The sequence below is a fragment of the Nelumbo nucifera genome, chromosome 4 (assembly GCF_055504915.1).
Source record: "Nelumbo nucifera cultivar China Antique chromosome 4, China Antique-T2T, whole genome shotgun sequence".
NCBI classification, from domain to species: Eukaryota; Viridiplantae; Streptophyta; class Magnoliopsida; order Proteales; family Nelumbonaceae; genus Nelumbo; species Nelumbo nucifera.
Genome location: NC_142652.1, coordinates 4,310,254 through 4,382,342, shown reverse-complemented (window position 1 = coordinate 4,382,342; position 72,089 = coordinate 4,310,254). Strand labels below are relative to the sequence as shown.

The following is a 72,089-nucleotide window of genomic DNA, read 5'->3' as shown; positions in this document are numbered from 1 at the left end:
CTCTGATAAAAAGTTATATGGTTAAGTTCTCAAGGTTGGGTGGTCTAGACGTTTAGGGCCTTATCGAAGATCGAACCGACAAGGGGGGGGGGGGGAGAGAGAGAGAGAGAGCCTGGCTGTCTAGGCCTCTAACTCCACACTCTATTCTACAGTCCCATTCTATGTGCCCCTTAGATATTGTCATTTTATACTGCAACCCAATGCAGAATTTTGAATGACAGGCCTTAATAGTTTACTGGTAGCTCCCCTATGAATTCACGGTCAGAATTCTCTCATAGTCCACTAATAGTTTATTTTCCCTTTTATTAGTTTCTTTGATAGGGGTCATTTTGTAATGGAATCCACGAGCAAAAGGCTTTTTCTTTTCTGTGTTTCAGAATGAATGTGGTGTAAATTTCGAAAAATACCCCGAGGAAGAATGAGGAGAGTGAGTGATGAGTAAATGTGTGGTTTGTGTTGGAGAATGAGCACAAATTAAAGATGTGTTGACGAGGGAGGGCATGATGATGACATGACCCTCTGCTACGGCCTAGTAGTGAGTGGTGAGTGGTGAGTATTATGGTCACTTTGACGCTTGGGAGGATCGGGATGTGATATGCAGGATTGGAAGCTTTTCTCCGGTTTACTTTTTATGATGCCCGCCTTAATTTGACAAGGAAAAAGGCTCTGAGTGGAGTAGTCAGTAGTCAGTAGTGAGGAAAAGGAGAGAGAGAAGGGGTTTCAGTTTCACAAGGGACTAGGGAGAAACACAAACAGCCAAAAAAACGTCGCACTACTTGGCACTTGTTTTCTTGGAATTATGGAAATCGTCTTTTTAATAAACAATAGATTTTTCATAGGGAGGGGGGAGAGGGGAGGGCGGAATACATTTTCAGAAAAGATGACACCATCTACTTAACTGTGTCAACATCTTTTTCCCCTCCTCTGTTCTTCTTACTCCAGTTAGCTTCTTCTTATCTTATTAAATAGATAAAAGAAAAGAAAAAAAAAAAAAAAAAAAAAGATGACAAGCAAGAGAAGTGAGGTGAGAATCCATTTATTATGAGTTAAATCCGTCTTTTTCCCTCGTATAAATAATTCGCATTACGTGTATATAGGGAGAGCAAATCAGCCCTGCCCCCACGTCTCACAATACCTCCTATCGTATATTAGGAACATCGGTGATTAATACAGAACGTTGTGGGGGGCAATCTGGTGCGGGGGGGTCGAGGTATTTTGATCTACATGCAGCATTCGGGTGTTTTCTTAAACTTCTCTCGGTATTTTCTTTTTTTTTTTGTTCAGTCAATTGAAATTTGAAAACCTATCGACTAGTGTCAAGTGTCATAGGGCCTCTAAATCTCGATGTCCCATGTCTAGCTTGCTGTTTTTAATCTCAAAAGTAAAGTAAATATCCCTTGTGGGAATCTCGAAAACGGCCCTCATACCGCCTTGGCTTTTACAAATCTCTCCAAATAAAAATAAACGGTTCTATACTCGTATCTCATTTCCCAGATTCACCACCTAGGGGCTCGGTTAGAAAGCTTAGGTTAAAGTGAAACCGCATCAACTAAGTGCAAAACCCGTGGAACAGTGGAAATTTTTTAATTAATATCCTGTACTCTGAGTCTATTGTCATTTTGGTCAAATTCTTAAAATATGACAATCCGAGTATCTGCTGTTAAACCGTGTTAAGTGATATTTGGAAAAGACACAAATGTTCTTTAAGTATTATCTAATTTCTTTTATTAATAATTTAAATATTGATAAAAATTTTAATTATCTCAAATTCTTATCTTTCTATTCAAGAAAATGGGATCACTACAATGCCCATTCAAATGTGATCTCAACTTTCTTGAATGAAAAAAAAATTTTAAGATTATTAATTTTTTGTGAATATTTAAATGTTTGATAAAAAAATAAAATAGCATTTAAAAGGCATTTATATCTTTTTTAAATGTCATTTAATGATTGATTAACAATTAATGGATTATTACGTTTTAAAAATTTAATTTCGAAGACCAAAATAATATAGTGGAAAAAGTACAAGATACGAGAATTTTTATTTTATTTTATGAGAGAGAGGGTAAAGTGTTCGAATGGGCTCATTGTTCGAATCCGATTTCGAAATGAAGCAAATGCGGTGATATTCCCGATGCAAGGCTGTAAAAGCCGCCGATCTTGGCTAAAGTTACTGCCATTTCTCTTTTTTCACATCTTTTGAGTTTTGACAACCCGCGGGTAAAATCTTTTTCGTCTGACATCCGGGTTGGTTGTTCGATCCACTGCCACTGGGATGTCTCTTTTGAAAGTAAAAACGCCGCCGAACATAAGATCCCACAAAAGAAGCTAATGACATGAGTTTTCTGTTTTCCTTAGGTTAATGATATTAATAACGACAATATGGATTAGGCAATACACTAAGTAATTTTTATCGCTTAAGCATTTGTATCTTGTAAGTGTGTTTTAAAAAAAAATAAAAAATCCGATATATTAAACCAGTTACAATTATTTGAATTAGTAGTGCTTAAGTCACTTTTTACTACTTATCCATATCCTTTTTGATATACCCTTATTTCTTATAGCCTCTTTCACTTGTAATAAATTATTTCTTTTAATTGAATTTATTAGTGATTTTTCTTTTTATTATAATAAAATCATTTTAATTGATTCTCTCGTTTTATCGCCTATTTGAGATACCCTTGGCCTTTTATTCATGACTTCATTCTTAATCCTATATATTCAAAACATACAGTTGTATTCTATTATAATATATTATAATGTAATGTAATGCCCAATAATATATACATAATAATATTAACTATATGCATATATTCAAAACATATAATTATATTCTTTTTATAACATATACTTTTTACTTTAGTTTCAAAAAAGATTTGAGGCCAAAAGGGGGATTTCTTTGGCAAAAATAGTGAGACACTTTGTGAAGATGTAGATGTTGAAAAGTTACCAAAATAAGAAAAAAGAGATCAATATGATTGGACATCCGATCATAAGTTTGCATTTATGTGATAAAGAATTTCAAATAAAATCTGATTTTATAAAATTGGGAGCTATTTTACTAGCTAGGCTTGTTGGTTTTGATCATTTTTTTTTATCCACTCCGGTTTGGGGGTATAACCAAACTAGTGAGGGCCCGAGTCAAACTGTAAACAATCAAATTAGCCAGTCTAGTCCAATTTTCTAAATACTGATTTTAATATCTGCATGTGAGTTGCACTTATTTTCTCAACATGTTTCTTTTTTTTGGTAAAAACTAGGAAGACAAAATATATTAAACTAGTATCAGGAGACAAAACATCACAAGTTAAGGTCTATTTACGTCTGGGGTGGCCAAATGTTGGACCCACCCTGGCAGGTCCTGTACAAACACACCATACTCCTTTAGACCTTTTCTAGCCAATAGATGAGCAACAGTATTACACTTTCTATTTACATAATTAAACGAAATCGAAAAGCCTTCAGTCAGTAAGTTGATATCCATGCATAAAAAGTTTGCATCAAAAGCTAAATCAAAGTTTCCCGTCTCCAAAGCCTGTACCAGAATTTGCAATCGGATTCCACTAATATATCTTCTTCCTTATACATACTCCAAATCTCTAGACTGTTGAGGATTGCCATTGCTTCGGCTTGGATGGGAAATGAGGCCATTGATTTACCAAAAACTGCTGCTATTACCGTTCCTTTAGCATTCCTTAGAACTGTTCCTCCAAAACCTGAATTCCTTGGACACTAAAAGTTCCCATCCACATTCAATTTAAGGTTCCTTGCTACTCTTGCTCTCCAAAAGGACGGACACTGACCTCTGCTTGGGAAATCATCACACACTCTCTCTCTCCACATCTTGTATGATACAAATAGAGTGACTCTAGGTTGAGGATCTGTATTTTCAAAAACTTTACCATTCCTAGCCTTCCAAATATTCAATAACAATAGAAATGAAAAAGAAAGCCGTTCATCTTTCCTGTCTCAATCTTTTAAGCACAATTCCAACCAAACCGTGATCCATTGATTGAAAGAATTAACATGTTTCTTGGCTACTGCTTAATACTTTGCTCCAAAGTCTTTTAAAATTTCTCTTTTGTAACTGTAGTATATGCCCTAAAGTAGAATGTTGCCATTCATGGCCTAAGCTTTCCTCATTATCCCAACGGAGAACTCTCAGCCCCTCTCATTTTAGCCTTCCTTGCTCCCTCAGGAAACCACCTCATCACTTCCTTCTCCCTCTCTCATAATGACACCTCATCATGCCTGGCCCACCCCTCTTTCCTCTAGGTTTATCTCTTTGGATATCCCTTCCTAAAATCTCTCTCTACCAAAATCTAATCTAATCTAATCTAGACAAAGTGGCACCACTATCCCTCACTTTCTCGTAATTTATTTATAATTCCTATTTATCTCCTAAATTATCTTTAATTTAGTAGAGTTTCTCTCCAAAATTATCTCCAATTCCTATTTATCCGGTCCCCCACTTCATCTATATCAATCAAAAGAAAGTTTCAATTAAAATATTTAAGAATTATTTAAATATTATAACCAAATTATGTAATAACTTTAAAATATTTATTAAAAACACAAAAATATCATAGGTTTAATAATATTCATATTATTAATAATTTTACACTTTTATGAAATTCATAATGAAATTGTGTGTAAACAATATAAATTATAATTTTACAAATTATTTAAATATTAAAAATTCAAAATTAGCAAAATATTGTTTAAAAATTTTAGTAATTAAATTAAGAATATTATATAGCAAAATATTTAATATTATGTAATAAATTTAAAATAAATAAACTTGAAATAATGAAATTATGTAGCAAATTTTAAATAAGTAAGTTTTAAATACTTAAAATAACTAAATTATGTAACTAAATTTTAAATAATTATAATAACTAAATAACTAAATTTTAAAAAGTTAAAATAACGAAGGTATGTACTAAACTTAAAAACTTTATTAAAATTAGAAAGTCGTTATAATAGATTTCATAATAGTTGAATTAATAATAATTTTATATTTTACAAAATTAATAAAAAAATTATATAATAACAATATAACTTATAATCTTATTGATTATGAAATTCAATAAATAATTAATATTGAAATAAATAAATACTGATAAATTTTAAATAGATGAATAATATTTTAAATATTTATATATTAAAAATTTAATAACTAAATCATATTTTAAATATTATTTAAAAACAAATAAAATAGATTAAATAAAGAAATTATGGAATAGCCTTAAAAATTTTATCAAAAGAACAAAAATAATCATAATTTATTTAGTAATATTTGATAATAATAATATAAAATATAATTAATTTAAATTTTTCTAAATATTATTGAAATAATTAAAAATAGATTTAATAACTTAGAGGTATTGAAGCTTTCTAATGATAAAAATAGGTAATAACTTTCAAGAAAAGGTTTTAATAGATATTAAAATATATAATAATAATTGCAATTATTAATGTACTAATAATAAAAATATTATTTAAGTTATATCAATTAATAATTATGGAAAATAACCTTTAGAAAATTCATATTTATTAAAAATAATTTTACAATCTTAATCTAATGTTTATATATACTAAACTTTATATTTATTGTATTTTTAGTAATCATTCATTGTATTTTTTTTAAAGTAGAAACATGCCACGTCATGGCCTAATGTAAGACAGTATTGTCCAGTGGATAGGGATGTGTGAAAAGTTTGTGAAGAAGAGATTGAATTATTTGGCTCTTAGCTTACAAAAGCAGTATGTGATACATGGCAATTTACTTCATAGGCAAATTCATGAAAAAAAAAAAGAAAAACTCATCTTCAATCAAAAGAGTGAAAAGTGGGTCCAGGTCCAAAAACTAGTTAGGTTTGACACTTTTAAGAATAGTGGGTCCCTTTTTTCTCAATCATAGCACAAGTTTCTTCAAGCGAGACCGGATCTGCTCCTCACACATGGCGCCTCACACGCACATCCTACCATGCATTGGGAACATCTCCCGTACTTATAAGTTATTACTCACAAGAGATGTTCCCAATGCACGGTGGATGTGCCTGTGAGGCGCCCATTTGTGAGGAGCAGATCCCGCTTCTCTTTAAGCACCAATCGAATAAAACACTATACGATGTGGCCGTCAAGCTTAATTTGATCATTCAAAACCTCAAATTCAAACATTATAAAAAATTCTGATGAAAATATAAGAAAACAAATATAGCAAGACAGATCAATAAAAATAAACGGAAAAGTATGGACAGACCCAATGCACAATTCTGATTTCCACTGTAGATCTACAACATTCCAAAATGTCAATTATCCCCACCCTGTGCACCAATGCCCCCCCATGAATTGGCATCTACCCCAACTGTACTTTAGGCCTATGAATTCTGATGTTGGGCTGAACTATCATTCTCCCAAAAATAAAATTGCAAACTCTGTTGAACTCCACTACTTGATCCCAACAATCTTGAGAGGTTGAACAAAAAATGGAACAACCCCCAATACACCTAACCCCTAACCCTGGTGGCAATGGGATTTCATAAAACATGGCAAGAACATAAATCGAATCGCCATCTATTGCGGTTGTCAAAAAAAAAAAGAACAGAAAAATGATTCGAGAGTTTTTGTTTCGGTAGAAGAAGACTAAGGAGTTGAGTGATGTTTTTGGAACACAAGGGAGAGGGATGTCCGTCCACCAATTGTCCATAAATTTTACCATGATCAAAATTAGAATTCTACGAGGATTTTAAGCACATAGTACTTTGAGACGTCGATGGGGGTTCGTTAGAGGAGGCTAGGTATCGAGAGATACCATTTGCGCCTCACGCTACATCTAAACCGTGTATTGGGAATATCTCACAATAACAAGTACGAAAAATCTTATTACGACATCAAGGCATCAAGAACACGTGCTACATGTGTTACTCAACTTCCCCAGCTGGCATTCCAGCTGGTACCTTCTTGATCTTGGTTTCTTGCTACTTGCTCGGCAAGCTGATAGCCATCAAATTGTATTTATAAATACCATTGCGTACCACTAAGAAAATGAATGAAAAAGATTTTCCTTTATCTCTTGAGATTACCGTCTTTTTTTGTTGCCTTATCGCAAAATACTGTCGCTTCATTGCAAGTTGCTGTGAGCACTGCTCACTCACTGTCGCTTCATCGTATGTTACGCTGAGTTGCGTCTCCTTTCCTCATCACAAGTCTATGAATAGTCTCATCACAACTCTATTCTTCATAAAGATCACAAGTACATGGCGGTTAGAAGTGGCGGGTGTAGAGATGTGGACATCAGAGACACAGACTTCTCGGATCCTGCATCTCCATACTATCTTGGCACCTCATACAACCCTGACATGGTGCTAGTCACCACTCTTCTGACGGTGACAACTATCCGACTTGGAAAAGAGCAATGACTAGTGCTCTTTGGGCAAAGAACAAAATCGGTTTTGTTGACGGCACAATCTTGAAGCCAGATCAGACAAGACCAGTAGAGCTTTTTGCCTGGAAGAAATGTAATTCAATGGTCATTTCCTGGATTTACAATGCCCTGGCCAGAGAGTTACATGACAGCGTTGCTTACCGGGATGATTCCCGCGCAATTTGGTTGGATCTTGAAGAAAGATTCTCGTAGGGAAATGCACCCCGCGTATTTCACTTGAAATAGGAATTAGCTCTGCTCAGACAGGACAACCTCTCTATTTCAGTGTACTAAACAAAGATGAAGGCAATCTGGGATGAACTCTCAACTTATATCTCAGTGCCTGTATGCACTTGTTGTGCGTGTGGTGTGATGAAAGATCTAGTAGAACGCAAGAAAGATCGTGTCTGCCAGTTTCTCATGGGTCTAAATGATTGCTTCAGCACTGCTCACCCCAACATTCTTGGAATGGAGCCACTTCCATCTATGAGCAAGGCATATGCCTTAATTACACATGAGGAGAAACATCAGTCAGTTAATGGACCAAGAAGTCATACGATTGAAGCAGCAGCTTTCCATGTGATTGATCAAGCCAAGGGTAGTTCCAAGAACACCAAAGATAAGCCAGATCTTCGTTGTGATCTCTGCAAAAAGACGAGACAAAACAAAGATCGCTGCTATGAACTATTTGGTTATCTTCCTGGCTGAGATATGAAAGCAAAATCCGACATAAAGAAAACCCGTTATCAAGAAAAGGATAACACCTATACTTCGAGGCCAAGCTCACATGCTTCAAATGCTTTAGATTCCACACCAATAGCAAGCCTTGTAATGGAACAGTACCATCAACTGTTGAATCTCCTCAAGACTGATAACCTTGTAATTTCCTCAAATTTTGCTAATAAGGCCTCTAGCTTTCATTGGCAATTTGAGTAGGACCTTGGTTATTGGGCAATGGTGCATCAGACCACATGGCACCCTCAACCATGAGTCCAGATAATCATATCGTCTATGCACATGACAAGCCTATCCATTTGCCAAATGGATCTGTAATGTCAGTACAAACACAGGTTGATTTGGCACTATCCCCGGATCTATTCCTACGGGATTTTTTATTTGTGCCAGAGTTCAAATGCAAGTTAATATCCATCAGTAAACTAACCTCACAACTTAATAATTGTGCTGCCCTATTTTTTTCAAATTTATGTGTGATACAAGACCTGATCTCCAAGAAGGTGATTGGACTCGATCTGATGCATGATGGCATGTATTATCCCCTACCTAGCCCACCGTCAATGGCTCTTCACATTGTACATGATGCTGAATCAAGATTGTGGCATTCAAGACTTGGACATGCTCCCTATCAAAACATTGCATTGATTCCTAATTTACATATCTTTGTACCATGTATCACTTGTTGTGACACTTGCATGATGGCAAAATAGGCTCATCATTGTTTTCCCGTTAGTAAGACGCATTCTACAAAATGCTTTGATTTGATACATATAGATATCTGGAGTGGATACCACACTCCATCACTTATAGGGGCTAGATATTTCCTTACTATTGTGGATGATTATTCACTTGCTACATGGTTTTTTCTTTTATGCATGGCAAATTTGATGCTTATTGTTACTTGCTTATGTTCTTTGCCATGGTTCAAACTCAATTTAGCACGCGGGTAAAATGTGTTTAATCCGATAATGGGTTGGAATTCCTGTCGGGCCCCCTACAGACATACTTTAATGAGAATGGCATACTCCATCAACGTTCGTGTGTTGAAACTCCACAGCAAAACAGAGTGGTGGAACGGAAACACCGTCACATTCTCGAGGTAGCTAGAGCACTACGGTTCTAAGCAGGTCTACCAATCCAGTTTTGGGGAGAGTGTGTTCTTATCGCTGCATATCTGATCAATTATTTACCTACCTCGAACCTAGCTGGTAAAACTCTGTATGAAATGTTATTCCAGATGTCACCTACCTATGATCATCTCCGAACATTTGAATGCCTTTTCTATGCCACAACACTTAAACATGGTAGGGATAAATTCAGTCCACGATCATAGCAATGCATATTCATTGGGTACCCTTATGGCCAGAAAGGTTACCATGTTTTTAATCTTGAAACGAAGCAAGTATTAGTCTCTCGGGATGTGAAATTCTGCGAAGACCAATTTCCATACAAGACCATGGATCGCAGCCATGTCGGTACTTCCCCTACTATAGTGGTCCCTTTTCCAATCGCTGATGTTGCCACCTCTCCATTGGGAACAATCAATGGTGATGGGCTCAATCTGGATCCATCCCAAAGTTTACTTCATCAAGTTGGTCGTACAAGCCCGATCCCATCATAAGAACTGTATACAGACTCCACAAATCAGATTGAAGCTGTAGAGCCATTAGAGCCACCACAATCACAACCATGTGATGGACCTGTTGAATCTACTCACACCAATGAGAATGCCCAATCCAACTCTAGGCCCATCAGAATGTGTCAAGCACCTACCAAACTAAAGGACTTCATTTGCCCCACCATCAAACATGGACCAATATCATGTAGTAGACGACATCCAATCTTTAACTTTCCTACCAATCTTAATTCAAGCTCTACACCATTTGGCATACCCCGTGAACCCATCACCTATCACCAAGCCAACCAACATTGTTGTTGGCGCAATGCCATGGCAGCTGAATTTAAAGCTCTTGAAACCACCAAAACCAGGTCTCTAACAGATCTTCCTCCTGGAAAAAAGCCTATTGACTATAAATGGGTCTAATAAATAATACCAATCCTAATGGTGGTATAGAGCGCTACAAAGTGCATCTTGTAGCCAAGGCTACACCCAAACTGAGGGCGTGGACTACACAGAAACCTATGCACCAGTTGCTAAGCTCGTCATTGTCCGTTGTCTATTAGCCTTAGCAGTTGCACGGGATTGGCACTTACATCAGATGGATGTGAACAATGCTTTCCTTCACAGTATTCTACATGAAGAACTTTATATGCGGCCCCCTCTGAGCCTCCTTCCTCCAGGTGACAACCGTGTTTGCAAACTGAACAAGTCAATTTACGGACTGAAGCAAGCATCCAAAAATTGGTTTGAGACTCTAACCCAAGCACTCAAGCAAAGAGGGTTCTCTCAGTCTTCTGCAAATTATACTTTGTTTACACTTCACAAAACTGGAGGGATTTTGATTGTGCTAGCTTATGTGGATGATTTAATCATAGCCGGGGATGATCCTGCCATCATCGAGTCCCTTAAAAGGTACCTCAATCACTGCTTTCCCATCAAGGACTTGGGTCCACTTCGATACTTTCCGGGCATTGAGATCTCTCGGTCCCCTTTTGGCATCTTTCTGAACCAGAGTAAATACACGCTCAACATCCTCAAGGAAACATGAATGCTTGAGTGTCGTCCAAGTGCTTTTCCTATGGAGCAGCAACACCATCTTGGCCCAGATTCTGCCCCCCCATACCACACCCTGATCAATATAGATGATTGATTGGGCGCCTAATATTCCTTACCATCACTAGACCAGAAATCACCTATGCAGTACATAGTCTCAGTCAATTCATGGGTGACCCATGACAACAACACCTGGACGCTGCTATGCATGTTCTTTGAAATCTCAAGTCTTCACCTGAGCATGGGATATTTCTCTCTTCTAAATTTGATATCCTCTTACATGGATACTGTGATTCCGATTGGGCAAGTTGCCCATCTACAAGACGGTCAACAACTGGTTTCCTTACTACTTTGGGTTCCTCCCCTCTATCAAGGAAATCCAAGAAACAATTAATCGTCTCTTGCTCTTCTGCCAAAGTCGAATATAGATCAACGGCGGCAGCTACAAGTGAATTACTCTGGCTTAAACGCCTCTTTGTTGATCTTGGGCTGCAACATCCACAGCCCATGTAACTCTTCTGTGACAACAAAGCTGTTTTACACATTGTTACCAATCCAGTTTTTCATGAATGGACAAAACACATAGAAATTGATTGTCATTTTGCCTGTTCTCATCTTCAAACCCACACCATTGCGACAAGCCACATTCTCTAAGTCACAACCAGCTGATCTGTTTACCAATGCCTTGGGGTGTGACCAGTTTGTGCTTCTCTTATCCAAGTTGGGCATTCAACCTCCTACTCCAATTTGTGGGGGAGTATTACGACATCAAGACATCAAGAATATGTGCTACATGTGCTACTCAACTTCCCCATCTCGCACCTTCTTGATCTTGATTTCTTGGGTTTTGCCACTTGCTCGACAAACCGACAGCCCTCAAATTGTATTTATAAATAAATACCGTTGCGTATCACTAAGAAAATAAATGAAAAAGATTACCTTTGTCTCCTTGTCGCCTTATCGCAAAATGTAGCCTCATCGCAAGTTGCTGTGAGCACCTCACCCACTGTCGCTTCTCCTTTCCTCCTCACATCTCGGCGATTTGACAAATGTTTCCAGTAGGCGGCTGTTGGGGGCGCTGTGTGAGGCGGAGATGTGAATTCGCGTACTGGATCACAATTACACGTAATCGATCACAATTCTGGTCTCTCTGAAGTTGGAGGTGAACCAGGCAAAGGTGCTGCCGTCACTTTGTGGCACATGGACACCGCTTTGGAAATGGACGACAGTGGGAACACCACTGTTCTTGGGAAAGGCAATGGGGACGGTTTGATCGCATGGGAGTATGTGATTTTGAGGGAGATGATTTTGCCACATCACATAAGTTGGTACTCCCTACGAGTGTCTCAATTATGGCACCAGGAACAGTGGGGTCATTTTGGAGAGTCTCGATTGTGGGACTGGGAACAGTAGCGGTGATTTAGGAGGTCCCATACACGAAGACTGCCGTTTGAGGCAAGTCACGATGGAATTTCTGTAGTAAAGTGGAGAAAGAAAAAGTTTATCAAACATGATAAAAAGAAGCAAGAGGGAGTATTGTGAATCAAGAATTATTTAGTACCCATTTCTTTTGATACATGTCGATGGTGAGACTTGAAAGAATGGAAAAGCGATATAGCATGGAATAACTGTAGAGTTTTGTTATTTGTGGGAGTTTATCGACCAACATTTGCAGACAAGTGGATACTTGTTAAAGATTAGCATGGAACCAGTCAGGTGATCAGTTCCCGATTTTTCCGGTCTGATTGTTCGATCCGGTCCGGTTTTGAAAACCATGGTAACTCCAAAGGATCCAATGCAAAAAACGATCTGACATTAACAGGGGTAATTTCGTAGCTTTATAATTTTCTGTCGGATCGATAATGGAAGGGAGGTTTTTGTTGACTTTTTTAAAAGTTTAGGGGAGGTGTTTGTTAAAATAAAAGTAAAGGAGGTTTTTATTATTTTCAGAAACTTCAGGAAAGGTTTTTGTAGTTTACCTTTTTTAATTAACCAATAAAAATGGATAAAAGATTTAAATATATATTTCATAAATTGACTTAAATATATCTTAAATTTTTTAAAAGGACTTAAATACAATTAGTGGCTGTGAAATATTTTTTTACCTTTAATTATTCTTCACAATTTCAATGAAATCCACAAATGAAGATGAAATCAGAAAGATTTTACACAGAAATGGACCAATGATGTCACAGGAATCGATGCAAATACAACTTTATAAGGGACAATTATGGCAAATGCAATTCGCAATTCGATATTATAACGTCCCTAAAACGATCTGATACATAAACTCTTTTTTTTGGTAAACCCGAAACTAAAACCATTCTTCAAAAGTTCAAAGGAAGGCTCATTACATAAAACCTCAGAAGAATTAACATTACAAGGTCAACTCCTTGAACATAAGGTTCATTTTGGAAGGAGTAATGTACAGTGCAAATATATACAAAATAATATGAAATATTAGATTTTGCACTCTACATATGTGTATTTATACTCCTTCCAAATTGAGCCTAAGCAAAATGAAACCACATACCATCGTTGCAATCCTTACTATTACAAAAGCCAAGCAACAAATTCAGTATATCCTGTTCAATGTCTTGTGGAACAATCCATGGTGTAGGTATATTTGATCGGCCTATCAGACCTTGACACATGGCAACGGCTTAGGGTATTTTCGATAGAGGACAATCTCCCTCGTCCTTAGCGATTATGGAGCATTCAGTATGGGCTGACATCTTGGTCACATTTACACATGAGTCACTAATTAGGGGGTCGTGGTGGACTGGTGCCTCTTTAAGTCCCCCTACATGACCGCAATATATGGGACAGTTACATATCGTGCATTACTCCCCACCTAAGCGACTTCATCTATAAAAGGGACACTAGAGCTAAAGATATGCATGTATACTTGATGTGTCACTTACACTCTTATGGTGTGACCTTACCTTTTTCTGAGCCTCGACCAGTTAATTTTACTGTCAGAATCCTCACCCCTGAAAACACTTACGGGGCATATGACATCTTTTCACTCCTAACAAATGGGACCTTCAATCTTCAGACCTCAGAAATTACTCTACCGTGCTCGGCTCCAGATTTGGCAGCATCAAACGAGATTTCATCCCTTGATTGAATTTTCATGTTTATGCACACTAGAGATATTGACTATCCGACGTCAAAACAACTAACCTCCGACTCAAATTTGCAAGCAACTTTTAAACTCAGTAGAGCTGCATATGCTTATGCGAAAAGAGGGGAGTTGGGGATATCATATATAAATAGAGTAGACATAAAAATACCATTACCATGATAAAGAACACACTCATCATACCTACCACATTTCCCATTCAGCTATTCCATATAACAAGAATCAATGCAATAAAAAAGGGGTAATCAAGTTATGGTTGCAGAAACAGAAAGGAGGTATATTATTTTTAAATGATAAAGGGTAAAATAGGATTTTTTAAAATACTGAAAGAGGTTCATCAAATCAAATGAAAAATAATGTTTTATCAAAAGAGGGTATGTTTAAGTCCGATAGGATCAATCCATAAGGTATAGGATATATTTAAATCAATTAATGAAAAACTGAAGGTATATTTTTAAGTATTTTATCCTAAAAGAGAAAGGAATCCCACACAAGATATTTGAAATTACTCTTATGCCCTTTTGAGATAAGGGTAATATATACCAGTCTTCTCAACTTCTATGGTTTTGTTTGATTAAAGAAATACTATATACGTACATGTTGGTAAAGGGTTGGACTCGACCAGATCAAGATGAAACTTTTGCCTCTTTTTTCCCCGTCAAGGAGGTTAGGGAGTTAGTTGTGGTAGGGATATGAAGGATGGAAATTGAATTCTATGAGATTTAATCTCCCATTTTTCCTTAATAGTTCAATGGTTAATACTTAATAGTCAGCAATTCACTGATTCGTCATAAGTTTGATTCCTATTTTGGAAGATTTGATCCATTTTAAGTTACTTAATTAAGAATGAGAGAGAGAGAGAGAGAAAAGAAAAAAAAAAAGGCTTTTATTCGACTGTTACAAGTAGGTAATCCATTCCCTGTCATTGTTTCTTATGGATTCAATCTTAATCTTATTCTATCACATATTTTGCTATATGATATTTGTGATTTATATTGGAAAAAATTATGATACTAATAGGAAAACGTGATATAAAGAGTTTTGACCAACCAAAATCTACTCGTAAATTTTGATAAATTTCACCTAATTGATAAAAACATCTATGATATTAATTGATTGGTGACATATATTTTGGATTAATAATTACATAAGTATATCACATGCTTTTACACCCTAATTTTGAAAACCAGATTGACCCAGGAAATGGTCAGGTAATTAGTTCTATTTCACTTTAAAACTGTTTTTTTAGTAAAAATAAATAAATATTGTTGACTTGGATGATCAAACCCGTCGAATTTTGACTGTCGGATGATTTGGTCAATTAGACAAAATCATTGTTCTCAATATCAATATTCTTGATAAGAAAAAAAATGGGTATAGAAAATTTCATTTGATTAAAACTAGATTTGTTTGAAATGTTGACGAGAGACAGACCTACACACCATCCATCCATTCCATTCTGTATTTAAAACTATCAAAATTATCGAACTACTTTTTTTTTTGCAATGTCATATGTCATATGGTTTCCTTTACCCCAAATTTTTCTTGACAAAGCACCTACTTAAAATTGAGTCCAATCATTATAGAATCTGTGCGTCTTTAGGTTCTAATTTCTAAGTTCTAATCGCATCTCAACATATATTGCAAGTACCGTGTGGTTAGTGTGATGAGCAAATCTGAAGCGTGATGGTAGACCTATTTTATTTTAAAAATGTTTTCCTATTTGAGCATACTCCATGATTACCCATCCATCTTCTAATCCTTTCTCCTTACTGATTACCTCGGCTTTTCAAACTCAGGTTGTCCTTTTACCACGTGTTCATTTACTATTATCATTGAGGTTAGTTATGTAGGGTAATCTAATTAATAAGTATTATTTATTATTTACTAGTTTATTTGGTGACAAAAAAGAAGCAAATATATCTGATTTAAAATAAAATTTATAATTAAAAGAAACACACAAAGCAAAATTGCACACGCAACATGACAGGATTACGAGTATTAGAGATTAGGTGATACTTGGCGGGTGGTGCATATTCATAATTAGCTATAAAAAGCCAAACAAGGCTATGGTCCTAGTCCTTGTCTATGCAACCATTTTATCATACAATTAATTACAAGGTTTTTGAAATCGATTCAGACAACGAACCGGTCAAGGGTTTGGTTTTCGGGTCGTATAGTTTAACTGTTCGAATCGAATGGATGGCCGGTGCTAATAGAAAAATAAAAAACGGTCAAAACTGTTTAACGGTTTGAACTCCTAGTTCAGCAGTTTGTAGATCAAATCAATGTTTTTTAGCAAAAATCTGGTTTTGGGGACTATCAGAATCGATCACATGAATTTTTAGTGCAGTCCAATTTTAAAAATCATGATTAATTAGGCTCATTCTAGCCATTGGAAGCACCTCAAATTTCCGTTCCATCCTTTTTATTTTATACAAAACTAATAAAACGAGTACAAATCAATTCCCATAAGATAATTTTCCGCAACGTTCCACAACACATCCCCGCTATGTATTAAAAATATCTCCTGATGATAAATATCAGAAATAATAATACATCATCAGGGAGATGTTTCTAATGTTTCCGATACAAGGCGGGGTTGTACCGTGGGATGTTGTGTGAGACTATTTTGTTGGGGGGGCGCTGATTTCAAAAAAATGGGCAGTGCCCGTCACTGGTTGTGGTTTGGCTGATAACCGAAGGATGAATTTTGAAAGATACCAACCCAACATTAACTATAGCATATAGAGATGCGCAGGCAAAGGCCTGCATGCCATGTGTCCCACCCTCAGCCCTCCTAAGTAAATTAACAAAGTTTGTTATGGGACCTAGGCATGTAGGCTGATGATCAAATCTAATAAAAAAACGTATGTCCAAACGTATAGCATAATAGGCCGTACAATGACTAGAGACATATGCCTTCCTATTTACATAAGCATTTGACCCATTTATTGTTTAATATGATGAGAATATCATATTAGAGATGTATTTAAATATTTTTTATAAAATTCTTTATATATGTATATATTTTATTTTTGTGTGTTTTTTATCTTTTTAAATTTTTATTAATATTTAATTATGACATCAAAGAAAGATACTTTTGACCCAAAAGGTTGAATTGTTGATTCATCGTTAAATAAGATTAAAACTCCATTTTTTATTTTATTTTCAATTTGTCTTTTATTCCTATCACCATTAAAAATATTTTTTTATCACACTTATTTTTATTTAATATGGTTAATAAATATAAAATGTTAGAGATAATGCTCAAATGTTTTCTATACAAATTATATTTTTTGTATATATATATATATTGTGTTTTTATCTTTTATACTATTATTAATTAATTATGATTTCACAGTTTCACATGTTTGACCAAAAAAGTTGAATTGTTGATCTACCACAAAAAGGGAAAAATCACTTTTGGGTTATTTTTAAATATTGCATTTTATTTCCATCATCAACAAAAAGTACAAAACAATTCCTGTTTAACGTGTTTAATTTTTAATATGATTATATAAATACAATAAATGTGTCCAAATGTTTTTTTACAAAGTTTCTATATATTTCTATTTTTTAATTTTTACCATTTAATTATGAGATCGATGGTTGACACATATGACTTGATAGGTTGAACTTTGACCTATCACTAGGAAAAACAATTATTATTTATCACACATATTTTTCTTTAATATAAAATATAAGACAAGTATCTCCACATTTTTTTTTAAATTCCTGTATTATTAGCTAATGTTTTTGTGTTTTTTACTTTCTTTTCGTTTTTGTTTAATTATTATATTAAGGGCAGACAACTTGAGTCAAAAGGTTGATTTTTTTACCTGCCACCACAAAAATAATTTTTATTTTTGGATTGATTTTAAATTTATATTTCATTCCAAAGTCAATAATAATAATAATTATCATTATTTATCACACATATTTTTTAATGTGATTAATATAAAACATAAGAGATGTACCCAAATTTCTATATTTTTAATTTATTTCTACTTTAAAAATTTTTATTTAATTATGACATCATGGACCCGGATGGTTAAGTTGCTTACTCACCACTAGGATGAAAGAACGGTTCTATTTTTTGGTCAAATTTAAAAAGCATGTATTTTATATCATTAAAAGTATTGGATGTAGATCTAATTGATAGAATTTATTGGTAAGAATAATAGCTTAAATGTAGGATTGAATTAGAGAATGGGAGTACCATAATGAGAGGGAATTGAATGAGGAGTAATGTAATAGTTCTAGTTACATTTGTGCCCTCACAATTGTAGAAGGAACAAATTCAAAAATTGGGGTACTCTAGTCAAGAATAGGGTTCAATGAGTGTTGATGGGAGTTAACACCATAAATATGACTTAATGAGAGTGATTTAACTGAAGAGAAAAGTAGCTTTAAATTACATTTCTATCCTTACAATTAAAGGTTTAATAATTTTATTTACTATTAAATAATATAAAATTTGTTGTTAATTAACTAAAAGTATTCAAAGTTATCGTTAATATCTAACATTTAATAATTATATTTTTATTTAATGTTGATTTACAGAAAATAATTATTGTTAATTTAATATGAACAAATATTTTTTAATAAATTTAGTTTTATTAATAATTTGTTGTAATTTTAATAATTGTTATTGATGTGGGCAGATTTGGCCCTCCAGTGAAATTGCGACACGTGGCACCTCGTGACAACTAGGCAAACACCCAGGCAAACAACTTACCAAGTTGGTGTCCCACCCGGGCACCGGTCTGGCTGGCCTGGCGCAACCTGCACGCGGCCAGCGCACGACCTGGCACGGCCTACGCGACCTGGCCGGATCAGCCTGGCACATGATCCGACCTGGCAACCTATAAGACTCCCACCGAGAACCATTAACGGCATACCCCGTGAGCTCGGTAACTCACCAAAGAGCTTGCGAAGGAGCTAGGCAGCTCTCCAAGGAGCTCGCCACCAAGGAGCCACGCAGCTCGGCATAGCTCCCCTGGGCTTCTCGCCACTTTTAAGGTAGCTCGGTACAGAAGAGTAGTTTGGCGTATCGCTGGAAGATCTCCTGCCTGACAACCTGGCCCAGACACCAACCCGCCGGCTGACACAGGCGTTAACCTGGCAACCTGGCCCGGACACGGGCGCCGACCTTGCAACCTGGCCCGGACACCGACCCGCCGACTAACATAGGCGCCGACCTGACAACCTGGCCCAAACACCGATCTGCCGACTGACACAGGCGCTGACTTGACAACCTGGCCGCCTGACACAAGCGCCAGCCTGACAACCTTGAGGAGTTCATCACCGTACCCCGGTTCTGACGGGATATGACGAGTCTTACCGTTTGAAGGCTATTCACCCACCTAACCCGCGAGGACACCACTATATAAGGACTCCGACCCCCAAAGCCAAAGGGGAGGAAAAAGGATGGTAACCCCTGCTCTCTAGCTCTCTCATTTCTCTCCAAGTTCTTTATAATCAGAATGCTAACTTAGGCATCGGAGAGTCCCCGCCGGGAAAATACCCCCGGGTCCTCTGATTCAGTTCTCGCAGGTCCCTCAGCTCCCGTCGCGTACAAAGGAGAGAAAATCACCTCACGCGGAGGGTAGTCGGGTTGCGCTGAACTAGGGAGCTCCACCGTCCTCTGAGTCGCTGGCCGCCTAAGAGCAAGTCAAGTGACGAGTCCACCAGACTGTTCGCCACCAGGGAGTTCGCCACCAGGCAGTTCGCTACCAGGGAGTTCACCACCAGGTAGTTCGCCACCAGGTAGTTCGCCACCAGGCAGTTCGCCACCAGGGAGTTCGCCACCAGGCAGTTTGCCACCAGGCAGTTCACCACCAAGGAGTTTGCCACCAGGCAGTTCGCCACCAGTCAGTTTGTCACCAAGTAGCTCTCCACCGGGCAGTTCGCCACCAAGTAGCTCATCACCAAGGCACATCACCACCGGGTCAAACAATGAGGTACTTAGCCAAAAAATTTATACATCACAAAAAATGGTACGTGACCAGAAACAGTTACATCAGTTATCATTTTTAAATAAAATTTTGATTAACTTTAAATAAATAAAAATAATTACAAAAGCTAACATTTTTTATTTCACTAATAATTAACAATTATATAGACAACGGGGTGAGTTTAGGGTGGGGCACCCCATCCCTGTCCCTGCGCCATAGTCAAGATACTTTAACCCATCCCCGCCCGTTCCTAGTGTCACGCGGGTTCAAGGGAAGGCAACCACTCCTCAATGTCGGGCGAGTTTAGGGGCAAGGCACCCTACTCCTCATCAAGGATGGGGAATCCTCGAATTTCCCCACCCCGTCCCAAGTATTGGGTGGGTTTAAGTAGAGGTGTAAATCGGGTCATGTTGGGCCGGCATGGCACGACCCGCATGCGGCCAGCACTTTTGTGCGGGTCGTGCCGTGTTGGCCCATGGGGCATCTTGGGTCATGCCTCCCTCCTTGGGATAATATGTGGGGTTGGTTCGGCATGACCGACTACCAAAGCCTACACAGCCCTGTGCTATGCCGTGGGTCGGGATGGTCCATGGGTCGAGCCTTGGGCCAGGCTAGGACGTAGACTGGCCAAGCATTGAGAGGTCCATTTTTTTAAAATGAAAAAGATATTTAAATTTTTTTTCATATGATTTTTGATGTATACAATTGTTTATATATACAATTAGACTTATTCATAGGTTGGTAGCTCGACGGCCCGGCCCGACTTGACCTGCTATTTTCCATTCTTGACAAAATTTCAAGCTTGTGGGCTCGAGCTCGGGCTTTCTCAAATAAGCCAGACCCGATACTATTACATATATAAAAAAGTACTTTTGTTATATATATATATATATATATATATATATATATATATATATATATATATATATATATATATAATATATATATATATGCTTCTTAAATTATTTATAAATATCAATTTACTATTAGGAAATATAAATTAGTTTATTAATTTATTAAATTTTTACTAAATTAATATAATATTAGTTTATAAAAGTATACTAAAAATAAGACATTTTGTGTACAAATCGGGCTTCGGACTCGGGCTCGAGCTTCGGGCTTTATATACGGGCTACGCTCGGGCTCAAGATCTAGGCCCAATGGTCGGGCTGGGCTCGGGCTCGGGCTTGCACATTTTCTACTAATAAGGAGGCTCGTGTTAATTATAAGCTATGAATTTTTATAAACTAAAAATTTTATTTAATTCTGTTATAGTATAAAAAAATATTACATATATATATATATATTAATATAAAGTTTTGTTATTTAAATATTATATAATAATATTTATCATATATGCAAATAACTTCCAAGTTAAGCTTATTAGGGGTTGTTTAAATTGGGCTCTATTTGCTGAAGCCATCATTAGACTCCAAAAGTTTGATACCCAATTAGACTTCAAATCTGATTATCCTAGATAATGTGTGGGCATGGTGCATATCTCAGCTAAACCTAACTTAAAAGAAAATAGTTGCTTGAGCTTGCAAATTTATATATCTAATCGGGTTAGGTTATGTTATAAACAATTTGTTACTTTTTATTATTAATTGTTAAAATATTGTAATAATTTAAAATACAATAATTTATGGAAATTATCATATTTTCAAAAATATTTCTAATTTCTTGGCTAAACTAATCAAATGTAACTTTCTAGTAATTAAATATAACTTTTTCGTAATTTAATGTAATTTTCTACTATTTATAGCTTAAATTATAATTACTGTTATTTACAGTTTAAAAATAATTATTGTTAATTATATTACTATTAATAATTAAAATACATTATTTTTTTCATTATTATTCAGTATTTTTTTGCGATAAAATACATTTAATTCAATGTTTTAATTATTTTTAGTATTTTAATTAAGATTTATTTTTTTTAACTTTTGCATATGAGTATTTTTCAAAAATCTTCAGTATTTTCAATATTTATTTTTGCATATTATTCACTACAAAATAAATTTGCATTTTCTTTCAGTAAAAATAAATTAAATAAATACAATAGTTAATAAAAATTACAGCTAATTTTCAATAGTTTTCAATAATTTTTTGATTGGGTATTTTTTAATAATTTTTGGTATTTTTTAATATTAAAATACAATTAATTGTATTTTTTAATTATTTTCAGTAAATACCATTGTTAAAGTAAAATATTTTTAATTATTTTTAGTGTTTTAATTATGTTTAGGTTTTTCTGAATTCTATGGATTTTTAATTAATTGTTGGTATTTTTATTATTATTTAGTAATTTTTGCAATAAAATACTGTTAAAAAATAGGTTTTTCATTTTAAATTTTCATTAATTTTTATCATTTTTAATGAGTTCATTAGGCACAATAAAGGTCTCAACTCATAAAAATTATTAATTAATTAAAAATGCATGAATACAAAGTTTTCTAATAATACTATTAAAACTATCAATTAATGTTTTTATATTTAAATTTCTTATTTTTAATTAATTGTTGTTTTTTTATTATTATTGAGTAATTTTGCAATAGAATATTGTTAATAAAATAGGTTCTTGATTTTAAATTTTCAGTAATTTTTATCTTTTTTAATGAGTTCATTATGCATAATAAAGGTCTCAACTCATAAGTTACCTAATAATATTATTAAAACTATATATTAATATTTTTATATTTAAATTTCTTATTTTTACTAGCGTTTATTAAGTTTGATTTTTAAGTAGAATTGAAAGACATTTTTAATATTTACTATGTTTTGTTAATATTTATTTTTAGTGAAAGTTTGGTGTATTTTTAAATTAATAATTTTTTTATTGTTTCTCTCTCTCTCTCTCTCTTATATGTCTTTTAAAATGTAATAATGGCATGCATTTAAATAAGAGGCATTTGTAAACCTAAAGATCTCTCTCTAATAGTGTACAACTTTATTAATCTAATCAAGATATGCAACTATATATAGTTGTTGTTGTTCCAAATAGTGTAATAATTTTTTGGTTCCTGTTGTTCCAAATAAATTCCAAATCTTTTTTTTCCTGACCAGGTTTGGTTTCTCTACCTGGAATTTGTCTGATTGTATGTTTCTCCTTCAATGGTCAATCACTCCAGCTATCCCATTTACGGTGAAAACTTGTAATCCAACCAAAACTACAAGCTAATATACTTTAAATATTAAGAAAAACAAGCAACCAACATACTTTGAATATTTGCAACCAATGGTAGTCATTACTAAAATGCGCATTGATTATATCATAATTTACATGTAGGCACATAGAAATGATTTCATCTGGTTGATCAATATATGTCCAAAGAAGAAGCCATGGTATATTATGAAATGCAAAAACCAGCTTCCAAAGAGGGATTGGATTTTTGCAATCACTGCATGATCACAGCTTGTTGGTCATTTTTTTTTATTAATTATATATCATTTTAATTTTAAAATGAACATGTATGGACACGGGACCTGGTCTCTTTTCTTTTATATGTATTTGATAATGTTTTAAACGAATTAAAGTGCAATGTAATTTTATTTGAACTTAAATTTATTAGAATAGAAATGGTTTTGTCTATCAATAGGTCAAAGAATTGATTGCTGCCAAATGCAATTCTATTTTTGAGAAATAGAAATCAAATAACTGTGCCAAACAAGCTATGCCCATCTTAATTCTTAATTCTCGGAATGATGCCAAATGGAGCCTAATATGCCCTACTTCTTAATTCTTTCTCATGGATTCAATTTTGTCGGTGCTGTTGAATGTTGATGCGCCCGCACTCTCAGCCCCACCCAACAATTCCATGTGATTTTGCACTACCACTATCACATCGGCTAACCATGAAGAAGTAACATGGTGTGGCGTTAATGCTCTAATGTCAACAAAACCATCCATCCGAAACTGTCTTCTTGCATCTCCCTGGAAAAAAAAAAAAAAAATTGGGCAGTAATAGTGTGGCCAACATGTTTTTTTTATCAAACAGGAGTTTGGCAAGATGAATGGGGATGGATGATTACATTCATCGTATTCAACCGCAATTTTGAATGGGACAAATTCATTGCTACGCTTTTACTGGACGGGTTTCCTGCTCCCTTTTTCTATATACCCGTTAGTGGCAGAGCCAGGAGTTTTCTTTTCCTTTTTTTTAGGGGGGTGTAGCAAGTTAAAATAATAAAATAAAAGTTTGGGTATTTTAATCTTAGGAGTTAAAAAGTGATCCTTCGACTGTATTTGAAAAGAATACAAATACAAATACAAATATATACAAAGTAATATAAAATATAAGCTTTTGCATTAAACATATTTATATTTATAATTTTGTATTCTTTTCAAACTGACCTCTAACATTTTAGTTCAAGTTTTAGAGGGCCAAGGACCGATTTTACTGCACCTCCACCCCTCCACTTCCTAGTCAAATATAAATGATGGTTTTAACATAAAATGTCTTTTTTTTGTGGGGGGGGAGGGGACCCATCAATGTACTTGGCTCCACCTCATTACCCTCCCTCCACCCACAGTACATTGCAGCTGTATATCTTCTGATGTATGGCTGCAATTCAAGGTGAGTAGAATGTGGGGCAGGAAATCTAGTTTGGCGCCTTTATCCTTGCCCCACATGCCCAACACTCGTCTATAAACTCCAATACACCACGTAGGAAAAAAAAATCATTATGGCTAAGTATATTTAGGATTTCCCTTTTTGAGAAAAACTAACCACGATTTTGATGGTTTTTGTATAAATTCTAGCATATTCTTCACATTAATCTCACAATATGTGCCCGTCAGATTAGTTTTAATGCTCACAAGTCCATACTTACACGGTTGGAACAGCCTTTTGCAGTTATATATTGGGAATATCTTCGTATTAATATACTTCTTTTTATAGGAAAGATATTCCCAATGCAAGATTGCAAGGGACTGTGAGAACAGTGTGATCACAGTCTTATAAGGACAAAAGCTAATGTGATCACAGTTTTAAAAAGATCATATCTTATAAAAATTAAGAGGAAACAAACAAACCCTTAATATAATCCATAAAAAACTTATAAAGCAATACTTGCGAAAAGATTTACAGGAGTAAGGGTTAGCTGAACGAAGTTGCTGTTCAATTGGCTGTAGAGCCAATGATTACTCTCCAAGCCAGTTATAAAATTTATGGTACTAATAACTATTTTTAATTTTTTTTACTGTAGACTCATGTATTTTATCATTCACGAAACCATTGGGTTCACCACTGTTTTTAAAATCGGATCGGACCAGATGGTCGGACCGGAAAAATTGGGAATCGGTCACCTGATTAGTTCCATTTTCCTCTATTTCTCTCAAAATCATTGATTTTGGTCGGTAAACCGCTGAGCCAGCCGTTTAATCGTTCAAACGGTTTTGATCGTTTTCTAATTTTTTAAATTTTTTATTTTATTTTTCAGAACGAACTGGCCGTTCGGGTCAAACAGTCACACCGTCCGAACCGGTAACTGAACCCCTGACCGATTCAGTCACGGTTCGTTTTTAAAAACCATGGAGTTCACAGCCTTCTAAACAGCTATGATATTCAATTAATCCTAATTCGGTTTATAGGAGATTACGGTGCGTGCACACAGCAGCAAATGACACTCATATTAATTTCCAGAAAGTAAAAAGGGTTGGACTATGATACGGAACTGTCGGTTTCAAAAAGATAATTATTTTTCTGAATCTATCTAAAAATTTGCAATTTTATTATGAGAAAACACACAAAACATACATGCGGTTATGAAAGCGTCGGACCACTTCTTATTTTTGTAAGTAAAACCCTAAATATTAAAGCCTAACACTTGAAATCTAACCTTAAACCTTTAAATTTTTGTTTTAAAAAAATTCTCCTGCAACTATATCGCATGCAACCTTTAATAAAATGTGAGTACACCATTACTTGGAATAAAAAAAAATTTGATGCCTTGAATTAGCGCAAATGCTGGTATAGTCTGCGTTTTATTGAGGGGTCTCCAGATTATTTTGTGATCAAAATGCAAGCTCAAAATTTAGTATAAAATGCATTTGATTAGCATTCCATCTTCTCTCTTTTTCATTTTTTTTTGTGGGATAAGCCTTAATATAACAAAAACCTTCCCTCCTTCAGCATTGCAGGTTAAGGTTTTTGTTTTTTTTCTTTAGCCCAGTTTTGCCCTTTAGGCTGAGTTTGGAAGGAGTACAAGTGCAAAACCTTATATTTTGTATTATTTTGCATGTATTTATGCTGTACGTATTTGTATTTGTACTCTTTCCAATAAATTTATTTGGAAATAGACATCCTTTAGGCTATGTTTGGTTTGAAGGAAAATGTAGGAAATGAAAGAAAAGGTAGGAGACCTTTACAAATCTTGTATGGGTTTCCCTGTCTTTTCCTTCCTTTCCCTACCTTTTCCTTCAAACCAAACATAGCCTTAACAACTGAGCATCAAGGTGGTCAGGTGTCAATTGGAGTAGATTTGGTCCAATTGACACGTGTGTTCTTCTCTTTTATCAATAGACCGGATATTGGTTCAATTTAACCCAATCTAACATAAATCCATTACAGACGAATCAGTCCAATCCAATCCAAATTAATTTTGATTTTAACAGGATCCAACCAAACACAGGTTCATTGACACCCCTAGTCGTGGTAGCAGTGACAGGGCTCATCCAGCGGCAATAGAGATGACCACATCAAGAACAACACACCTGGAATTGGGTGGTGTTGAGGGCGAAATCATGCGTATGCACATGGAAGCTGGAACTCTCTCTCTCTCTCTCTCTCTCATAAGTTATAATCACATGCTAATTAGGACCCGTCTGATGCACGAGCTTCATTTATAAGCAAAATTGAAGAAGGAGCTCTACGAATTTCCAATTAAATGGTGTCCAAGTTCAATTCAAGTATTGTTTTTTGGGGTTATCTCTAGTTTATCCAATCACAATCTAAATTAAGCTTTAGTGAGAGTGGCTAATTTCAATTCAAGTGGTTATTTTTTTGTATCTTAAAGCTAATTTTTATTATTCTTTTTGAAAATAAATTTTTATTAATATTTATTAGTTTATTATTATTTTTGTATTATTTTAGGTAAAATTATAAAAAAAATCCTCTTATAACAATTCTATAAACCACTTTTGTTTTTCTTTTTTGACCCTAACAAAGGCCTCCCCTATAGTTTTGAGAAAAAAAAGGTAACGAAGACATTGAAGTTATTAAAATACCCTTATCATTGTTAATAAATTAGCATACATAATTTAAAGTTTCAACTTTACCCTCCACTAATTTATTTTGCTAGGCAACTTTCAAAGAATAACTCTCCTAACTCTTCTTAGACAAAGTAAGGTAAAAAGGCTGAAGTAAAGTAAAATTAATTCATTACATCAACATTTTTTATTTGGAATGTTGACGAAAGGAAGGTATTTGCACTTTTTTTCAAAACAATAAAGAAAGTTTTGTTAAGGTTAAAATACTAGGGAGTTTCATAGTGTTGTTAGAAAACCCAAGGAGTTTTTTTTTTATAATTTTTCTTATTTTTAAATGGAATTTAAATTTATTTTAAAATAATTAAATTATATTTAAAATTAATATTTTTATTAATTTTTCAAATATGTAAAAATTGAATTTATTTAAGTATATTAAGTTTTTATTAAATTTAAATTTTTGATCTTGCATTTTGGTCATAGATTTTTATTAATTTTTTATTAAGTTTGTTTTAAATTAATAAAATTTAATTATAAATAATTTTGTATTAGTTTTATATTAATTTTAATTTGATATTAGTTTTTAATTTATTTGATTCCTTTTATTAATTAATTTTTTTATTAAATTAATAAAAAATTATCAATAACAATAATTATTTTTTATTTTATATAAGTAACTTACAAAATCATTTATATTATGGTTAATTTATATTTATTATTTTCAAATGGAATATAAATGGAAGTAGATAATTTAGCATAGTAATATATCATTAAACATCTCATTCATTATAATTAATCTTTACCAATAAGTACAGTTTAATGCTATCTATCTATCTATCTATCTATCAAAGATAAGTGTCTTTGAGAATAAACAAGACAGCATGAAAGTGCCAGCTGGGCACATTCCATTTTATATGTAGGTATAGATATGTAAAATCTTTTGAGAGATCTCCCTGTTATGAATGAAGTAATTACTTGATTAACAAACAGCGGGGTAGTGTTAGGATATAAAAATAGAGAAATTTCTATAGAGAAATGTAAGGGTTTCCTTCACGTATAAAGTAACAAGGATCAAAATATCGCAATATATGGAGGCGTATCCACTGATATGTATATGCCTCTAGGGGTGTTGCGGGGCTTGGTCTAGTTCAGGGGTAAACCGGCCTGAGACCGACCCCTCTGAACCAGTTTCAATGAAAAAGAAAAAAATAAATAAAAATAAAAAGAAAGCAAAAATACAGGTGCTACGCTTATCGATATTTTGAACCTTGCAAAGTAGTGTATATATATTTACTGTTTGATACGATACAATGACTCAATGATTCAATGATAGTTTCTCAACTTCTGTGAAATCTCTATGAAACATTATTTGTATATGTTAAAGTTCTATCTAAACTAAACTCAAAGTCCAAGAAATTCATTCAACATTGGATGGTTGTGCTTCTCTTCACTTTGCACCAAATACCCATTTGCCAAAGCGATAGCTTAGAAACCTTCAAATAACAGCATTTCGAGACGAAAGTGCTGCTAAAGTGAGGTCTAAGATTGAAGGACATGAATTACTTGATTTTGATCATAATAACCTAAGAAACCTTCAAATGGTAATTGGTTAAGACTGAGCACATTATCATTTCTTTAGGAGTTAAGATTTCGGTTTGTTTCATAAAAACAGGGGGTCCAACTGTGAGTTTGTCTTTTACCCCCAACCCTGGTGGCAACCGAATTAGATCCCATGTCTCTATTCCGACAGTCAGAGATCCTATCAATATATATATTGAAAAAATTGAGTTATCTCATGATTTCTGCCTAAAATTTTCAATTAGGGTATATTAGACTTTTTACATTCTCACAGATGAGAAGAGGTCTTGAATGTTTCTGTATTTAGGAGAAACGTAGGGGAGGTTTAAGGAATTTATCATTATTAATTTTTACCTTTTTTAACAGCTCCTTAAGTTTGCTTGTTATGTGGATTTTGGAATGTGGTTTGCAAAACTAACGGATCTCTATGAGTGCGGTCTGGTGGCTGCAGCATTCCACACGAGTCCCGATCTGCTCCCATAGCCATATTTATATTAACCTCATTACACGTTTTAACTGTTTATTCGGAACATAGTAGTTATTTCGAGTATAGAGTGGAATCTATCTATGAGGTTGGTGTGGGGTGCTTTGTGTGAGAAGCAAATCTCAATTCATTCCACTTCTCTTCCTCTAAAATTGACTACGTTACATTGGGAAACTCCCAACCCCCTGAAATAGAACTCTCTTTCCAAAATGGACTTAAGACCTCCCCTCCTATGGTAAAATCCGTTTATATGTGACCTCATGTAGGGGGTTAAATTTTTTAAAAACTCAAATTTGCTCCTAATCACTTTGTCAGTTTCTTTAATGTTTTGATCGGACACCCAACGCCATGGATTCCAGATGGATGTTCAACCACAGCCAGGGGTCTCAAGGTCTAGGATACATGCATTAGCCAAAAGCTTAAGGATCGTAAATGTACTACATTGGACCTGGGTGGTCTGATGGTTAGCAAAACAATTCTGATCACCACTAAACCATCTTGACATAGTGAAAGAGACGAGGGAGACAACTTAAACGACCAATCTTCTCTTTCCTATTGCTTCCTCGCCGGCCGGCCCCTCGGTCTGTTTGCCCTGTGCTCAAATTTAAGTTGAGAAACCCATCCATCAGTAATGGAAATCGAAATGGCTGAATGTCATGCCTGTTCAATTATTTATGGAATCAACCACATTAGTTATAAAATATATTCTACGTCATGCCTGACGTAGAATATTACCATTGGTTCTGTAGCCTAGCCCACCAAACAGCTATTGTGTTCAGCTAATCCTTTTATTTACAAACAGGTTTTGGATTCATATATTTAGTGTTGCTTAAGATATTGACCTAGATTTTGGGAAAACCATAACAGGTGTGAATAGAAGAGGAGCAATTTTGTGGAAAAGTCATTAGATGAAAACCTTAATGATGTGTTTGGTTGCAATGCAAATAGATTTGTACTAATGTAAAATTATGGCAGTGCAAATGATTTGAGTGTAAATTCTGACCTATTTTTGTTTTAAATTTTAACTTATTTTATTTGATTGCAGTATAAAAGAAGTAAATTAAGACACAAAGTAGAATAAAGTAAAACTCAAAACAAAATTAAACAAGAATTTGCATTTTTTTTTCATTTGCACTCCCATACATTTGTATTAGTGCAAATAAAATTGCACTGCAACCAAATGCAACCTTAAGAAATTAAGCAAACGAAATAGGCATAATAAATGTTTCTACTGTTGTGACCACCCTGAACCCCATCATTCAGATGATTTACCCTGACCAATAAATAAATAAGGTAAATTTGCTGAAACCTCCCCTGAAGTTCTTGGCTATTGCCAAAATCTCTCCTAAATTTTGGTAATTGCAATCATCTCTTCCCAAACATTTTGACGTAGTTACAAGTAAACCCCCTTTGTTAAAATTTTCTAACAAGGACCAAAATGTCCAAATACCCTATAATTACAAATGAGGCTGATTTTTACATAAAAAATAATACAAATTTTATAAATAAACAATATAAAAGAATTTAAATTTTAGTTTTATTTTTGAGCAATTGCTATGAAAGGCAGATTTGGAAAATAAATCAATTTAAAAAAAAAATCGAATGACTTTGAGGAATATTTTATATGAAAAAATAATTAAAAACTAAACATTCGGAATAATGAATATTTTAAATATTTTTATGTCTGTTGTTAGAGGATTCTAACATGAATGAATTCTGTTCTTATACCCACAAAAGCCCTGCCCACACCTACCCACGTGTCACTGCAAATGCATACTGAGAGCATTTCCCATATTTACTTGTTATTATTCATCGGAAACGTGTTGCCGATTTACAACCGTTGTGTTATTTGGGTACGTATGAATAGGGTTATTGTGGGCTGGAGATTCGAATTGATCTAACAGATAAGTCTACTTCGAAACTGAATGAAAAAGTGCATACCAGCAACGGTCAAAAACCTCAGTGAGGTTTGGTTTTAGCAATTTACCCGACTAATAAATAAATAAATAAAATGTAACGTTGAAAATTTCAAGCAGCACATCTTAAAATAATATACGTGGTGAATATTAGACATGTGTTAAAGCAGGGAAGAATGTGAATCCTACTCTCGCGAGTAGAATTAGAAATGGTATTGTCACCGTTTCTTTTACATGTGTCTATTTATAGAATACCGCAAATACAACACAAAGGTCCAGTTAAAAGACAGAAACACCCTTCACAGGGATATGTGTAAAATCATTGACGAGAGTAGATCTATATTCCTACTCGCGAGAGTATGTGTTAGCATCTCTGAGAATCTGACAACCACACAAAACGCGAGCAACGCCACGCCAGCTGGCCAATTCAAATGCTCACACTACCAACATTACATAGACGATTGCGATTTCACCACATGTAATTACCATCCTGCGTCGTCTATCTATCCGTTAGCTAGCCCTAACTTTAACGGAAAATTTTTTCTCCCTCTCTCTCCCTCCCTCCCCCCCTCCCTCCCTCTCTCTCTCTCTCCCCTGAAACTCCTTCTGGAAGAGAGGAAAAAAAAAAGAAAATTTGACTAGAAAAAAGAGACGAAATGGGAAAACTTCTCTGCGATTCAACCGCCATTGCTGAAACTTTCCAATCTCCCTCACCGGGTATTCCATGGAGAGATCCGACCTTGGCTTCTTTCGATACCCCCGAGACAGCCGGTGTCGCAGATAATGCAAGCTGGGAAACTGTAAGCGGTTTAGAGGACCAGCAAAAGCGTTATTTGCAGAGACTCCATACAAAGGGAGTTCTATGGAAGCACCCACAGGGCGACAACCTCTCTTCGACCAGATCGATGATTTTCCGGCTATCGCATGGGGGTGATGTTGAAGCCGACGGAAACTGCCTCTTCACAGCGTCGCAGAAAGCCATGGGGATGCCGATCGATGCCAGAGAGCTTCGGCGGAGAACGGTCAGGAGATTCTTGGAAGATCTCGGATCCGATGATTCTCAGGACAGAGCTTCAATTGATGCGGCGATTAAGCATCTTTACTCCCCCGATTTGAAAGCTGGTTGGGGTATTCATGTTGTGCAGGAGGTAAAATTGTTGGCCAAGAAGGAAGATCGAGTGAGTCTAGATGTTGCCATCAACGAGCTCGTTGATCTTGGCTTGCAAAGGTATTCCATCACTTTTCTTTTTTTTTTTTTAAATGGTTTTGCTTTGGCTAGAAAAACAATTTCCTTTACCATTTCTTGGATCTGTTTTATTATTGTTACCCCTATTTTATTATCTTTTGATTAGCTTCTTTTCTTCTAAGAGTTATTTTGCTTCCTCCCACGAAACCATTCTCTTAAACTTTTCGTTCGTTTTGGCTGCCTAATTTTTTATTCTCGCTTTTCATTTATGAAGCGCATCAAAGGTACTTCTGATTGTCTAAGAAATTCCCAATATTTGAACTCCTTGCTTAAATTTATTTATTCATTGATAGGCATCTTCTTCCTAAATTTATTTAATAATAGTGAATTTCTTCTTAGCTTTTGCATTTTTATCCAATTTGCAAATAAATGGGCTTGTCCATGTGAACACCCACACCTTACTACCAAAAGGTGTTCGAGTCTCAGGCATTTGTTGGTCACTTGTTTATTTCATTTATATGAATTATAAGGGAAATGGCTGCGGAATCCATATATAAAGAGCGATGCATTGCCGTGGATGATGGCCTGAGTTGGGCCAAATACATGTCTATCTCCGGTAGTCCAGACGATGAGTATGACATCATCACTTTGCAATATACTGAGGAGGGCTTATTAACTGTAGATGATAACAGAGAAGGACGAGCGGCAGCTTTTGGAGACGATATAGCGATAGAGAGCCTGGCAACTGAGTTCAAGAGGGAGATATATGTGGTGAGAAGAAGCATTGTTTTCTTTACACTGCTTATCCTTTGGTATTGGTTGCTACTTACCTGTTTGGAATTTTGGTTTTGCATGTTTTATTTACACCAGATACAATAGTGCTACCTAGGGGTGAGCACTATTCGGTTAAAACCGAAAAACCGAACCCAAAATTTCGGTTTTGATTTGTTCGGGTTGGTCTTCTTGGTTTTTAGTTAAATCGATTTGGTTAATTTAGTTCTCGGTTTCGGTTTTTAGAATTAGAAATTCGATTAACAGAATTAATTAAACTTTCTATTATTATATGTAATATATAATATATAATATGTAAGATATATTATATAATATGTAACATATAATATTTAATATATTATATATTAATATATTAATATATTAATATATAATATAATAAAAATTGATTTCATAATATATTTTATAATATATATTATATACAATAAAGTATATATTATTTAAATTCAGTTTTAATCGAAAACCAAACCAAATATTTTGGTTTCAGTTTCGGTTTAAATTTTTTAGTTCATTTTTTAAAATGTCAGTTTATTCGATTCGATTTTTAACCGAATAAACCGAATACTCACCCCTACTGCTACCTACCATAATGTGTTTATCGACTGCATTGCTGTATCAGAAAATTAAAATTGATATATTGTGATGACGTTCTGCTTTGTGAATTATGATTAGGGATTTATAAGCAACTGATGTATGAATTAGAATTCTGTTATGATCACTTGCATCCATGCTTAATTAATGTGCCCTGTAAAATCCTACTTGTAATATGCACATGGATAAGCTTCATGTGACGACTTATATTTGCAGACATTCCTAACCCGTTGTATTTTGTACTCTTACTGATGCTGCAGTGTCTGTGGCCCATTTGGGAAGTTTCCTTTTACATGTATTCTTATTGAGTTATTGCATCATTAATGAAAACAAAAGTGGAAAACTCTAATTATACCTTTCTCTTTTTGTGAGAATTTTCATCTGCCAGCTATTGTTGAAACTGTCAACATCTTTTTCGTTATATTTGCCTTCTATGGCATCACTTGTACAGAAAATGGTGTGGTTAGCTGTGCATGAGAAAGATAGTGGGTTGTAGTCAGAAGAGAGTAGCCTCAAGATGATGAAACAAGTAATAAAAGGGAAAAACACTGATTTTTTTTTTAATTATTTTGGGTTTAAACTTCAATTCTATTAGAATTATATTAGTTTCTTTAAGTGCCTTACTAACTTTAGTGATATTTTAAGGTTATGTTTGGTTTGAAGGAAAAAGTAGGGAAAGGAAAAGAAAGACAAGGAAACCTTTACAAACCTTGTATAGGTTTTGATACCTTTCCCTTCCTTTCCCTACCTTCAAACCAAACATAGTCTAGAGGTAAGAGTTGTCACCAGTGCCATCACCCTTAACAGAAGGATCAAGGATAGTATTCATATGCTGATCAGATAAAAGATAAGGTAATCATAAAGATTCTTAATTGCATTTGCAATTAAGTGGGTGTTTGGCACCAATGCATTTCATAAGTTATCCATTTCACCAACTTGCCACATCAGGAAAAAAACGGAAATGCTCTGTAGTTGCATTTGAAAAGCCAATTTTTTGGAAAAGCATTGATGCAATAATTAGCTCTGGTATTCGTGAGAGGAGAGGTTTCGTGAAATGTCAAATTAACATTTCTTGAATCACCAAAATGATGTGGCAAATTGAAAATTGAAAAATCAGACAGATTTTCTAAAATGTCATACAGTTGTCATAGTGAAAATATTATAAAAATCAAGTCAAAGCACTTTAAACACATGCATGTCCACCTAACCTTTTTTCTTTCAGCCAAGGCAAAATAGTACAATTAGCTCATAAAGAAACCCTAAAAACCAGTCGATTTAGACAATTCAAGTGCTAAGAAAATTTTATAAGTAATCACGACATTATTTATAAAACAACTAAGGAAAATCTTGTTATGTTAATCAACGATTTGGCATGCTTAGTTATCCTTTGGCTTACGAAATTTTATAAGCAATCACAACCTTAATTATAAAACAACGAAAGGAAAACCTTGTTAGATTAATGAATGATTTGGTGTGCTGGTTGGGGTAATCATAGATTTGTTGAATTGTTTCATTTCATATTCTATATTTACTTTTTTTATCATTCTTCATATCTTTTTGTGATTCTTGATGACATATATTTATTTTTAATAGTTTTAAGGTTATTATGGATTCAATTACCATGAATTGTGTGTGTCTCTTCTCTTTTGGGGCAAACATTCAGCAAAAAGAATTCTTCACAAACAGTGCTTCTTGTTGTGAACTTTTATTCATTTTAACTATCCTTTTAATATTACCTCTTTCATAGGTTCAAGCACATGGGTCAGATGGAATGGTCGATGAAGAAAATTGTGTCTTCTTCCTTCCTCACCGTCCTAGAAGTCAAATTTGTGAACTTCCATTTTTTCTTTTCATGAAAGGGACAGGTAAATGGTCTTTTATCATCATAACGATACAATACATGCATGTTATTCTTTGTATGACTTTCCATTGCAACAATTTTACTATATTTTTTTGGACGGAAGCCTCAGGCCCTTGTGCTTATGATTTTTATCACTTAAGAGACGTTACATAGAGGTGATGGTTCGGTCCAACCTTCCAACAAAAAAAAAAAAAACAAGTTAAAATTGACAAATTATTGTTTTCGATTGTTTTAATTCATACTGCTGTCATATGCCGGTTTAGTTTTATTGCTTATACTGAATAATTTGCAGATAAAATCTACAGTTATCCCTAAATATTTTCTTTTTCTTTTATATCTTTTCTTGTTCAGGTTGGTGCGGTGCTGGAGCTGATCACTATGAGCCTCTGATAGCCCATCCTGCTCCATTTGTTTCCCAAGAAAAGGCTGCTGTTGTACTCTGAGGAAGCCAATTAGTCCTTCAGTTTTGTGGCTTAGAGGTTAAATAGAGTTAGCCAGTTAGAGACTTTTTATTTTGTTTATTTCTTTTTATTTTAAAATGCTTTGGCAGTAACATAGTCCTCGCAATTCTTTTGCGGGTTGCAAGGAAAAATTCCATTGCACACCTTCCATTTTTAACCAGATTTGTTTTTTTTTTTTTTTCACTTTTGACTCTAACCAGCAGGTCTATGTGCCTGCACTTGAGACCCCCTCTGTAGCAGTACATCTGTATTGTTTTTGCCGGCCTTCTATTGTTGATTTGAGGTTTTGGAGATTGACTGAACATTCTGTATTGCTACCCTTGTGTTGTATCTTTTTTACTTTAGCTGAATAGTGAATTTTACTATTTGTTAATGCATTTGCCTTATTTCCTAAAAATAAATCAATAAGCACAGCTAAATAGTTTATTTTCTTTAAAGAAAAGTTTCTTGAAAGAGTTGGTCTTTCATAATCTTTCTTGCTCCTGATTGATGTGAATGTATGGTGAAAGGCGACTTGATAACTGCTACTGGGGTGTTTGACTTCCTGAGTGAAATTAGGAATAGAGATGAAAGATAAGAATGAAAGAATGTTTTTCTGTCACTTAATTGAACAATTCGAGGATCATATCACTTGTCATCTCGCATGCGGAGAAGGTGTGTGCTTTTCAAATCTGTTCTGCATATATTTGTTTTGTCAGGGACTGATTCTTCCACTACAACTGCTTTCGTACTTGTCAAGCACTCGAGCAAATTTGATTGTCGGCATTTAATGTATACTCCAGAGTCATGCTTGTGAGATTGTATAAGATGTTCAATGGCACACTGTGCATATGAGGTGGTGACTGCATTTTGTTAATGTTGTGGCGCACACCATTGTTTCGACTGCTTCCCAATTTAGTACTTGTTTCCTGATAAAGGATTTTACTTTATATTGAGAGTGCAAAAATGCCAAGTGTTTTATTCTGGTGGGAGTGTGTGTTCGTGGAGAGTCCAAGAATCCATGTTCATATTTTAGCCACCAACACCGGTCATTTCAGGTGGGAGTGGCGTTTTTTTTCTCTTTCAGACTCCCTTTTCTCATGTAGATAAATTTTTAAACATTCGTTGTACTCCCAGGGGAATTGCAAACTGCAAATAAGCCCTACCCTTTTGAATAATGTATGGTTTATTTTTCTTTCATGTGTTTTATTTACAGTGTTGATGTGTTAATGTTCTTTTGACTATAATCTACCAATGCTTTCATTTTTGTTTCAAAGATAGTTCCCAAGTTTCATGGTATCTATATTTTGAAGTCAACTGGTGCCTCCATTATTTGTTCAACGAGTACTGCTATGAAAAAGCAGAAAAAGTAGTTATTGTTTTTCATTGTGAGGAAGACCATTGTTTTCAAAGATTTAAATTCCCATGATTCTAATACTTATCATGTTTGGCCTCTTTGGTTCGAATATATAACAAATGTAAGCAAAAAGAGTTCCAACCAGCGATGCCGAGTCGGATTCCGGATCTCCTGTCCACTAGAATCTGCCCATATTTATCTCAGTCATACATGGAGAACATCTCATTCTCTGCATACAGGGGGAGATGTTTCCAATTCACGGGGGGTAGTATATTGTGAATAGGCTTGGGCAGAGTTTTTGTGGGCAGGAGATAGAATTCCTGTTTATCTTTGACCTCCTCCTGGCCTCTCTGTTCATTATTACCCATAAATTTAGGACTTAAATTTAAGAATAGATGACTTGTTGAAACTAAATTTAGGGCCCGTTTGGTTTGCGATTGGAATTGGAATCAGAATGGCCTATTTCCCTTGGTTGTTTTGTTCTGACCGGAATCGGAATCAGATCCTGATTTATGCTGTTTGGTTCATTAAGAGGCTGCAATCGGAATCAGCCATGATTTCTAATTTTGTGCATAATAAAAATTAAAAAGCAGAAAATGCACGAAAATACCAAAAAATGCAGAAATTTTGTAGGAAATGCAGAAATTACAATAATTTTGTAGAAAGTTCAAAAAAATGCATGGAAATACTCAAAATTTGCAGAAATTGCAAAAAAAATGTAAAATTTTTGCAGAAAAAATGCAGAAACACCATTACAGAAAAATGCATAAAAAATTCTATTAAGAGGTGTATTAAGTGGGCCCATCTTGTCTCGTGGTAAGTACCATGTGATAAGTATTAACTCCAAAATGGGGAGATGAACAGTTGGCTGTACAGGGTCCAATACCACCAGCTCTTTGCAACTATAAATACTTACCATGTGGAGTTAATACTTACCACATACAGCCATATGGGGGAATGTCGTGTTTCATTGCGGGTGTGTTGTGTGTATGATATTTTGGTAGCATGAAACACGACAAGGGAATGGCACCCCCATAATGGGAATGGCATTCCTTGGGGTGGGGTAGGGAATGGGCATTCCCCAATATGGGGGAATCCCATTCCGCCTAGAATGGGAATGGTGTTTCAATTCTGTTTAAACAAACATCCAGAATGAGAATGAATCATTTCGATTCCGATTCCAGACTCCCTTAAACCAAACGGACCCTTAAGATTGGAGGATGCACCTTGTAGCCGCATCAGGATTTGCTCCTCGCATCTCATGCCAAGCTCACAGCCGTATATTGGGAGAATCCGGATTCATTCAGTGCAAAACCCGTTTGAACAGTCATTATAGCTTTGTATTAGAATATCTCACCATGAAATAAAGAACAAAAGTACATAAATATGCCTGATGCAAGACTGTAAAATCTGTTTGAAGGGCCTTAAACTGACTGAAGCCGATCTCATATTGGAAACATTTCTTTATAAATAATTATACAAATATAGAAAATGTCCCCAATGTGTGGCCGTAAAGTATTGTGAGGAGCAGACCCTACGCCTGTGAATAACTATACAAAGTATATACAAAGTAAGGGAGATATTTCCTACGCCTGTGAATAACTATACAAAGTACGGGAGATATTTCCTAGGCCTCCCATTTTTACCATCTTCAATCCAAGTATCAATCTCTATCACATCTCCCTTGGCACATCCTATTTTTCTGTGTCACTTTTGGCTGGGTTTTGGGGGCAAGGCAGTCTTAGGTCCCTCATTTTTGTTGCTCTTATTTCAATTTTAATAAAATCTTGGGCTGTGTCCACGGGCAGGATTCGTCCCCTGTACGGTGGGGCTAAAGAACTCTGAGCAGGGCTGATCAGTTATTCTCCTTAAAATTTTTAGGTGACCGTCCTTCCACCCGGAGTAATGCTTGGGGCTAAAAAATATAGTATAATATTGGAAATTGGTCTATTCTAGAGTGAAGATTTACTGTTCAAGTTATATGCCATAAGATGGTTAGATGTTAATTAAGTGAAAATTTGTTCCCTCATTCATTGGCCAAGCCCTACAGAATGGTGTAAGCGATGGAGTTCAAATCAGCCCCCCTCCCCCCCCCCCAAGACTGCCCCCACAATGTCCCACAGTATATTTCTTTCGTGTATTGGGAACATCCTCCAATGATAATATTAGGAATGATGATATCACCATTGGGAGATGTTCCTAATGCATGGTGAGGATTTGTTGTGGGATGTTGTGGGGGGTTGATTTGGTCTCTATGCAATGAGCTACGTGGTGCTAAAGGTACTTTCTTTCCTTCTTTTCTTTTTTTATGTCAACTAATGTATTCACAGGTTCTTCTATCTTATGCAAATCATATGAACAAAGGTATCCTTTTCTTACATTTGTTTTAGTATGGCAAAAGTACTCACTTTTTTTGAGAGAGTTTTCATCTCAGGGTTTCTTTGGTTATTTCTCTTTGTCCATCCTCTGTCGTCCTTCTTCCGTCTTCGGTCGTTTTTGGGGTAACTCCCCAACACCTCTATCCACTTTCTTTTCTTCTCCCTCTCCCTCTCCCCCTCTCTTCTCCGCTCTTCTCCGCTTCTCCCTTTTACTCACTCATCTCTCTCCTTTTTTATTTTCTTGTTCCACTTCTCGTTCATTCCTCTCAATCATCTCTCTCCATGATTTTCTTGTTCCACTTCTCGTTCTAGCCTCTCACTCATTATTGTCTTTTATCTTTTGTTATTTTTTTCTTTATATTCTTTTATGCAGGGATTTTGATACAAGAGGCTGATTCTTCCTTGAAGAAATTGGTGTTAGGCGGTGACTTCCATTGCTTCTTTGGATTTCACCGTCAGTGGCTGTTTTCAAAGTGTATTTCACTGGCGGTTACAGTTCCGATGGTTATAGTTCTAGACGATTATAGTTCCGATGATTACAGTTCTAAATGGTTATAGACCCAGCAGTTACAATTACATATGGTTACAGTTTCGACGGTTACAATTCTGACGGTTACAGTTCCAGATTGTTAAAGTTCTGGTGGTTACAGTTCCAGATGGTTACAATTCCGACGATTATAGTTCCGACAGATACAATAATGGCGGTTACAATTCCGAGTAGCTCTAGTTTCTTGGTGCAAGTCAGTATTGTCTTTATCCCTCACTTTTGGTTACAGTTCCAAGTGGCTCCGATGGTTACAGTTCTGGCGGTTACGGTTCCAGATGGTTACAGTTCCGCGTGGCTCCAGTTTCTTGGTGCGAGTCACTATTGTCTTTATCCCTCACTTTTGGTGGTAACAGATGCGCAATTGTTTCTTATATTGACGATTTTACCTCACCTTATGTTGAATGCAAAAGTTTTTTTTTTTTGTTCTTCTTTATCCACAATCTATATTTTGTTCTTTCTAAGGATTTGTATCTACGCTTTTTTGCTTGGTACTATGATTACTTCCTTGTGTTTATACAAATTTCTTAGAATGAAATATGATTATTGCCTTAAAAAAATAATGAGATTCTAATCAACATCTCTTCTACGCCTATCAGCTAATATGCTAAACAAGCCACTATTCGAATGGTTTTCGGTTTGGAACTAAATGGTGACCTCCCCCCTCCCCCACCCCCAATTAAACACACATATGCCAACAGTCAAATTTAGTGAACCCGACTTCCCCGACCTAATGGAGTTGGGGATGGGGACTGTTTTGGTAAGGCGGAGATGAGGACGAGGATTAATAAAAATCCCTAATCAGGGTTGGGGTCGGGAATGGAGATTGAGATCCTCGTCCTGCCCCACCCCGACCCCAATTATATGTATATTAAATAAATATTATTATATTATTTGCTTATATCAAAATATATTTAAAACATTAATTATAATTTAAAATTTTTATTTATTTTAAATAAAATTATTTTTCAAAAAATACTGTCATCTAAAAAAAATTTGGGGATTCGAGTTTCCATCGAAAACTCATCCCTATCGAGAATTAGGAATGGAGCACAAATTTTATCTCAAGAAATTAGGAACTAGGATGGGATTCAGAATCGGAATCGGGGATGGGCCCGCTCTGAATCCGCCCCGTTGCTATTCCTAATCAAATCTAAAGATGGGGATCACTCCGTTATATGAATTTGAAATAATTCGTGTCGGCTCTGGCAGCAGACGCGAACCCGGTTAAGTTGGTTGGATGTATTGGTAATGTCTGTCCAAATTTGAGACATTTGGCCGTTGTGAGTGGCAGCGTTAGTCAATCCTATACTATGCATGAGGAATCGATCGAATGATCTTTACACAGATGCTAACAATGCTATATGGTACTGAAATTGGTTATTTCCGTGCACAACCACCACGTACCACATAATAATTTGATCACAGTTGTATCGTTTATAAATCGATTCGGGTTAACAGTAGCTGCTACTGTTATAACTTATAACTGGTAATTTTTTACCCAACCCACCCATCTCTCAAGCGGGTCAATATGGGTTGGGGGAAACCTTCGAATCTCGATATTTTCTTTGAATCAGGTCTATTGCTGAGAATCACTTCTGGTCCCAATGATTCATGAAACCTGTTGGCAATTCTCCTTCTCCATTTAGAAATCCACTGATTTTCTAATGGTATGTTTGATTGTTAACAAAGGATGAGATGAAAAAGGAATATATATATATATATATATATATATATATTTCATTTTTGCATCCAGTATTTGTTTCCTGAGAAATAGTATAATTAAAATTTATTTTTTATGTTTGTTTTCTAAGAAAATTTAACAGAAAATATATTAAACTAAGTTTTTCTTCCTTTCTCACCTTCTTCGATGACATTGCATGGTCGACCATATGAATGTGTAAATTTGACACATGGCAACAATGAGATGCTTATAAGATATCACAATCACATTCCGAATAGGTGAAGTGTAAAAGCAAAAAACTAAAAAAAAAAATAGGGTCGTGAAAGAAAATATTAGATCTGACCAAGGTTCAAAATATCAACACGTATTGGTCCGTATCAACTAATATTATTGTGTCGATGGCTTCCTGATACGCCCCTCCAGGGGTTGTATCGGGTCAGACCAAGGTTTAGAGGGTAGGCTCAGGCCGGCCTAAAAAGTAAAAAAGCCTGACTTTTTGGGCCCAAGCCTAGCCTGTGGACCAAAAATCCAAGCCCAGCCCATGTAAAATTTTGGGCTGGGCTGGTTCAAGCTCATGTTAGGCCTGCCCAAGTTGCACCCCTACTCTCACCTAATTCTTTCTTTCTCTCCTATTCTTTATCTCAACTTTTATTATTTATTTATTTATTATTATCTAATCATTTATTTATTTATTAAAATTAAATAAATTATTTATAAAAAAGTAAAACAAAGGAGATTCGACATTGAGAGAGACTTTTATTTATTCATTCATTTATTTTTATTATTTTCTAAGCATTTATTTATTTATTTATTAATTTATATTAAATTGACTTCAAAACTGAAAATTTTATTTATTTATTTATTGTTTTATTTTATTAAATTAAATATATTATTATCCATAAATTTTTACATATTTTAAATAAATATTTTTTCCTAAAAACTTTTAATTAAAAAAAATATTTTTTATAAATTCATTTTTCCTATACAATAATTTAGTTTTGGAAAGCCCTGCAAGGCCCCTCTGCTAGTATTTCATTATGGGAAAATGCAAGACCGTTCGAACGTTGTGAACAGGCACCGACCTGGCTGCCTGGCACTAGCACGACCTGGCGGCCTGGCACAAGCACCGACCTGGCGGCCTGGCCCAGGCGCGACCTGGCAGCCTGGTACAGGCGCCGACTTGGCGGCCTGGCACATGCGTCGACCTGGGGACTTGCAAGAGGTGCTCGGCGACGAATTCAACATGCATATCCAAACACTCTCACGATCCTTAGAAGTTGGCCCACGTGCCAAACGATCCGGAGGGTGGTCAACGTGCATGGCGGTTACCTCAGGGAATCTCGGACCACTTAGAAGACTTCTCAGAAATCTCGGATATGGTGTGAAGCCCACACCAAACAATGCCTATATAAAGGCACCAACCCCAATGGCAGCTTGGCAAGTAAGCAAGTAAGCAAATTCTAGCTCTCATACTTTGTGATTTTTAGCTCGCAGTCTACTGTGAGAGTACTGACTTAAGAATCGAAGCGACCTCGCCGGGTTAGCCACCTTGGGTCCTCTGACATTTGGTTCCTTGCAGGTCTCTAAAGAGAAACGAAGCTCATCAATCCAGTTCGGCACCTGGTCAACTCGACACCTCATAGTCAGCTCGCCACCAGGTAGCTTGACACCTGGGCAGCCCGACACCTCACAGGCAACCCGACACCTCACAGGAAGCTTGGCACATAGGCAGCTCGGCACCTCACAGGCAACTTGGCACCTTACAGGCAGCTCGGCACCTGGTCAGCCCGACACCTCACAGGCAGCTCGCCACCTGGTCAGCTCGGCACCTCATAGGCAGCTCGACACTATAGTTAGCTTGCCACCTAACCTGCCTAGCTCGGTTCAGTTCAACAGCCAAAGTTCTCTACTTCGGACTGAGTTATCGACCACTTAAAAATATACCAAATGACGAGGTAGTTTACCAAAAAATCGATACATCACTAAAAATTGATCCATCAATTACCATTGTTGGTGTTGAGAGGGAGCCTTGCCATAAGAGCCTCCGTTTTAAATCCTGTATCTCAACTATAAAATATCATCACCACACTAGGTCACCAAATCACCACCACCACCTTTAATTATTAATAAATACATAATAGTCAATATATTCAATACTGATTTGGATTCGGATTCGGATACAGTAGGGGCGTACCACCTTGCGACGTGTGTCACCGACTTTTCCATGAAAAAGCGAGACACGTGGCTATGCATGGAAAAAAGCAGAAGACATGTACATTGCCCCATGAGAAGGAAAATGGGGTTGGGATCTCGCTGATCTGGTTGGTGCTTAACTTGAAGAGTTATAAAGTGGCCACGTTGAAGGCAGAACCCTGTACTTCACACGCCCCGCCTGCCCTGCCCTGCCCTGCCCTCCTTCACTCCTTGTAGTTAGTAGTATCTTGTATATTATATATAACAACTGCCTCATTTCACTTTTCTTCGCACTTACGCAAAGCATTTCTCCATTGCTGGCCATTGTTTTCAAGCCGAGGGTCCTTCAATTTCTACCTACCGTTTCCCCATTTTTAAGCGTATATATCTTCCAACTTCTTCTTCTTCTTCTTTCATTTCTATTTTTTCATCCGTCAAACATCAAACAAGAAATAAATAAAAGAAAGAGAATGGGTCGTTTCTGGACTTTGCTGACTCATGTTCATTCCTTAGCAGGGTAATTAACTCTCCAATCCCATCATCATCTCTCCCTTTTGCTCTCAACTCTCAACTCTCAACTCTGAAAGGCCATCTTCGATTACAATTTTTAAATTTGTCTGATCGGTACTGATGATGAATTTCTTCAAATTATGTAATTAATGCAGGCCTGTGGTGATGCTCATCTATCCCCTGTGAGGAGGATTCTTCTATACTCTATATATAATTATATACTACTTCTTTGATTAATATATATATATATATATATATATATATATATATATATACAGCGCTGCTTTTTTCTTTTCCTTACTTCTTATCTCTTGTTTGGTTTATTCATGTTATTGAATACACTCATCCATATGTAATAGATATGCATCTGTGAGAGCGATAGAGAGCACTTCCAGGAATGACGATGAGCAATGGTTGGCTTACTGGATCTTGTACTCCTTCCTCACACTGGCGGAGATGGTCTTCCAAACTATTCTTGCCTGGTAAGAACAATCGCCCAAAAAGAGAAATGTATATATTCTATTAATCTATATATGGTCAGGAGGAGACTAACAATTGATGATGGTGATGTTTTCTCCGCGACTGAAAACTGAAAAGGATGCCCATATGGTACGACATGAAGCTGCTGCTAGTGCTGTGGCTGGTTCTTCCTCAGTTCAGAGGCGCAACTTTTATATACGAGAGATTTGTTAGGGAACAACTCAGTAAATACACCGGCAACAAAACTCATTCCCATAAGAAGGTATCTATCTATTTATCTATATATATATCCCGTCTCTCCGCGTCGTGACCATCGTCTCGTCACCTCTAGATCTTCTTCTTTAACTATCATACATCTCTTAATTTCTTATCGGATTTCATGGCTGCTGCGCAGGGACAGCACGAGGCGTATTGAGCTAGGGAAGATCTGTCCCCCTTCTTCTCTTTCTTCTTTTTTTCATCAGATTTGTCTGTTTTATTTGTATTATTGAAATAAAAATTGGGGTTTGCAATTTTTATCTGTTTTTTTTTTCTTTTTTCTTCTCGGTTTGTCAAACGTGTGTATTGGGGGAGTTTGCTGAGTGGTTAGATGTTTATGGTGATGAAAAGCGTATCCGTAGAATCAGGGGCGGAGCCAGAAAACTTTTATAAAAGGATTAAACGAAGTATGGATGGACCTGTAGGGGGCAACTATTGAAGTAGAGAGTGGGGAGGGCAAAATTTACGTAAGTGGAGAGTTTCTGAACCATAGGGGGGCCATGGCTCCCCCGGGCTCCGCCCCTAAGTGGAACGGTTGCCACAGGAGTCTAGCGTATTCCACTATTTTGACTTTGACCCAATATGTATCATGTAAATACGTATGTACATAACAATATATTTATGATAGGCTGTGCCCCACAATGCTATATCCATTTGTAGAGAAATTTCAACACCACCCACAATATTACTTTGGCTCCTGATCGATTCCTTTTAATTAAGTAGTTGATGAGAATTAACTTCTCAGTTAGTCATTTATTAGTTTAGGCTGTATTTGGCATTTTTTATTTTAAAGGGAAAAATTTTCAATTAGTATCCTGTAATTGGGTCAAGGACCCATAATTCAGTATTTAAATTTTCAAAACATATAATCCAGTGCCTATCGTTAATTAGTAGTTAAGCAATCATTAAGTGATATTTGGAAGAGATATAAATGTTCTTCAAGTATCATTTAATTTTATTGTTGATACTTAAATCTTTGCTTTTTTTATTCAAGAAAGATGGGTCATATTTGTGACTCTAACTTTCTTAAATAAAAAAATTTGGAATTGTTAATTTTTTTTAATGTTTGAATGATTGATAAAGAAAATTAGATGACACTTGAAAGGGATTTGTGTCTTTTTCAAATGTCACTTTACCTTTGGTTAATAATAAATTAATGGCAGGTACTGAATTGTTACGCTTTGAAAGTTTGGATACTGAATTATTATATTTTTAAGTTTGGGAACCAAAATGATACTAGGCTCAAAGTATATGGTATTAATCGGGATTTTTTCTTATTTTAAAAGACTTATCTGTTTTTTTTCAGTTAAAATGTTACTATGTACAATGAATTTTTAATTATAAAATGGAGATAAGTCCTTGTACAATTAAACCGTAAAGTTTTTTATAATAAAGAAATTAAAAGGCAAGCAAAAGGAAAACACACAAAAGAAAAACCAAAAAAAAACACACACAAAAGAGAAAGACAACCGAACGAACTACGGGGGCTGAAAGCCAGCAAAGATCAGCAAAGACCGAAGCTTCAACTTCATCTGCCACAAGGAGAGTAGAAAACCAAAAAGCTGGAGGGCTCCTCCAACAAAAGGACTGACCTGCTCTACCTTTAGCAGCGAGCTCATGAGCCGCAGAGTTAGAATTACAACCAACAAACACAACTTGCCAGACCAAGAAACAGACGAGCAATCAAAAAGTTTACAGCTCTAATTAGATTTAACGAATCACAGCCAATAACCAGGTTCTTAATTCCAATGTCCACTACAGACTGACAACAGGTTAAGATAGCAAAACCTCTGCACACTCTGCAGACTTTGCCTTACAAGAGCCACACTTACAAGCAAGAAAGACACTAAACTCATATATGGACTCGCCGGAAGGTGCTTATGTAGAAGCAATTATGGAGATTGATAAATGCCAAGAATAGCAAATGGGCTGAAGCGTTAAAGGTTAAATATTTTGAAAAACAAAAAGCTTCTATACAGCAAAGCTCATCAATCATTCTCTTTGATCGAGTTCTGCCATAAACTTAATGATAAGTTCATTACATGATAATTACATGCGACAAATTTTATCATGATCTAATCGTTTCTTTATCCTGATAGACTCTATACGTTAGAGTTCTGGTGTAACTTAAACTAATCTCTTAACCTTGACTATTGTACACAAGCTCAAACTCTAACAGTTGTAATGTACTCAATCTTTATCTGGTCATCTATAAATAGATTAAAGTTCGATCAAGTCATTATCGAACCATTCACATCAGTTCAGTTCTCTTTTATTTTTTCAACTCTCTTCATAGTGGAAACAGCTAAAGAATGTGAAAGAAGAGGTAAAAAATGACTTCCATATTTTTCAACACCCTTGGGTTTCAACAATTTCTAATGGTAAATCAGGCATCAAGGAGAGATATCGAAAGTTGAAAGTAAAAGACCTCAGCATGCATAATGGAGGGTGGAATCTAGAGAAAATAAATGAATTGTTTGACTAAGAAAGGTGATATTTAGGCTGCGTTTGGAAACAATGCAAATGGAGTGTAAATCCCAGTTCAAGATAAATTTGCAATATGTTTCACTTTTATCTTGTTTGGCAACCTTACATTTATGCATTGACAAATGACAAACCAATGCATACCTACATTGATAATAAGATGTAAAAGTACATCAATAAAAAAGAAGTAAATTTGCATTTAAGTGGGCTTTTGATGAAAAAAGCATATACCTTATTAGAATTCATGTTTACATCCATTACAGCTAAAAGTCTGTTTGGTAGGAAGGTAAATTTGTCGGTGCAAAACTAACACAATTTTGCAATTTATATGAACTGTTTTACACTCTACATATTTGCATTCACACTTATTTGCATTGTTTCCAAACGCAACCTTAATAAAAAAGAAACATATGATAGATTGTTTTGGATTCCACCTGATGAAGGGTGATTTGGCATGACCTAGCAAGAAGGGACACGTAGGTGCGATCTGATCGAAGGATGACAACTCAGCCAGGCAAGCCCAGTTCGCAACATTCCCAGTTTGGGTATTCAGCCACCTCGGCCCAAAATCCGCCTCGGTGTAGAGGCACCTCGACACCCAATCCAGTTCAGGACTAAAGAATCGAAGTTTCAGCTCAGAGCTACTGAGCCGAAGTGCCGCATAACTGACTCCAAAGACCTCCCCAACAGATCCCGAATCTCTTGACGTCACGATGAGCCAACAAATCTCGAATTTCCCAAGATCACGATAAGAACTCATCCCGATTTCGCCTGAATTGGAGGTAAACGATAAACCTTATCGATGTACTACTCTCCTTCAAAAACGGAACCATCCTTATCTCCACAGCCCGGGGATCCCGGATCTCTTTCGTAAGGCTCACGACTACTCCAGTATATAATGACTTGAAATCTCAAGGCAAAGGTACGCGTGATTATTCTACTCACTAGCACTCAAGCTCTCAAGCATCCAGCTCACATTCACAGCAAAAGTACTGACATAAGCATCGGAGTGACCTCGCCGGGTTAGCTACCTCGGGTTCTCTAATACACTGTTTTACAGATCGATCCAGCTCGCCGCCCATTTGGAGTTCGGATCGCCCTCAAGGTAGGAGTAGCCAGATCGCGCACCATCAATTGGTGTCGTCTGTGGGAAACGATCGAAAGGTCATCCCTACATCTTTGCAGTTTCAAACTTAATCTCAACCTCAATGGTATCCTCCAGCCACACCGAAAAAAGTGTCAAGATGAATGTCACCGGGGGGCAAGCCTAGCAATCAACCTTCCCCCAATCTCCTACGGTGTGCATCGGCCAGTTCACTATTCCGCTCACAGCGTCTGGAGTCCCATCACTGTCCGCACCACCGAGCACCACGCAAGTGAGCATCCCACTTCCCCCAGTGGTAGGCGCAACTTTCTCTGAGCCATCCATGGTTCCCCCGGAATCGGGCATTCCCATTTTCATGACCTCGTTCAGTGCGTCCGGGCTATTCAGATCCAGATGCAGTAGGTCCAACTGTTCCAGTAGTACCAATAGTACTATTTCTACCAGCTGTATCAACACCAGTTCCCTCCACTACAACCAAACTAGCAGCTGGTTCCACCTCGGCACCTAGGGCCCTATCAGGGTCAGAACCCAAATCGGCTTGGAACTAACCAGAACATCAGCCGATCTCCCCATTGGGGTGAAGAGACCTCACAAGTCAGGTCTCGCCCCGTGGGAGGAGAGACGGTCAGCACACTCCTCCAGTCTCGCAAGGAAATCTCAGAAACAGGTTCGGGGATAGTCAGCCCAATCCACCTCAATACTCACAGCAAGAAAATGATGGCTCACGAACAGATAACCAGTTTGGGGTTTGAGGTGCAAACTCGAGACAAGGCCTCTTCGTCCCTCGTGATAGCCAGTTCGATCCCCACAACCTATAGAATCCCACAAGGAATCAGGATCTACCTTGCAACAAGGCTGGAATACTAGACCAGACTGAAGTCAACATCACCAACGTCGAGCCAGTGAAGAAGCAGCCGCGGCGATGTCGCAAAACACGTCGTCCCTCGGTCAGGAACAACTCGCCAGCGAGAAGAGCAAACCAAAGGGAAGGAAGAAGCGAGCTCGGTGGCTACAAAGACCGCGGCTCCACTATTTTGTCGGACATCCCCTCTATATCCCGAGCTCTTGGCAACTCCAATGCCAAAAGATTTTAAGATGCCCCCATTAGACAAGTATGACGGGTCGTTCAACCCCAATGACCATGTGGACTCTTTCCAGTCTCAGATGCACTTAGTTGGTGCTGATGAGTCTTGCATGTGTGTGGCCTTCTTTACTACGTTTAAGGGGGTAGTTCGAACTTGGTACCGAAATCTTGCGCCGGACTTCCTCAAAAGTTGGTCCCAGTTCGCTGACTTGTTTACTACGCACTTCATTACGAGCAAGAAGTGTCCGAAGTCGCAAGAAAGCCTTCTAAACATGGTTCGGAGGAAAGGAGAATCGATCAAAAGCTATATCAACTGCTTCAACGACACTTGCCTGTAGATACCGGACCTCGACTCGGCAGTATGACTCACTGCAGCAAAGAAAGGAATCACCCACAAGAAGTTTAAGTGGCATGTGGTAGCTAACAAACCAAAGGACATCACCAAATTCCTTAAGTTAGCAAATTAGTTCATCGGTACCAAAGAGGAGATCACTCAGAAGATTGACAACCCACCGTCGGAAAAGAGGAAGAGAGAGAATGAAGGAACGAGCAATAGTGGACAGAAGAGGAAGAAAAGCAACTCCCCGAGTAAGGGAAGAAACAACTCCAGAAACTGGTCCCCCTCGCAAACTTGCAAATCAGGTCGGCACTCCAGGACCCCACCTGTGGAGAGAATGAGCTACACGCCATTGAACGCTAAGAGAGGAGAGATCCTAATGGCCATTAAGGACTCCTCCTTCGTCAAATGGCCCCCCAGGCTAAGGAGAGACCCATCAACAAGAAACCCAAACGTTTATTGCCATTTTCATTGAGATCACGGACACAACACAAAGAATTGTAGGAATCTCCGCGATGAGATCGAGGAACTTATCCTACGTTGATACCTGAAGAACTTCATCTTAAGAGAAGAGAGGGGACAAACAGATCGGCAGGCAGATCGACAGGGGGACCAGAGGAGTAATGCCTCCGAGGCCAATAGGCAGAATGAGCAACTGCCATGACAGTTCCTAGAGGAATGAACGATCCGTGGGGTATTTAACATGATTACCAGTAGGTCCATCAGCAGCCAGGAGACCTCGGTCCGCGAGCTAGAGAACGAAGAGGAAAACCCGCCAAAGCGACCTCGGCTAGAAGAACCGATATACTTCACTGAGGACGATGCACATGGGATCTAGTACCCTCACAACAATGCTCTAGTGGTGAAGCTACGAATTAACGACTTCGAGGTAAAGCGCATCTTGGTAGACTTAGGCAGCTCGACAGATATACTCTTCAAGGAGACTTTCGGCAAATTACAATTACAGCAGAGCGACCTGAGACCGACAAATACTCCTTTGGTAGGGTTCAGTGGCAAGGAGGTCAGACCTCTTGGTCGAATCACAGTACTCGTGGAAGCCAGCACGTGGCCAAACATCGTGCGATTTGAGCACACCTTCCTGGTAGTCGCGACTCCCTCCCCTACAATGCCATAGTAGGTTGGCCCATCATGCATGTTCTACGTGCGATAGTATCCACTTACTATTTGGCGATGAAGTTCCCAACTGATTACGGAGTGGGAGTCGTGCGAGGTGACCAGCTCGAATCGCGCAAGTGCTACGTGGCTGCTCTAAAAGGAAAAGCAAAGCTAGCAGAGGATGTCGAGCTCGAGCGACCAGCGGAGTATACCGACGAGCGAGCCACCCTGACAGAGGAGACGGTCTACATACCGGTCTCTATTGATGAACCGACCAAGACTCTCCAGATCGATGCCTCGATCAACGAACCACTTCGCTCCCAGCTAGTAAGTTTCTTACTTGAAAACTTAGATGTTTTTGCTTGGTCTGCGACAGAAATGTCCATAATTGATTCAAAAATTATAACTCACAAATTGAATACCGACTCTTTAGTCAGGCCAGTAAGGCAGAAAAAACGCAACTTCGCCTCGGAACGTTGGAAGGTAGTCGATGAAGAGGTTGGGAAGCTCCTTGCAGTAGACTTCATCAGGGAAGTCCATAACCCGAGCTGGGTGGATAACCTGGTTCTGGTGAAAAAAGCCAATGGAAAGTGGTGCTTGTGCGTCGATTACACCGACCTGAACAGAGCCTGCCCGAAAGATTGCTTCCCGCTACCCAAGATCGACCACCTAGTGGACGCTACCTCAGGGCATGATTTGTTGAGCTTCCTGGAAGCCTATTCCGGTTACAACTAGGTTAGGATGGATCCTGTTGACGAAGAGAAGACCGCCTTCATAACTGAGCTCGGGTTATACTGTTACAAGGTCATGCCCGTCGGATTAAAAAGTGTTGGGGCAACCTTCCAGCGCCTTGTGAATAAGATTTTTGAGCCGTTAATCAGCAATAAAATAGAGTGTTATGTTGATGACATGGTCGTGAAGACCCAGTTTTCGGACTCTTTGATGAATGAATTAAAGAATGTTTTTCAAATTTTACGAAGATATAACATGAAGCTAAATCCAAATAAGTGCGTCTTCGGAGTCACTTCGGGTAAATTTCTAGGCTATATAGTTAGCCGACATGGCATCAAGGTCAACCCAGATAAAATAAAAGCCATTCTAGATATGAGACCACCCCGGAAAATAAAAGAGGTTCAGAGGCTGACTGGTCGGATAGCTGCCCTAAGCCGCTTCATGTCCAAATCGGCAGATCGGTGCCTACCCTTTTTTAAAGTGAAAAAAAAGAGTAAGGACTACGAATAGACTGAAGAATGCCATTTCGCCTTTGACGAGCTGAAAAGATACTTAAGTACCACCCTGGTTTTAACTCGACCCGAAGAAGGGGATGTGTTAAAGCTATACCTCCTTGCGAGTGACGAGGTGGTTAGCTCAGTACTAATCAAAGAAGTAGATAAGGTCCAACGACCCATCTACTATGTTAGCAAAATTTTGCAGGACACAGAAACCAGGTATTCGGAAATCGAGAAATTAGCATACGCACTAATCATAGCAGCCCGAGGTGTTTGGGAGATTAACTCAAGTGTTGGCTGATTTTGCAGCAGAATGCACGTTCAACACAGTGAACCCCGAGATGAACGAGCTCGATCACACGATGAGAGCTTCAACCAGTGTGGCGCCAGTCCTGGTCAGAGCAGAACCGACCTGGGACGAGGAGCCCTGGATCGTCCACGTCAACAACTCGTCCAACTAGCAGGGAAGCGCAGCAGAACTGATACTGTATGGCCCAAGCGAGGTGAAGCTAGAATATGCTCTCCGGTTCGGATTCAAGGCATCAAACAACAAGGCAGAATATAAAGCATTGGTCGCCAGGTTAACCTTAGCAAGGGAAATGAAAGCAAAGCACCTCATTGTATGCAGCGACTCTCAACTAGTGGTTAACCAAGTCACTGGTGAGTACGAAGCCCGTGACCCCACTATGGCACCTTACTTGGCCAAACTCAGAGAGATCCTGTGCAGCTTTGTCTCCTACTTCATCAGACAGATTCTGAGGTCCGAGAACGCTGAGGCCGACGCCTTGTCACAACTAACTAGCACGAGCAACAACACCATGCGAACTGTGTACATAGAGAACCTTCCTCGGCCTAGCATTCTCGGGGGGAGGGGCAAAAGAGGTCGCTTTCGTATCACAAGCGAAATCGAGCTGGATCGACCCACTCGTGAATTATCTGCTCCACGGGACCCTACCTACAGAACGTAACGCAGCCAGAAGGGTAGAGCACCAGTCAACAAAATACGTCCTCATAGATGGACAACTGTATAGAAGGTCTTTCATGCTCTTTACTTGCATTGCTTGTAATCCTCAGAAGCTGAGCATGTACTTCGCGATACCCATGAAGGCTTGTGCAGCGAACACTTGGAGGGTAGAGCTCTAGTGCAGAAAGTGTGACAGGTGTCAGAGGCATGGACAAAAAAGACGACGGACTGGAGAGAGGATTGTGAGTCACTCTTAGAAGCCCATGGGCTATGGCGCTGAGCTGGCAGAAGACCTCAGCATTGCGACAAGTCCTAGTCGCCTCTTCAGCATAGGCAAACAAGTCCTAGTCGCCTCTTCGACATAAGCAGACAAGCCCTAGTAGCCTTTTCGGCATAGGCAGTCAAGTTCTAGTCGCCTCTTTGGCATAGACAAACGAGTATTAGTCGCCTCTTCGGCATAGACAAACGAGTCTTAGTCGCCTATGAGGCATAGACAGCTCGGGTGCGAACCCTACGGTGTCTAATTCACCTCGGCGTACAGCAACGTAAGGTTAATCCCACATGGAGCCAAGCTCGTTAGCTCGACACTTAGGGATAACCAACACTTAGGCAAATAAGTGACCCAGGCATAGACAGGTCGGGTATGTACCCTATAGTGTCGAGCTCACCATCTTGGCAACAACCTATACTTAGGAAAAGTTCACTCTTATTTGGTTTTGTATGCCAGTTCGGGAGTAATCTACACTTAGAAAAAAAAATTTCACACAAAGATTGCCAAAACGATTATATTTCATTGATGTATAACTTCGAGTACAATAAAAACCACTATAACCGAGCTCGGAGGCCCGGAATGTACATTGTATGTAAGGAGGTCCAAGAAAAGAGGCACGATTATACATCCGATCTGCCAGAATCCCCTCCATCAGGTAGGTCGGTTTCATATTGTCCTCCTCCATGTCCTCTCGGCCTGCCTCTCCTGACGGCTTCGCCTCAAGAACTTCATCGTCGCTTTCCCCTTCGGAGGAGTCGGGTTCCTCGTCAGCCTCCTTCGCCATCTCAGGAGGCCATCTCGTACAAGCTTCTCCTCAGCCAAGAAATCTTTCATTTCAAGGCCGAGGTCCCTCCAGGAATTAATGACCGCCTTAGTCTCAGCATCCAGCCTAACCCCGGGGTCCTTAATGGCCACTCGCTAGTGAGTCGGGAATGGCCATCCCTCAGGGTTTTGAACAAAGAAGTACATCATCTTCCAGGCCGGTACTTTGTTCGGGCTACCGAACAAGACTTTGAACCCAGGGCGGGGGGAAATGTAGTAACTCTGCTAGGTGTCCCCGCTCAGGCAAGCAGAGTTCTTCTTGATGGAACAGATCGAACTAAAGGTGTCTAGGGAAAGTGGTCGGTTATACTCGTGAAACAGAGAGATCGTGCCAATAATGGTTCAGATGGAGTTCGGGTGTAACTGGTCAATGGTAATGTCGAAGAACTTAATAATTTCTATGATGAAAGGATAGAGCGGGAAGTGCAACCTAACTACGAGCTGCACCTAAAAAATCGCGAGCTCGTGGTGATCATGAACCCAAGGGTACTGACCCAAAGGAATACTAAAGGTAAGGGTGTCGGGAAGACGGTAACGGGCTACCAAGGACAATAATCTGTCCAAAGTCATCGTGGAAGGGCCGAAGTCATCCGGATCCCGACCCTGAGAAGAAGATGGGACCCCCTCTCCGGAGGTCGGTCGCTCTACCTGAGGTTCAGGTTCCTCAGGCCGAGATGGCCCAACGTCGGGTAAAGGTGTTTCCCCTAAGAGGTGTAAAGAGGAGCTCTCTAGCGAAGAGCTGACCTTACCAGCGGGAGCCGAGGACCACACGTCGGCACCCTCGAGCTCACTAGAATCACTAAGTAACATATCTATGCTATCACCAGACATACTGGACAGGAAAAGGAAAGAGGAACAACTAATGAAAGAGGACGAATTCATCAAAAGGACGACAATGACCTCGGACACAAAGGAAGGAGTGGCGAGCTGAAGGACTCTGGTGCGACCTCAAGAGAGCTCAATTACAAGTTTTTCGGCGAAGGTAATGAGCCCTTTCAGCCCCCTATTTATAGTCCACCGCATCCAGCGATCAACGACTGAAACCTGTACGATCCGACAGCTCCCATGAAAACTGGCTGCACACTACCTAAGGACGAAATCGGTTGATTGCGCTCTTTGGCGTCCGCGGAATCTATAAATAGTGTGACGTCCACGCGTGCCCGGGACACGACCTGGGTCATTTCGTGGTTGAGCCAGATGGTTGATAAGGCCGACCAACGGTTCGCCCTCCAAATTGACTAGACCTCGTGCCAAATCCACCTGGACTCTTCATGAATTCCCCGCATCGGGTTAGGACCCCTGGCATGAGGAGTGGGGGGCAATTGAGGAAGGACAATTTGGCACAACCTAGCAAGAAGGGGACACATAGGCGCGATCTGATCGGAGGATGACAACTCAGCCAGACAAGCCCAATTCGCAACATTCGTAGTTCGGGTATTCAACCACCTCGGCCCAAAATCCACCTCGGTGTAGAGGCACCTCGACACCCAATCCAGTTTGGGACTAAAGAATCGAAGTTGCAGATCAGAGCTAATGAGCCGAAGCATCGCATAACCAACTCCAAAGGCCTCCCCAACAGATCTCGAATCTCTTAAGGTCACGATGAGCCAATAGATCCCGAATTTCCCGAGATCACGATAAGAACTCATCCCGGTTCTGCCTGAATCGGAGGTAGACGATAAACCTTATTGACGTACTGCTCTCCTTCAAAAACAGAACCAACCTTATCTCCACAGCCCGGGGATCCCAGAGCTCTTTCGTAAGGCCCACAACTACTCTAGTATATAACGACTTGAAATCTCAAGGCAAAGGTATGCGTGATTATTCTACTCACTAGCACTCAAGCTCTCAAGCATTTAGCTCGCATTCACAACATAAGTATTGACTTAAGCATCGGAGTGACCTCGCCGAGTTAGCTACCCCGGGTTCTCTAATATACTATTTTGCAGATCGATCCAGCTCATCACCCATTTAGAGTTCGGATCACCCTCCAGTTAGGAGTAGTCAGATCGCCCACCATTGCCATCTAATGATGGAATTTATTCTGTTAAATCAGGCTACATGTCTCTTTGACTAAGCAAGAAGGTTGCTCGTTACCAGATTCACTACATACATGGATTTGGAAAGCAAAAATACCTCAGCATTACAAACTCTTTGCATGGAAAATGGTAAATTATTTTTAAAGAAATTAGTAAGTGAAAGAATTTGTATCTTTTGTGGAGAACACGATGAAGTTGACTTCGAATAATGGTTGAATGCCCATTTGCACAAGCTGTATGGATTCAGGCCAACACCAGAATTTTTTAAGGTACAACCCATATGCAACCAAATGGATTCAAAATCTTCAAATGGAACAAGATATGCAGCAAAGGCTCTTTGGCACATGGTTTGTTCTTAAGAGATTAATATGAGAAGTGAGAAATGGCAAGTTCTTTCGAGGCCAAAAAGTGAATCCCATGATCCCCTTACGTAAACTGAACTATTTGAATATGCAAGAACCATCTGCATGTTCTACTAGCATGATTTATACTAAATCAGAATGTTTTACCCTCTGGAGATGGTACTTTTTCTTTGTTAATAGTTGTTTTCTCTCCCAACTTGCAACCTGTTATTGGTAATGGCTTCGTAGTGTTATCCCCAACCAAAATTTTTGTTGCAGCAATTGGAAAACATTTGAAGTTCTAAGCCCAGAATAAGTGGAGCGATGAGCGTTACTAATTGCATTAAATTGGGCTCTATAGTTTGAGTAGGCGCTGATTGAAGGAATTGAGTATGTTATTAATTAATCGGTCGGTCAGTTGTAAAATAACTTATATTGCAAGAGACCACAATGTCATATCCCACACAATCTTGAAATTCTGCCAAGCTGACTATGGGAGAACTTCTGTTGTCCTAGCTCGATCAGCACGGAGATGTAATTTGGTGATTTCTCTTTTAGTTTTGCCAAACACACACACATACAAAATAAGATGATGGTGATGAAGAAGAGGAGAGAGGAAGCCGGTATATCAATAGAAATTAACCCGGCCCTCTATGATTTCGATGGGAAGATGGCATGCCGCCCCCCTGAAACTTGGGCCGCTTGCAGTTTAAAGAAAATAATATGATGACCTGATTAAGCGTTATGGGGAAAACAAAAACACTGAGGCTATGTTTGGTTTGAAGGAAAAGATAGAGAAAAGAAGGGAAAGACAGAGAAACCTATACAAGATTTGTAAAGGTTTTTTCTTTCCTTTCCTTGCATTTTCCTTCTAACCAAACATAACCTGAAATTAAGAATGACAGTGTTTGTTCTGTTGTCAATTGCATTGATCTAAGCTTTGTAAAGACGTCAATAGATAGCTATCATCCTAATGGTCCAATTGTCAATGTCTTCAAATACTGCCTATATGAGATAGGAATATTTGTTCAGCAAGCTGTGGCACTCCACAATCATTCAACCTCTCAATATGGGCCCTATATCATTGGTCCTATATCCTGTTATACACCTAAAAGGGTTCCACTAATCCCAATTCTTGGTATACATGGGGCAAAAATAGTTAGAAATCTACCACTTTAATACAAAATGGCAATGTATGAATATGGCTGTAATTCAAGGCAGATAAAGTGTGGGTAAAGAGTTGGGAGCAGAAAACCTGGAGTATTAGGAAATCTATGGTCTCAAACTCCCATGCAACCCCCTTTTTTTAAGTTATTTAATGCTTTACCAAAAAGTTGCTTATTTAGATAAGCATACAACTAGCAGAGCACACAAACCTATTTAACAAACATTATACATGTAAATGGTTCTTATCATCACTGCCTTTTACACTATTTTCCTCAACTTGAAAGCTACCATACTTGTACTTGATGCATTATATAGTTTTTATGCATAAAACACTCAAACCTGTTTCTTACTTTTTGCAAGTATTACTAGGCATATTTTACAAAGTTACAACTAAGTGGTATGGAGAGAGATGAAAGGGAAAGATTGAAGTTAGGATTATTCAAAGGGCGCAGATGATGATAATATCATAATAGTCCACAAATTAAAAAGACGCCCAACAAGCCACTGCCACTTTCATTTGGTTACCGAATACATCCTCGCTTAATCTCCCTTTACAGCTCCTCCTCCCTATCCCATATATCATATTTATACCCACTTGCCACTTTCATTACCTACTTACAATTAATGCTTTATTTGTCTCTTTTTTTTTTTTTTTTCTCTTAACTTTATGTATATGTATCGTTTGGATTGGAGGCACGTAGCTAGTTATTTGTTTCGTCAATTGTTGGGCGCAACTGTGTACTGTAAGCCCAATACAGTGGATCCGAACTTAAGCTTAAATCAAAACCAATCCCCACACACCTCCTTATAATTTTAAATAATTTAACATCTTTTTGAAAAAGATAAAGCACACCAGCCGACAAGTCTAAGACAATGTAACTTTTAAATAAATGCCTTCCTTATCCTTCTCTCCTTTATTTAATTTCAACTAATTTAATTTAAGTACATGTATTTGTCGGAGTGGGAGAGTGGGGAACTATTAAAGCTTTATTAATGTCGTTTAACTACAAGTTCGTAATTTACTTGGGCTGGTCATTCGATAAGTCTTTTTAGAAAGGTATTCTGATAATTATGACAGTTAAAAGATGTATTTAACTTTTGCATTAAGATATGAGAGGTTTGAAGCTCGTTTGGTTAAAATGAAAAGAAATAAAACAAAAAAACTCTATTTGGAGCTTCTCAAAAATCGTTTGTTTCATTAAGGTGTGTCTTTCCATGTGAATACAAATAGAAAAAAAAAAAAAAAAAACACAAAAGCTCAATTCGGAGCTTCCAGAAAATCACCTGTTTGGTTAAGGCGTGTCTTTCTATACGTCTTTCCGTGTGAAAACAAATAGAAAAAAACGCAAAAGCTCCATTTGCAGCTTCTCAAAAAGTACTCGTTTGGTTAAGGTGTGTTTTTCTATGCATCTTTTCGCATGAAGGCAAATAGAAAAAAACGCAAAAGCTCCATTTGGAGCTTCCTGAAAAGCACTCGTTTGGTTAAGGCATGTCTTTCTATGCAAAGATTAATAGAAAAAAAAAAAACACACACACACACACACACACACACACACAAAAGCTCCATTTGGAGCTCCTCAAAAATCGTCCGTTTTAGGTTTCTTGTGTCTTTAAGGTGCATTGGCTTTTAGCAACTAAATCTACCACGAACCAAACAGGAAAAGACCGAATCATGATTTGTTGAACTGGTAAATAACCAATAAATCATGCGAAAAGACGCGCCAAATGGGGCTTTCGTAACTTTTGGGGTTTAATATCAATAAAAGTAATATATTTAAAAAAAAAATTCAAAAATAGGTTAACTTTTTAAAAATAATATCAATAAAGGGCAAAAACACTATTCATCATCTTCTTCTTGCCATTTGTTCACCAGAGTCGCCGCCTTCCGCTCACCTCCACCTCTGCCTCCGGCTTCAGCAACGTTGTCGGAGGTGGCCGGAGGCAGAGGCGCTGGTGGTTTCTTTGTCCAACGCCGCCACCTTTGCCTTCGGCCACCTCCAACAACATTGCCGGAGGTGGAGGCAGTGGTGGGTGGAGGCAGCAGCAGGTGGTAGCAAACGACAGTGACAGGCGGCGGTGGCGGGTGGTGACGGGCGGCGGCTCTGAAGAATAAAATGGCAAAAGAAGATGATGAACAGTATTTTTGTCCTTTATTGATATTATTTTTAAAAAGTTAACTTATTTTTGAATTTTTTTTTAAATATATTACTTTTATTGATATTAAACCCCAAAAGTTGCCTAAAACACATTCGTATTTGCACTATTGAGCCTGGTATTGTTGAGAAATAAGAATGGCTGATTTTCATGAATCTGATTCATGGAAAATTACCAACATATTTATGTGCACAAATATCTTTTCTAATTGAAAGAGAAAAGGGAAAATGATTTATGATTCTCCTATACATATTGTATGTGAAAGAAACAAGGAATCAAGGAAACTAGTTATGAAACTTCAAGGCTTCTTCAGTTTAGAAGCAAAATGAAACTGCTTAGTGAATTACCCTAGTTAAAGTATGAAATTTGTGTTTAGAAGCAGCATGAATGAGCGACTAGGAGACGGAGGCCATAATTAAACAGATTTGAAGATAGCATGGTTTCAAAACCGGATCAGGCTGGATGGTCGGACCGAAACTGTTTTACCCCAGAACCATTATTTTTCCAAAAAACTGTTGATTTGATCAACAAATTATTGACTCGAATAGTCAAACTGTTCATCAGTTTGGCCGATTTTTATTTTTTAAACGGTTTGAACGGTTTGACCGCCTAGATCAATGGTTTGCTGACCAAATCAACAGTTTTTGGCCAAAAAACAGTTATGGTGTAAAACGAAACCAATTAAGTGACTGATTCCCAGTTTTTCTGATCCAACTGTGCAGTCCGATTTTGAAAACCATGCATTTAAGTATATAATGCATTATGTTAAATATTAACTTTGTTCTCCTTTTTTCATGAACCTCTCATTTGAAATTTTGAAATTGATAATAGTAAAGTTCAGTTTGAAAATAGTACAAATACAAATATATAAAATACAAGGTTTTATATACTACATGTTTATATTTATACTCTTCCCAAACTGAGCCTAAAGAATAAATTAGCCATTCAGCATTAAACTGCAAACCCTTTACTTTATAAGTACTCAAATACCCTCTTCTTTCATTCTCATCCATAAAAAAGAAGAAAAAAAAAAAAAAAAAAAACCTCTTTCATTCATGGAGGCCACATATCCAACTTTTGTCCCTATTCTTCTAATAATTCAGGCATTGGGTTTACATACAATATCAACACGGCCGAAAGCTGGAAAAGCAAGAGAATGCCGCTTCCCACAAAAATTTGATTGCATGATTGCATTTGCATCCGCCCCTTTGAGTGATTAGTTCATAATTAATTTCTCGGTGCATTAATTATTTTCATTGCTGTAGCCTGTATGTGAGTCTCCTCCGTCTCCCAATATGATGATGATAGAATTAATTATATTGTGGAAGTATAACTCTGTGTTTAATTTTTGGCCGCCCCCAAATGCTTTTAGCTGTTTCCTATATGGCAGAGTAATAATATTTTCGCTGCTGCTTGCTTTGATTGATGATGCATAGAAACGATTGAGAAAGGCTCATCACGTCAAATTATTTATAATGGGCCGGAGCCCATAGAATTAATTCACTGCCATGCCATCACTAACGAAACAGCGAAAAGCAAATTAAGTCAGGCAAAGAAAAAAAGAAATAAACCCTCCATCAACTCTCATGTGGATTATCAAAAAAATCAACTCTCAATTGATAATTTGCTTGGTGCCCAACGAAAACACAACACTTTACACTTTTTCAAAAAAAACAAATGACCCCACCCCTGCCAAAAGGAAAAATTATTAGTAGTAATAATAATAGTAAAGAAGTGAGCAAGTAGTATGTGATGAATCCCACCAACAGAACCCTCTTTTCCCATACAGCTCACTATAGTCTATATATAAGGTAGCCTCTTAGGTTGCCTCATGTTCAGTCGGATGGCAATCCTCCCTAATTGGCCCTCTAATCCTTCTCTCTAAGGGTTTGAATCTTGTTCAAGATTTATCCCCGAAACTCCCTCTAAAACTACCTACAAACCCAGTACTGAACCTCTCTCTTAAACCCAATAACCCATCTTCATCAATGGATCCAATGAAGATACAGAAGCTTCACGCCATGAACAAGTACAAGAAGAATCGGTTTCTCATCAACAGCCTTGTCATCTATTCATTCACTGCATTAATATGCATTGCACTTTGCTCTAGCCCCTTGTGGTTTCCCTCTGTTTGTTCTTCCATAAGGTTGTTTCTCTTCGTCTCACTCCCGAAAATTGTGTCTGTCATCCTTGGTCCCAAATGCTTGTTCATTATCTCCAACATTATTGTTGCCTTCCTGGTTGGAGAATCCAAGCTCACGGGCTCATGCGACTCATTACCAGCATCCGACATTTACGACGACTACGTTAAAAGGAACCAAAGCCTTCGACGATCCCCCACCACGGAAGAGAAGAAATCCTGTAGATTTTTGACTGAAGAGACTCTGAAGAGGGTTGAGGAAGATGGGAATGAAGAAGAAGAAGAAGAATATAGAGGCGAGGATTTGAATGGAGAAGAAGGGTATAGCTTGCCCGCTGAGGAATTTAAAAGGAGGGTTGAAGATTTCATCGCAAGGGTCAACAAGCAAAGAAGGCTTGAAGCTCGGGAGATAGTTTGCTGTAGTGCATGAGAGGGAAAAATGAAATGAACACCCTCACCTCGGACACCTCCCTCCACTCCCTCTGGGTCCCAATTCTCATGGAGAAAATGGAGAGAAACACAAAGTAAATAAACCCAGCTATAGAAATAGAAAATGGATTATTATTATTATTATTATTATTATTATTAGTTTGGTTAGGTTCGACGACAGAACCCCTCAAATCCAGTTTTTCTTTGTATGTAAAAGAGATTTGTAGAGATGGTTCTTGTCGTAAAGCTTCCTTCCAATGTTGAATATATGCATATACATGTTCTTCCGTTACACATGCACGATCCAGATACAATGCAGAAAAGTGCATTTAACCAAGTTTTGCCCAGTACAAATTAATGTCCCACGCCAAGTTTATCTACATAAATTCATTTAATAGGTGGGTAGTTTTTGATCTGTTGCTCACTTGCTTGAAGTTATTTCTACCAAGAAAAAAAAAAAAAAAAAGATAAATGAGGAAATCTGACCTTTTCTGCCGAGATACTGGGTAGGAAGGTGGATTAAGTCCGTGCTTTGTTTTCTATTTATTTATTTATTTTTTCTCTTTAATATGGTTATGATGAAGGAGAAACATCGTTATTAATTACTTCCTCTATCTCGTTAATATACAGCATCCAGGAAAAGAAAATAAAATTCGAAATACAAACCCGAATGGCTTTAAAAATATACAGTATCCTGGAAGATGAGACTTTTTTTTAGAAACACAGTGAAAATAGCAATTTCATTCATCAAAAAAAACCCAGGAAATAAGCTGGCAGTTGTAAATCGTAATAAACAACTTTCGACGACTCTTGTATAGTTTTATTATTTGCCCTACACTAAAAGTCTAAGATGACCATAAAAAAGCATGCCGGACTTTATCTTATTATTGTGTATGGTGTTTTGGGTTTTACACAACCAAGCTTAAAGTTTAAACAGAGTTGAGTTGGACTTTATTTCGCTGCTACCATGATCGGACCAATGCGTTAATCGGAAAATTTTCGGTCGCTTTTAAATTATAGGTACAATCGATTTTCAATGGTGGATGATGGATGAATTTAGTCTTCCTTTTTTTTTTAATTTTTAAATTAATGCCCAATGAGATGGCTATAAATCGACCGTTAAAAAAAGGTTCATTTTGAGCGGTGGATGGATCTGAATATTAATTATACGAGTATATATGAACATTTATTTAGTGCTATTTGCTTTTCCACCCAAAAAGATACTCATACTGTTTGCTTAACGACGAAGACATTCCCTCACTCACCTCACGAGTAAGAGAATGAGAATCGCATAGCACAGTTAGAAAACTAAAAGGGCTGGGCTGGCTAGTCGCTGCATCTCGCATGTACTCATGTACTTGTTCGGTTGTTCCTTCCCAACGTCTGAACTCTGAAGTATCTACGGAATCGATCGTGGATCCCAGCCCATGTTCATTATTAGTGCGACGGGCCCTCCCCCTACGCCCCTACGCACTATGCCGTACCGTGGGCCCGATTCAACCCAAAGCATTTTTGCTCTTTCCAACTTCGAAGTGTCGGCCACACCTCGGATGGGGCATAACCCAAAATCTACCGGACAAAGATGGTTGGCGACGATGGAGGTGAGGCCCATCGAGCCTCTTATGGATCCTTTTTTACGAGCACTTGCACTTCACCTCTTATGGACTTTTTGGAAAAGGAAAAGCCCGTCAACTTTGATAAGTGGGAGAGTGTTATTCCCCACTGAGTTTAGGCTGCTTTTTTTTTTTATAACTTATTTTGGGTAAAAGTAAAACCAGTGAGTTTAATTTAGGTATACATGTAAGAAGAATATTTTATTTGTTTCATTTTTCCCTTTACCCTGTGCTTGGCCCCCACCAATCACGGATCATGGATCAATATAATCCGTGAATCCATATGAATCAAATCCCTATCCCCGTTATCTCATCCTATATGAATTTTGAAATTGAAGCCAGCATTGTCGAATTCAATTTGGCAAAATAAACCGGATGGATATCCATCATAATCTCACACGGTCCATTTTCATACGTATTAACTGAATTTTCAGAGCTGTTCTGTGAGAGAACTTGATCGCTGAAGCGAAGCTTTGGTGTTCTAGACTTCCCGTCCGCATTCGCTGGTGGGAGATGGATGCTCAAGCCAGTGAGGAAGTGGTGGAATCCAGAAAGATGCTCGTAAAGAACAACGTGAGAAAGATAGGTCTTTATGCGAAGGTGATATCTGATAAACCTATGAATGTGTCAGGTGTGATTGACCAAATCACAAAAATGTAGTGGTAGATTAAAGGACAAATGCAGATAGAGAAAGTTAGTGATGATTTATTATGGATTTCCTTTGCCAGGGAAAAGGATATGAAGCATGTTTTAAGGGATGAACCATGGACTATGAAGGATTATCCTCTGCTGCTAAAAAACTATACTGATGAAGCCATTATTTCGGAGGTGAGCATGGATACAATGGACACATTTGGGTTCGTGTTACAAATGTGCCAATAGCCTATAGAACAAAGGAAATGGGGATACTACTGGCTCAGGCTGCAGGAGACATAGTGGACCGAAAACCAGAAGAAGAAAAGAGAAGGTAGAATGGAACAAGGGGTTGAGAATGAGAGTTAAGATTGATGTTAAAAAACCCTTGGTGACTGGGTCAAAAGGAGTGCTTGAGAACGGAGAGGAGAGATGGTTTTCATTTCAATATGAAAATTTCCCAATCTTTTGTTTTAGGTGTGGTTCGTTGGGTCATCTGGAAAGGAACTGAAATACATACAAAGATGATAAACAGACAATAGAGAATCTGGCTGCAAGACTAGGGAAGCAGAAAATGGAGACAGCGAAGGAGATAACAGGATATGAGTCATGAATGAGAGCCCTCTGCTGGAACTGTCAAGGGTTAGATTCCCCTTTGACGGTTCGGTCAGTGAAAGAGAATTAGAGGAAGACTAAGGTGGAAATAGTGTTCTTGAGTGAAACGAAGTGCAGTCTCTTATCTTGCAGGAAAAAGTTTTAAATGCTAGAGAGATTAGAACTGCTGGGGAGTTGATTCAGTTGGACTGGATGAGGGATTAGCTTTTTTCTGGATAAAAATGTGAGTTTATGGATTTTGACAGCGGACAAAAACGTGATTCTTGCAAAAATTGAGGAAGTAGATAATGACAAAGTGTGGTATTGCACTTTTGTTTATGGGGAGCCTGAAAAAAACAAAAGGAGTTCGTTTATAGAGAAGATTAGCTGGATCTCAAAAAAAAAAAAAATGATGAAGCTTAGTGCTGCATAGGGGACTTTCCCATAATTCTTTAAGGGGGATAGAAATGCAAAATTCTTTCATAATTCAACTATTAAGAAAAATAGAATATTGAAATTAAAGGATGAGAATAGTGAGTAGATGAAAGGGCAAGAAAGTATAAGGAACATTAATAAATCATTTTAAAAAGATCTATACTTCTTCTAACCCTTTAGGTATAGATGTGGCCCTTTTAGGAATTCAACCATTAATTAATGAAGAAAGAAATGAGGAGCTTCAAAAGGATGTAACAGAGGAAGAAATCAAGGAGGCATTATTTTAGATGGCTACAAGAAGTTTCCAAGACCATATGATTTTCCAAATTTTTTCTTCTATTCATTTTGGGAGGTTGTCAAAGAGGATGTAGTGAAAGAAGTGAAAGATTTTTTTATTATGGAAGAATTAAACAGGAAAATCAATCACACCTTCATACCCCTAATCCCAAAAGCAAAAAACCTTGAAGATGCGTCACAATTCAGACCTATAAGCTTATGCAGTACTGTCTATAAAATCATTGCTAAAATTTTGGCAAATAGACTAAAATCAGTCCTAAATGAAATCATTTCAGAAAATCAAAGTGCTTTTATTCCATGAAGGGCTATTTCTGACAACATTCTAATAGTCCATGAGGTAAAGTACTTCATGGCCCATGCTAAAGTTAAGAATGGTTTTGTGCTAGTGAAATTAGACATGAGAAAAGATTATGATAGAGTGGAATGGAATTTTCTAAAATCAATTGTGAAAAAAATGGGCTTTGGGAGCAAATCGATCTATTAGGTAATGAATTGTGTATCTATAGTATCTTACCAGATACTAGTGAATGGCTCTCCTTCAAAAAGAATCTTTCCCCAAAGAGGTCATAGACAAGGGGATCCACTCTCTCCTTACCTATTTTTATTGTGATTTGATGTTTTCTCCTCTATTCTAAAGCAAAAGGCTGCCCAAAATGAGATTTTTGGAATTAAAATCTGCAATTTAGCCCCAACTATCTCTCATTTGTTTTTTGCAAATGACAACTATATTTTCTCTAAGACAAATATTAAGGAAGCAAGTGTTCTACTGGAGGCCATCTCCCTCTTTGAAAGAGCCTTTAGGCAACAGGTGAATTATCAAAAGTCAAAAGTTTTCTTTAGTCATAATTTGCACTACATATTCAAAAAGATGGTCTCAAAGTGTCTAAATATAAAATAAGTAGAAAAGTCATCAGTGTACAATGATAGGAAGAAAACTCAATTGTTTGAGTGCTTAGCTAAGTGAATGACGAATAGAGCTTGTGGATGGAGAGGTTCCCTCCTGTCCTAGGTAAGAAAGGAGGTTCTTCTGAAGTTAGTTCTTACAGCTATCTCAACCTACTACATGTCCTGATTTCTAATTGCAAAGAGTGTTTGTAATGCAATGGAGAAAATTCAAAAGAAATTCTGGTGGGGAGATAGGGAAGATAGGAGGGAAATAAGATGGGTCGGTTGGAAACAGATAAGTAATAATAAGTCAAATGGAGGGATAGGGTTCAGAGAGCCAGGCCCATTCAATTTAGATTTGTTGGCTAAGCTTGCTTGAAGACTGTGTTTTGATACAACAAGTCTGTGAATCTTAAAGGCTAAGTACTGCCTTGAAACAAACTTCATCCGGGCAACCCAAAGAAATGGGTCTGGAGGAGTATTCTAGAGGGAATAAAAGTTTAAAAAAAGGAATGTGCTCGAAAGTAGGCAATGGGATGGAAATAAAGGTCTGGGGTGATCATTGGATTCTGGGCCAGGAGGGATTTACTCCAATGGGTCTCCTGCCCCCAACGTTAGCTCAAAAGGTCTTTGAGCTGCATATTCCTTCTAATACTTGGAATGACAAAATCATTTGGATGGGTAGTAAAAATGGGAAATTCTTTGTTACATCTGCGCATTTCATTAGTAAACAATTGAAGGAAGAGGAAGAACATCAAATTATTAATTTTGAGTGAAGAAAAAGCTTTTGGACCCTTTTGTGGAAACTCCCCCATTGAACCAAAAATAAAACACTTCCTTTGGAGGTGTTGTGCTAATGGAGTTGCTGTTAAAAATAACCTGTTTAAAGGCATCGGGGTTTCAGACATCTATGACAGATGTGGTGCAGCTGAAACTGTAATTCATGCTCTTCTTCTCGGTGATAAACCAAAATGTATTTGGTTAGGTTCAGGCTGTGGTATTAATCAGGTACTTATTTTCAGAACTTTTTTGACCGGCTGATGCAAATTTGTGTGAATGTGGGTAAATCCCAGATGGACAAATTAGTTGAAATAGCTATGGTACTCTGGGGTATTTGGAAAGACAGAAATGGCTTTGTTTTTTATAAGGAAGATTCAAATCGGCCATCTATTATTGCCTCTATTCGCAGGTCAACAGCGGAGAAATATCTTCTCTTGCAGCGGAAATCCGAAAGTTGTTCCAAAGCTGAACAGCTTAGGGAGAATGCTTTTTGGGTACCACCGAGTCTTGGAAATCTGAAAGCCTGAAAGTGAATACTGATGGTGGTTTTTTGTCATCCAGACAGGCCTCTTTTGGTTTTAAATTGCGCGATCATGCAAGTTTTTGTTGGGGAGCAGACTACGGACCTACCAAAGTTTCTTCCCCATTAATGGCGGAAGCAAAGGCTATCAAGGAAGCTGCATTGTTTGCTGATTTTGTGAACATGTCAGAAGTCTGTTTTGAGTCAGATAATGCTTGTATTGTGAATGCTCTAAAAGAGCAAGTTGATAGTGATCATCCTGAGATTATGTTTTGCTGCAGAGATATAAAAGAAATTGCTAGGAGAAGAAACTACAACTCTTTCTGTCCGAGGAAAGCCAACAGTGCAGCTCATGAAGCAGCGCAGGCTGGTTTAGTTTCGTCTTTCAAGTCAAGTGTTTGTATTCCAGAACGTCTGTCAAATATTCTGAAGTTGGATTTTGATTTTATTTCGGGTACTGGTAATAGATAGGTGTAGTTTCTTAGGTTCCTTCGCTTTCTCTTTAGTTTTTCAGTTTTATTGATTCTGTTTGCTTGGTAGTGCCTGTCTGCTTGCTGTCTCTGTATTGGAGACCAAACACACTTCACTCTCTCTCTCTCCAGCTGTACTCTACTTTCTTGTTTGGCTGGATGATCCCCGCTGTATCAGGACTTGCATCTTTTGGCCTTTAAGCATATATACGTCTTAATTAATTTGCATGTTGCATGCAAGTCCACCAAAACGTCTTATGTATGGCTAGAAAACCGTTACAATGGGTGTGTGTGTGTTTTTTTTTTTTTTTTTAAATCGTCAAATCAGTGAAGAAGCTCTTGAACCGTGTTTTTGTTTTGCAAATCAAAAAGAAATAAACAATTTGGTTTTGTTTCTAAAAATAATACATGTTTTTAACCCATCAAACAAATGATTAAAAAACAAATTTCGTATTTTAAAAATTATGTGATCTGTATATAGAACACGATATTAAAACAAGTTTTTTAAACAAAAAATACATTTTTTGTTTCAAGTTTGAAAACAAAAAAATATATATTCATATAATATAACCAAGAATACACTATCTTGGTTTTTGGAGTAAGCAGCAAGTTGTTTTTAACCAGCTAATTTCGTTTTGTTTTTGAAGTTGGCAACAAATAAAATGATTCACATTGAAAAACACCCCCTACAATGGCACACAAGGACGTATTGGTGGGGGGTCCTCCCCCCCCCCCCGAGAATGGGTAAATTAGTAATTATATATTAATTTATTTTTATTAAAAACTAAAGGATGGGTGTGAATAGGTGAACTGCCCAGTACGTGCCCAGCCCAAAAACTGTCTCAACAGCCTATGCTATTGGGCCCAAAAGCCAAAATTAACCCTTGGTGGAGGTTGGGTTAAGCTCCCCTGCCCACCTTTTTAAAAGTGTTTTCAGGATCCTATTTATTTTATTTATTAAATAATATAAAATTATTTATAAAAAAATTGAAAAAAACTAAAAAATAAATTGTATAAAGCACCAATACACCTTTGCTGATACACCAAGGTGTATTGATACTTTGAACCATGCATATAATATCAGGGAGGTTTGGCTGTTTTTAAGCTTGGTGTGCATCATATATTAACATGGGTGTGTGATAAAATAGTAAATACAATCAATATTCTTTTAATTAAAAAACAAATAAAGACTTAAGGGTCTATAAGTCTATTTAATTCGCGAGAATAACGGTCTGGAATCAGAATTGAAATGGAGATCCCAATTATTTGGTTGGGCGCAATCAAAATCTTATTTCCGTTCCTGGTGGAATGACATTCTCCATTTGAGAGAATAATCTCATTTCCCCTTCCATTCTAAATTTTCTAATTGATTCTGATTCTCATTCCAATTCCTGCCCAAACCAAACAGGCATTCGCCATTGAGCATACAGAACTCATTAAGGATCAAGGTGAAGAATCCTTGAATTATGGTACGATCCAAACAGACCACACAGAAATTGTAAATGAGGTTGCATTCATCTAATTGAACAGTGTGAAACAACTCACTTGTCTAATCGTAAGCTTACCTAAAAAAAGAATCGAGCAGCTGATGCATACGCAAGGAGGGGGAAAAAACAAAGAAAAGGAAAAAACTCAAAAAAGAAAACGTAGAGCTATTTATTATATGGTAAAATCAGCTAGAAGTTATAATTCAATTAATGGTGGGAACAGAAATTTTGGACAGCTTCGGACCAAATACTCCTCAACATGTACTCAAGCCAAAACCATAGTAAACACGTGTGTAATATAACCACCATACGAGAAGCATGTGTATAATTTGATACTAATAACAAAGAATATGAAAAAAAAAGAAGCTCAATCAAATAAACATTATATAATAAAAAAATCAGTAAAATATACTTTTGTATTTAATACGTTTTTATTTAAGAAGTTAGAAGTCACAATTCTGCACATTTTATCAATAAATATAAAGTCCAAGTAGGATACATTCACTAATATTAATTGCACATTAATATATACTTTTTAAGGGTATTTTGAGTTCAATCCACTCACAATTCATAATGTCATAGTACAATTTGGGTCAGTGTCAACGGAGAAAGATTTCCAATTTATAAGGGCTATTTTGGGAGAATGACGGTTCAGCCCAGGGTTAGAATTTTTAGGCTCAAAGTACAATTGGGATAGGTGTCAATTTGGAATTGATGTCAATTTACGGGCAGGCATTGATATATAAAGTAGGGTTTTTGACATTTTGAATGCTTATAGATTTACAGTGAAATTCAAAAATCTGCAATGGGTCTGTTCGTACTTTTCCGTATTGTTTATAGGGGGTGGGGATGAATACAATTAGGGAATTCATTTTTGCTATAACTAAATACTAGTTAGGACCTGATTACGAGGAAAAAAACCTAAGGCTCAATTTGGAAGGAGTACAAATACAAATAAACGCTCAGTTTGGAAGGAATACAAATACAAAAATGTACAATACAAATACATATAAAATAATACAAAATTCATAGTTTTATACTTTACATATTTGTATTTATACTCCTGAACTTAGACTTATGTGATACACCAATTTTGTTAAAACAAAACTAAAGCTCAAAAGCAGTTTATCATCCACATTTCTTAATTTAGTCAAAGTAATTCAAACATTAATTTTTGGGTAATGTATAAGATTTTGAACCCGACTCAATCCAATTCGAGCTTTTGTATGGGTTGAACCTGCCTTTTGGAGCTTTGAGTTGGGCTTAGGCTTAACCTAAACTTGGGTTGGGTTTT

General features: G+C 37.3%; 3 protein-coding genes across 4 annotated transcripts; all 3 read left to right on the top strand.

Moving 5' to 3' along the window:
- The first annotated feature begins 31,679 nt into the window (after nucleotides 1-31,679).
- LOC104591769 (uncharacterized) lies at nucleotides 31,680-36,389 on the top strand. The gene is made up of 4 exons (XM_010250780.3): nucleotides 31,680-32,356; nucleotides 32,845-33,085; nucleotides 35,442-35,559; nucleotides 35,907-36,389. The coding sequence occupies exons 1-4, from the start codon at nucleotides 31,785-31,787 to the stop codon at nucleotides 35,996-35,998; spliced, it is 1,023 nt and encodes a 340-aa protein (XP_010249082.1). The 5' UTR covers nucleotides 31,680-31,784; the 3' UTR covers nucleotides 35,999-36,389.
- Nucleotides 36,390-44,387: 7,998 nt separating this feature from the next.
- LOC104591771 (HVA22-like protein e) lies at nucleotides 44,388-46,268 on the top strand. 2 transcript variants are annotated; one of them, XM_010250781.3, is made up of 5 exons: nucleotides 44,402-44,668; nucleotides 44,817-44,843; nucleotides 45,021-45,143; nucleotides 45,259-45,403; nucleotides 45,536-46,268. In XM_010250781.3, the coding sequence occupies exons 1-5, from the start codon at nucleotides 44,622-44,624 to the stop codon at nucleotides 45,554-45,556; spliced, it is 363 nt and encodes a 120-aa protein (XP_010249083.1). In that variant the 5' UTR covers nucleotides 44,402-44,621; the 3' UTR covers nucleotides 45,557-46,268. The 2 variants fall into 2 exon arrangements, with proteins under 2 accessions (XP_010249084.1, XP_010249083.1); XM_010250782.3 differs by lacking the exon at nucleotides 44,817-44,843 and having other exon boundaries at nucleotides 44,388-44,668.
- Nucleotides 46,269-62,500: 16,232 nt separating this feature from the next.
- On the top strand, nucleotides 62,501-63,082 carry LOC104592000 (uncharacterized). Its single transcript, XM_010251146.3, has one exon. It carries the CDS (start codon nucleotides 62,501-62,503, stop codon nucleotides 63,080-63,082), a length of 582 nt encoding a protein of 193 aa, XP_010249448.1.
- The last annotated feature ends 9,007 nt before the right edge of the window (nucleotides 63,083-72,089 follow it).

Excerpts from the sequence above, each read along its gene's own strand:
- LOC104591769 (XM_010250780.3), top strand. The coding sequence starts at position 31,785 with ATGGGAAAACTTCTCTGCGATTCAACCGCCATTGCTGAAACTTTCCAA. Across the intron at positions 33,086-35,441 it reads TCAAGAGGGAGATATATGTG|GTTCAAGCACATGGGTCAGA; the intron begins GTGAGAAGAAGC and ends CCTCTTTCATAG. Across the intron at positions 35,560-35,906 it reads TCTTTTCATGAAAGGGACAG|GTTGGTGCGGTGCTGGAGCT; the intron begins GTAAATGGTCTT and ends TTTCTTGTTCAG.
- LOC104591771 (XM_010250781.3), top strand. The coding sequence starts at position 44,622 with ATGGGTCGTTTCTGGACTTTGCTGACTCATGTTCATTCCTTAGCAGG. Across the intron at positions 44,669-44,816 it reads CATGTTCATTCCTTAGCAGG|GCCTGTGGTGATGCTCATCT; the intron begins GTAATTAACTCT and ends TAATTAATGCAG. Across the intron at positions 45,144-45,258 it reads TTCCAAACTATTCTTGCCTG|GATGCCCATATGGTACGACA; the intron begins GTAAGAACAATC and ends AAAACTGAAAAG.
- LOC104592000 (XM_010251146.3), top strand. The coding sequence starts at position 62,501 with ATGGATCCAATGAAGATACAGAAGCTTCACGCCATGAACAAGTACAAG.